This window comes from Rhinoraja longicauda, chromosome 1 (assembly GCF_053455715.1).
Source record: "Rhinoraja longicauda isolate Sanriku21f chromosome 1, sRhiLon1.1, whole genome shotgun sequence".
In the NCBI taxonomy this organism is placed as follows: domain Eukaryota; kingdom Metazoa; phylum Chordata; class Chondrichthyes; order Rajiformes; family Arhynchobatidae; genus Rhinoraja; species Rhinoraja longicauda.
In genome coordinates this window covers 65,654,607-65,712,696 of record NC_135953.1, presented here as the reverse complement: position 1 = coordinate 65,712,696, position 58,090 = coordinate 65,654,607, and the positions used below count along the sequence as shown (strand labels likewise).

Here is a 58,090-nt window from a genome sequence, read left to right as displayed (position 1 = left end):
TCACCAAAAAAATCGCCTAAGTGGGACAGGCCCTTTAAGGATATCAGTAAGTTGGAGCAACAAAAGCTGAGCAGAGAATTTCGTCAGGGTCAGATGGGTCTTTGAAGTATGCAATGATTCAGAACATTTCTATTTACTAACCTGCATCAATTGACCATAAGATTTTCAACATTGCAGGTTAATGACTATATGATCGCCTACAAAAAAAACAAACCAGCAAATTAATTCAGTAAGTTTTAACCCTGAAGTTTAATTCTCAGGGCAGTTGAATTGTTCAACACATTTTTGTAAAGAGCACAAAAAGGAGCTAGTTTGGCAGTATAGCACTGCCAGAAGAAATGACTAAATAATGACTATCACTAAATAATGACTAAAAGACTGGGGTCTAAGGGCTACTTTCCTTTATTGTTTTTTTACTGTGAAGTGATTCACACTCCCTTTATAGGATCATTGCATGTTTCAGCACTGACATAGCATGATCGCAAGGGATGTGATTTATAGAGCCAGGAACTTCTCTCATTAGAGCAGAGTAGTACCTACTAAATATCCGAGACCACATTTTGTGTAAGATCTTTACCAAACATAGTAGTCAAACTGTTCTATTACATGAGCATACTGTTAATATTAAACTTGCATTTGATTGGAAAATGATTTAGTCAACTGATGTAATATCATCAAGAAGTGCACAAATGTAAAATCTACTTTTATGTTCTCAACTTGTCATTTATGAGTTTTGAATGTTGATTGACAAAAATATCAAGCTCCTTGCAACATGGTGATGTATGAATTGTTCGGACTTTAGCCTATAAAAGATGGTTGGGATATTAGCAGATGAACACTTGGAGGCACATTTCAAAAATATTCCTTTTCTTTAGACTTCAGATTTTAGAGATACAGTGCGGAAACAGTCTCTTTTGTCCATCGAGTCTTTGCCCACCAATGATCACCCCATTATAACATAATTACAACATAATTCTATAAGGACTCAGAATGTTAAAACAAACCTGAAAGCTTTGTGCCTTAATACGAGGAGCTTTCATAATAAGGTGGATGAATTGAATGCGCAGTTAGTTGTTAACGGAGATGATATAGTTGCGATTATGGAGACATGGCTCCAGGGTGACCAAGGCTGGGAGTTCAACAGGAAGGGGTATTCAATATTCAGGAAGAATAGACAGAAAGGAAGAGGAGGAGGGGTGGCATTGCTGGTTAAAGAGGAGATTAATGCAATGGTGAGGTGAGACATTAGCTTGGATGCTGAAGAATCTGAATGGGTAGAACTGTGAAATAGCCAAGGGCAGAAAACGCTTGTTGGAGTTGTGTACAGACCACCAAACAGCAGTAGTGGGATAGCATCAAACAGGAAATTGGGGATGTGTGTAGCAAATGTACAGCAGTTATCATGGGTGATTTTAATCTACATATTGATTGGGCCAACCAATTTGGTAACAACACTGAGGAGGAGGATTTCCTGGAATGTATACGGAATGGTTTTCCAAGCCAATATGTAGAGGAACCAACTAGAGGGCTGGCCTACTAGACTGGGTATTGTGTAATGAGAAAGGATTAGTTAGCAATCGTGTTATGCAAGGCCCCTTGGACAACAGTGACCAAAATATGGTAGCATTCTGCATTAAGATGGAAAGTGACATGGTTAAGTCAAAGGGTCCTGAACTTAAAGAAAGGTAATTTTCGATTTATTCACAAAATGCTGGAGTAACTCAGCAGGTCAGGCAGCATCTCGGGAAAGAAGGAATGGGTGACGTTTCGGGTCGAGACCCTTCTTCAGACTGATGTCAGGGGGGCGGGACAAAGGAAGGATATAGGTGGAGACATGAAGATAGAGGGAGATCTGGGAAGGAGGAGCGGAAGGGAGGGACAGAGGAGCTATCTAAAGTTGGAGAAGTCGACGTTCATACCACCGGGCTGCAAACTGCCCAGGCGAAATATGAGGTGCTGCTCCTCCAACTTCCGGCGGGCCTCACTATGGCACTGGAGGAGGCCCATGACAGAAAGGTCAGACTGGGAATGGGAGGGGGAGTTAAAGTGCTCGGCCACCGGGAACTTTGATGGCATGAGACAGGAATTGGCTAGGATAGACTGGCAAATGATACTTAAAGGGTTGACGGTGGATATGCAATGGCAAAGATTTAAAGATTGCATGGATGAATTAAAACAATTGTTCATCCCTGACTGGTGTAAAAATAAAACAGGGAAGGCAGCTCAACTGTAGCTAACGAGAGAAATTAGGGATTATGTTAAATCCAAGGAAGAGGCATATAAATTGGCCAGAGGAAGTAGCAAACCGGAGGACTGGGAGAAATTTAGAATTCAACAGTGGAGGACCAAGGGGTTAATTAAGAGGGGGAAAATAGAGCATGAAACAAAGCTTGTGGAGAATATAAAAACTGACTGCAAAAGCTTCTATCGATATGTGAAAACGAAAAGATTAGTGAAGACAAATGTAGGTTCCTTACATTCAGAAACAGGTGAATTTATAATGGGAAACAAGGAAGTGGCAGACCCGTTAAACAAGTACTTTGGTCTGCTGCAAGGAGGATGCTATGAGGCTGCAGGGTGACTTGGATAGGTTGGGTGAGTGGACAGACACATGGCAGATGCAGTATAATGTGGATAAATGTGAGGTTATCCACTTTCGGGGCAAGAACAAGAAGGCAGATTATTATCTGAATGGTGTCAGATTAGGAAAAGGGGAGGTGCAACGAGAGTTGGGTGTCCTTTTACATCAGTCACTGAAAGTAAACATGTAGGTACAGCAGGCAGTGAAGAAAGCCAATGACATGTCGGCCTTCATAGTGAGAAGATTTGAGTTTATGAGCAAGGAGGTCCTACTGCAGGTGTGCAGGGCCCTGGTGAGACCACACCTGGAGTATTGTGTGCAGTTTTGGTCTCCTAATTTGAAGAAGGACATTCTTGCTATTGAGGGAGTGCGGCCTAGGTTCACAAGGTTAATTCCCGGGATAGACGCAAAATGCTGGAGTAACTCAGCAGGTCAGGCAGCATCTCGGGAGAGAAGGAATGGGTGACATTTCGGGTCGAGACCCTTCTTCTGACCCGGAGTCTGAAGAAGGGTCTCAACCCGAAATGTCACCCATTCCTTCTCTCCTGAGATGCTGCCTGACCCGTTGAATTACTCCAGCATTTTGTGTCTACCTTCGATTAAAACCAGCATCTGCAGTTCTTTCCTACAAACATAATTCCCGGGATGGTGGGACTGACATATGATGAAAGAATGGATCGACTGGGCTTGTATTCACTGGAATTTAGAAGGGATCTCATAGAAACATATTAAATACTTAAGGAATTGGACAGGCTAGATGCAGGAAAAAATTTCCCGATGTTGGGGGAGTCTAGAACCAGGAGTCATAGTTTAAGAATAAGAGGTAGGCCGTTTAGGACTGAGATGAGGAAAAACGTTTTCACCCAGAGAGTTGTGAATCTGTGGGATTCTCTGCCACAGAAGGCAGAGGAGGCCAATTCACTGGATATTTTCAAGAGAGAGTTAGATATAGCTCTTCAGGCTAATGGAATCAAGTGATATGGGGAGAAAGCAGGAACAGGGTACTGATTTTGGATGATCAGCATTGATGGCTCGAAGGGCTGAATGGCCTACTCCTGCACCTATCTTCTGTTTCTATCTCCAATTTTATTTCTTATTTCAGGAATGACAGACATTATCTTTGCAAGCAGCAATATGTTTATGTCTATAAAGGGAATGGTAGATGGCCTGGGTGCACAGATATAAAAGCTTTACAACTAATGTATTATTTTTGAAGAATAATTACTGTTGTCATCTAAACAAATGTTGAGGCGTAACATAAGATCTCAGTTAATGCAAAACTGACAAGATAATCACATGGCATTAAGAAGGAATCTTTGCCAGTATTCAATGTGATTTCTCAAATAATTTTATTGTTTGCAGTGTAAGATTGGGAAGGCATTTGATGAACTAAGTTTGGGTGAAATAGCAGAGGTGCATACCATGAAAAGGCCAGTTACTTTCAGCAAATAATCTGGGCAAGGTGAAGGGTGGGAGTGGGGGATGGGTGGTGGAAAATCTTGAGAAGAAGCAGATTTCAAGAATGAATCTTCGAAAAATTGGAATGAAGGTATGGACAGAGAAGCAGTTTACTGGATGCTAGTTCAGTGCCATAGAGTCATAGAGTCATGCAGCATGGAAGCAAGCCCTTTGGCCCAACTTGCCCATGCCAATCAAGATGCCAAGATGAGCAGTGTAGATATCTATACAAATCCTACCTGTCCATGTTTTGCACATATTTCTCTAAACCTTTCCTGTCCATGTACCATGTCCATGGGCGGCACATTGGCGCAGCGCTGGAGTTGTTGCCTTATAGTGCCAGAGTCCCGGTTTCTTCCTGACTATGGGAAGACTCTATACAGAGTTTATACGTTCTCCCTGTGACCTGCGCAAGTTTTTTCCAGGATCCCTGGTTTCCTTCCACACTTGAAAGACGTACCGGTTTGTTGGTTAATTGGCGTGGTAGAATTGTAAATTATCCTTTGTGTGTATACGATAGTGGTCGTGTGCATGGAACGCTGGTCAGCCTGGACTCAGTGGGCCAAAGGAACCTGTTTCCACGATGTATCTCTAAACTAATCTAAAATAAACTAAATTAAATGTACCTGTCCATATGTCTTTTAAATATTGCTGTCGTACTTGCTCAACTACGTCCTCTGTCAGCTCGTTGAATGTACCCACCACCATCTGTTTTTCCACCAATGGAGTGGAGAAATGCAGGAGAGACATTGGCGCAAGATCATACGCTTGGGAATATTGACTGCTGCAAATTGTAGATTAGAATGAGGAGGGTTAAATGCCAATGTAACAATCATATTAAACATTCATTGAAAATTCAGCCTGCTTCTGACAGGATGGCTAATGAGCACTCATGACATTGTTTCCACAATGAATATAATATTTGAATCCTCTAATGTAAAATTAAACAGCATTTAATCAAATGACGTGGGTTTACTATCAATTTTATGACCCGTAGCTTCTGGCACAGCGTTCATTCAACAGCTGAAACAGGAGGAAGGTCATGCAGACACATTCCAATCAGTTTATTATTGACACAAATGTAATGATTATTTTAGATTCTATTTTGACATTACAGTAAAGCTCAATATTCTGGCTGCCTCAGGACTTTGGTGATGTTCTATCAGCAGATTTTCTGGACAATCGCATGTTTTTCCTAACTAATGCCAAAAGCATTTCAGTTCTCCATTTTTTAACAATGGGGTGATAGATGTGCCTAAATTACTAAATGCCTAAAAAAGACTCTGCGATCGTTTTGCTGAAAAGGCTCAACGATCATTTTGCTGAAAAGACTCCACGATCATTTTGCCGAACACCTCCAATCAGTCCGCCTAAACCGGCCTGATCTCCCGGTTGCTCAACATTTTAACTCCCCTTCCCATTCCCACACTGACCTTTCTGGCCTGGGCCTCCTCCATTGTCAGAGTGAGGCCCAGCGCAAATTGGAGGAACAGCACCTCATATTTCGCTTGGGTAGCTTACACCTCAGTGGTATGAACATTGACCTCTAACATCAAATAGTCCTTGCTTTCCCACTCTCTCTCCATCCCCTCCCCCTGCCCAGTTCTCCTACCAGTCTTACTGTCTCCGACTACATTTTATCTCTGTACCACCCACTCCCCTGACATCAGTCTGAAAAAGGGTCTTGACCCAAAACGTCACCCATTCCTTCTCTCCAGAGATGCTGCCTGACCCGCTGAGTTACTCCAGCATTTTGTGTCTATCATGCCTAAATTACTACCGTCCAGTGATCTTGACATCCACCATCATGAAATGCTTTGAGAGGCTAGTTAAGGAATGCATTACATCCAGTCTACCAAGCAGCCTTGACCCACCGCAGTTTACCTACTGCCATAACAGTTCCAAGGACGATGCCATCTGCACTCATCCCTGGAACACCTAGATAAAAGGGATACCTACACCAGATTCCTATTCATAGATGACAGCTCTGCCTTTAACACCATTATACCAACTGAGCTCATCACCAAACTCACAGTCAGCACTCTTCTCTGCAACTGGATCATCACATTATAGTTATGCTACCGTTGCACCACTGTGCACGCCCACGCCACTATGTTTGCCAATTATCTCATATTTTCATCCTTAGGCCATCCGCCTTCCAACAAGTAGCGTCTCCCTTCCTACTCTTCCAAAACCCTTCATTGCCTCAGTAATCATGTTTGCTCAAAGGAAAATAACCTCAATTTCTCCATTTGTCTACCCAACTCAAGTTCCGCGTTAATGGCATCCTTCTTGTAAATCTCCCCGAGTTCTTGGGGTCCATTATAAAGTTTGGCTGGGGCTTCCCCCCATAGCCATTCTCATCTTCATGCCCCTCTGATTTTCTGCTGTTCTCCAGTCTTCATCTCATGTCCTCAGGATCGCATGGTGTCCTTCCTCAAACACCAGTGGCTGGTTTGGATTGCTAAGTAGTGCAGTATGACTCACAACTCATACAGTATTGACACCTACTGGGTGGGTACAGCTAGCTTTCCCGGACTGATGTAGAACCAGAATCTTATATTCAGAATACAGGTGACGTTCTCCACATTGATTCTGGTCCTGACTTGGCTTTCGTGCAATGGTGGCAGGGATGTCAATTGGTGTGAGGATCCAGGGAAGTAGAGAAACTAGATAAAAAATACTGGAGTAACTCAACGGGTCAGCCAGCATCTCTGGAGAAAAGGAATAGGTGATGTTTTGGGTTGAGACCCCTCTTCAGATTCAGTTTCAACCTGAAACATCACCTATTCTTTTTCTCCAGAGATGCTGACTGATCCACTGAGATACTCCAGCATTTTCACCTGGAAATGATTAATGGTACAATCTCACCTGGATTAGAAACACAGATACATAGAAAATAGGTGTAGGAGTAGGCCATTCGGCCCTTCAAGCCAGCACCACTATTCAATATGATCATGGCTGATCATCTAAAATCAGTACCCCGTTCTGGCTTTTTTTCCCATATCCCTTGATTCCATTAGCCTGAAGAGCCATATCTAACTCTCTCTTGAAAACATCCAGTGAATTGGCCTCCACAGCCTTCTGTGGCAGAGAATTCCACAGATTCACAACTCTCTGGGTGAAAAGGTTTTTCCTCATCTCAGTCCTAAATGGCCTACCCCTTATTCTTAAACCGTGACCCCTGGTTCTGGACTCCCCCAACATCGGGAACATTTTTCCTGCTTCTATCCTGTCCAATCCTCTAAGAATTTTATATGTTTCTATAAGATCCCCTCTCATCCTTCTAAATTCCAACAAATCCATAGAAACATAGAAACATAGAAAATAGGTGCAGGCCATTTGGCTCTTCATGCCAGCACCACCATTCATTGCGATCATGGCTGATCGTCCCCATTCAATAACCCGTGCCTGCCTTCTCCCCATATCTCTTGATTCCACGAGCCCCTAGAGCTCTATCTAACTCTCTCTTAAATCCATCCAGTGATTTGGCCTCCACTGCCCTCTGTGGCAGAGTATTCCACAAATTCACAACTCTGCGTGAAAAAGTTTTTTCGCACCTCAGTTTTAAATGGCCTCCCCTTTATTCTAAGACTGTGGCCCCTGGTTCTGGACTCGCCCAACATTGGGAACATTTTTCCTGCATCTAGCTTGTCCAGTCCTTTTATAATTTTATATGTTTCTATAAGATTCCCTCTCATCCTTCTAAACTCCAGTGAACACAAGCCCAGTCTTTTCAGTCTTTCCTCATATGACAGTCCCGCCATCCCAGGGATCAATCTCGTGAACCTACGCTGCACTGCCTCAATTACAAGCATGTCCTTCCTAAAATTAGGAGACCAAAACTGTACACAATACTCCAGATGTGGTCTTACCAGGGCCCTATACAACTGCAGAAGAACCTCTTTACTCCTATACTGAAATCCTGTTGTTATGAAGGCCAACATTTCATTGGCTTTCTTCACTGCCTGCAGTACCTGCACGCCAACTTTCAGTGACTGGTGTACAAGGACACCCAGGTCTCGCTGCACCTTCCCCTTACCTAACCTAACTCCATTGAGATAATAATCTGCCTCCTTGTTTTTGCCGCCAAAGTGGATAACTCACATTTATCTATATTATACTGCATTTGCCACGCATCTGCCCACTCACTCAACCTGTCCAGGTCACCCTGCAACCTCCTAACATCCTCTTCACAGTTTACACTGCCACCCAGCTTTGTGTCATCCACAAAGTTGCTAGTGTTGCTTCTAATTCCCTCTTCCAAATCATTAATATATATGGTAAACAGTTGCAGCCCCAACACCAAGCCTTGCAGCACTCCACTCGCCACTGCCTGCCATTCTGAAAAGGACCCGTTTACTCCTTTGCTTCCTGTCTGCCAACCAATTTTCTATCCATGTCAACACCCTATCCCCAATACCATGTGCTCTAATTTTAGTCACCAATCTCCCGTGCGGGACCTTATCAAAGGCTTTCTGAAAGTCTAGATACACTACGTCCACTGGCTCCCCTTCATCCATTTTACTTGTCACATCCTCAAAATATTCCAGAAGATCAGTCAAGTATGATTTCCCTTTCATAAATCCATGCTGACTTGGACTTATCCTTTTACTGCTATCCAAATGCACTGTTATTACCTCTTTAATAATTGACTCCAGCATCTTTCCCACCACCAATTCAAGCCCAGTTGACCCATGCTTTCATCATATGTCAGTCCTGCCATCCTGGGAATTAACCTGGTGAACCTACGCTGCACTCCCTCAATAGCAATAATATCCTTCCTCAAATTAGGAGACCAAAATTGCACACAATACTCTAGGTGCGGTCTCACCAGGGCCCTGTACAACTGCAGTAGGACCTCCTTGCTCCTAAACTCAAATCTTCTCGCTATGAAGGCCAACATGCCATTAGCTTTCTTCACTGCCTGCTGTACTTGCATGCTTACTTTCGGTGACTAATGTACAAGAACACCCAGGTCTCGTTGCACCTCCCCTTCTCCTAATCTGACACCATTCAGATCATAATCTGCCTTCCTGTTCTTGCCACTAAAGTGGAGAACCTCACATTTATCCACATTATACTGCATCTGCCATACTTCTGCCCACTCACCCAATCTATCCAATTCACCCTGCAGCCTCAGAGCATCCTCCTCGCAGCTCACACTGCCACCCAGCTTTGTGTTGTCTGAGCTTGAGATGTCACATTGAAATGCTTTACAGTAAATGGATTTAAATGCTTTATGCATGATTTAAAATATAGACTCTATAAAATGTACAATATAGGCACTAATGAATCCAAAGTTCTCGGTAGATACACGTTAATGACCAGCAATCTAAAAATGAACTATTACTAATTCTTTGCCTTCCTCTATCGACAATTTTGGATTTTAAAAATTGTTAACTTTCTTTTTTTTTTTCCTTTTTATCCTTAAAATGTTTAAAGACAGTTTTAACAGTTTATTAATGTTTTTATGGGCATGGTCGTGACCTGCTGGTCAAGGTCATGTTTCCAGGAAGTGTGCGAGAAATGTTCATTCACTATGGGTCTGGGCTGCACGTTGTCAGTGGAGGATTGGCAACAGGTAAGTTTGAACTTTTACATTTTTAATAGTTTATCCATGTTTTTGTGAGTGGCAGAAACATTATTGAATGTGACATTCGGCTAAGCCAGGAGTTATGACTTAGCTGGCTGTTGAAAGGTTATAATCTTGTCATTGTGGATGGAACCTTATTCTCCCACAATCCCCACATACTTTTTTGCATATCTTTCATTCTGTCTCATTGATCAACGTTACTTTTTTGCATATCTATCATTCATTTGTTCTACATCTCTCTACGTCACTGTCTATATCTCTCGTTTCCCTTTCCCCTGACTTTCAGTCTGAAGAAGGGTCTTGACCAGAAACGTCACCTATTCCTGTTCTCCAGAGATGCTGCCCAACCCCCTGAGTTACGCCTGCTTTTTGTGTCTAACTCCACATAATCCCATTACTTTGCAAAAGGTTATTTTGAAGGGTTGGGGATCACTATGGGTCTGGGCTGCAGGTTGTCAGCGGAGGAGTGACAACAGGTAGGTTAGTACTTTTACAGTGGTCAGCAGCGTGTGGAGCAGCTCAGCACTGCCTGCAAACCATGAGGCATTGTATTAGTTGCCCTCGTCACTGAAGTCCTAGATGCTGTTTTCCACAGTTCACCTTTCCAATAATTTAGTAGCTGAAGGGTGCGAAAGGCAAGTTTAATGAATGGCAGACACCATTTACAAAAAGCTTTAGTACAGCAAAACCTGTCTTATCATGTTATTAAAAGAACTAATAACCTTCAACACAATTTTCTTGGGATGTCAATGCTGACAAATCCCAGTTCTTGGAATGGCATCTGGTTGGCACTGAAACCAAGGTCGATAAAATAATTTATTTGCAAATACATTGTCCAAGGAGGCCGGGCCAAAGTGCAGATGGGTGTATTTTTAGATATGTTCAGTGCTTGAGTTAAGATATAAAAGCGATAAAATGTAAAATATAAACATTAATCTTTCAATCTATAAATTGATGGATAATCTTCATAAGTTGTAGGAGCAGAATTAAGCCATTCGGCCCATCAAGTCTACGCCACCATTCAATCATAGTTGATCTATCTTTCCCTGTCAAGCCCATTCTCCCGCCTTCCCCCCACAATCCTTGACACCATCACTAAAACAAGAACCTATCAATCTCCACCTGAAAAATATCCTTTGACAGCCTCCACAGCCTTCTGTGGCAATGAACTCCACAATTTCACCACGCTCTGACTAAATATATTCCTCCTTATCTCCTTTCTCTAGGAACATCCTTTTATTCTGAGGTTATGGCCTCTGATCCTAGAATCTCCAGCTAATGGAACCATCCTCTCCACATACACTCTATCCAGGCCTTACACTATCTTGTTGATGTCAGAATTGAATGAATCTTCTGAAACAGGCTTAACAATCTGATCGTTGACTAAAACATACCTACAGTATTTGGTTTATTAACCAGCCAATCTACTCATAGTTAGATCATTACCAGGATCTGACTGGTATCAAATAACCTTGCATCAAGAAAAGGGTTTCAGGTTGGGACTTGTTTGAAGAAGGGTCCCGACCCGAAACATCATCTATCCTTTGCTGCCTGGCTCACTGATTATTCATGCACTGTGTATCTTTTTTTGTAAACCAGCAGTTGCAGTTCCTTGTTTGTATACGAGGGAATGGGATATGCTGGATAGCAGGAAACTTCCCAGTGCCATCTGCTGGTAAGTTTGACTAATTAAAATAAATGTACCAGTCTCCAATCTCATTTCAGGAGAAAGTTTATGTCAAACTATGCCTAGATTAAAGTAACCGAATAGAAAATAAAGTGTTCGCTCCACATCAGACAAAGAAAAATATGACCACTGCAGATTTTGTTTAGAGATACAACATGGAAAGAGGCCGTTTGGCCCACCGAAACCGTCCAACCAGCGATCCCCATACACTAGCACTATCCAACACACTAAGGACAATTAATAATTTTTACCAAAGCCAATTAACCTACAAACCTGTACGTCTTTGAAGTGTGGGAGGAAACTGGAGCACCCGGAGAAGATCCATGCAGTCACGGGGAGAACGTACAAACTCCTTGCATACAGCAAACATAGTTAGGAACGAACCTGGGACTCAGGCACTGTAAGGCAGGCAGCAACTCTACCGCTGTGCCACCATGCCACCCTCTTCTTGTACCGTGATGTGGAAATCTTTAATGATGTGTAAGTTCATGTAAAAGTTTGTACAAAATAAAACACAACACACAACACTTAAATCTGACTAATCTTTTATTGTTTATTGCATCCTAAAATTATAAAGAAAAATGTGAGCACCAATGAAAATAAGTTTAAGATGCCCATTTAATGTTGCAAGCAAAGACTTAGAAAATTGTCAGAAGTGTAAAGATCCCGAAGAGTAAGGCACAAGGATAAGCGACAAGAAGCTGTTGTCCTTCCATTGCCAAAGTAGAAGTGAACATTTTTGAGGCTGACAGACTGCACCATCCGATGACAATCAAAGCGAGCAGAACTCCAAGCACTCCCCTAGGATTGACAAAACAAAATACATTATCCTGGCAAAGATTACCAGCAATGCAATGTCAGACACAAAGTGCGGAGTAATTCAGTGGGTCAGGCAGCATCTCTGGAGAAAAAGGGTGGGAAACGTTTCAGGTTGGGATCCTGCTTCAAACAGAAGGGTCCTGATCCGTAACATCATCCATCCTTTTTCTCCTTTCACTGCCTGACCCGCCGAGTTATTCCAGCACTTTGAGTCTATCTTTGGTATAAACCAGCATCTGTGGTTCTTTGTTTCTACAATGCAATGTCAGATATCTAAAAAAATGTGTGTGATTTCCTTGAAGTTTATCTACAGTTCATCTGAAAGTTAGTCTGATTTGCAGACTAGTGTCAAAATTATATGGATGACAAAGATAGTGAGTCTTTTTAGTCTTTAGTCTATAGTGTAGAGATTAGAAAATAAGTTAACTCAATAGGAGTGTTTTGTCAATAAAACTTGATTAGGAATTTCATCTTGAAACTGAAGAGATGTTAACATCTATCGCAATAGATAGAGACAGCAACTTCCTTGTTATAAATTTCTTAATACCTATATTATTATTTATATTAGCATTAATATAGCAACATGACAGAGAGTGATATGGAGACTGATGAATTATTCAAATCATTGATGCTTTATTCATCGTAATCCTCAAATAACAATGTTGCTTGTTCTATTTTATGACTTAAAAAAATATATCATCATTACCCTGGTTATTAATTTCTCAAAAGGAGAATGTTGCCAACTTTCATTCTGTGCACCAGAGTGCAAACCTGCATGAATGATTATTGGCATGCGATGTGTATAAAGTAATATCGTATTATCTCCCATATCACCAGCAAATATCTGCAAAAAAAATAATTTTGTGAAGCGGATGACAGAAAGAATGAATCGACTGGGCTTATATTCACTGGAATTTAGAAGGATGAGAGGGAATCTTACAGAAACATATAAAATTCTTACGGGATTGGACAGACTAGATGCAGGAAAAATGTTCCTGATGTTGGGGGAGTCCAGAACCGGGGTCACAGTGTAAGAGTAAGGGGTAGGCCATTTAGGACTGAGAAGAGGAAAAACATTTTCACCCAGAGAGTAGTGAATTTGTGGAATTTTCTGCCACAGAAGGCATTGGAGGCTAATTCACTGGATGTTTTCAAGAGAGTTAGATTGAGCTCTTAGGGCTAATGGAATCAAGGGATATGGGAAGAAAGCAGGAACAGGGTACTGATTTTGGATGATCAGCTATGATCATATTGAATGGCAGTACTGGCTCGAAGGGCCGAATGATCTACTCTTACACCTACTTTCTATGTTTCTATGTAAATGTTTAAGGAGAGTTGGCTTTATGGTAATTTTTGCAGAAATGTAATATTTTTCTTCTCTGGCTTCACACTCTGCAAAGCCAACACCCGCCTATTTCACTGGGGACTTTTTGCATTCAGCAGTGAGCGGAGGCATTTGTTTATTTTTTCAATCAAGCGCCTTGAGATGAAAAGAAAGTGTACCGATCCACTGCATTAACCCATCACTCCAAAACAGAGCAGTTTTCAGGCCTTACCTGCGTCATACAGTATATTAGTAAAACATATTGCTGTCATCCAGCTCCTTCCTGCAGGGGTCACTGATCTTACATGGAAAATTACTTGAGTAATCATTAATAATTACCTGACCTATGGATAATAGAAAAGGAACTAAGGAAATATCCACGGATGGAAATCCATTAGCCAAGAGAGATGACAGCGAATATGTCATGTTTGGTTAGTGCTGTTGTGTAGGGTGACTGTGCAAATGCAGATAATGAAACAGAATCAATCTAACCACAAATATAATTTTCGAGTCAGATTTTTGGAATTAGACCTTCAGTCATGGCTGAATGTGCCTGAATGATGCCAGAAAATGAAGTTAACATGCTTTAAATTGTATTGATTTATTTTTATTTATCTCGAAGCTTGTCAAACAGAGGGAGACTTAAATTTTAAAATCAGGTTTCTTGAATTATTTTGTTCTAATGTTTAATTAAGTAGTGCTCAGTGGCACTCCTTTATGGAAATAGTGATTTGGCACTGGTATCTACTCATAATTCTGCACGTGAGCTTAAATAAATGTCCTGAGCATCTTTTAAAAATATATATTTTTTAAATTAGCACTTAAAATCAGTACTTTTCATGACTGTCGGATATCCCAGAGAGCTTTATCTTGTTATAAAGTGGGCATCGTTTCAGTATAAGGTTTCACAAACAAACATTTTGTAACAATCTAGTTATCTGTTTTTATGGTTAATACAAGAAGATTTAAAGAAGATAAAATGAGTCAAGGAGACTATGGAAATGTACGTTGAATTACATTCAATTACAATCACAAGGTACACATTTCACTGCTTTAACTGTAAAGACAGATCAGATCTTGGAAGAATAAAAAGGGAGGCAATAACAAGACAGGAAATTTGCTCCTCCTGCAGTTGCAAATGAAGGTGTCATTGGAATGGGTGTGGTGGAAATGGTGGAACGAACTGAATGTTCAGGATGGAATTGTCCTTTCAGGATGTTGAAAGGGAAGGGGAATGAGGAATGTGTTAGGTCGTGGTACAACATTGCAAGTATCAGAAATGATAAAACTACGAACTTCCTGGGCTGCAGTAAAGATTTTGGGGTTTGTTTTGTTTTTTCACTTTTTCATTTTTTAAATTTTATTTGTTTTTATTTATTTTATTTTATTTAACATTTTATTTAACATTTTGTTTGTTTGTTTATTATATTAGCTATTGAGTACTGTGCTTACAAACCTGTTGTGCCGCTGTTGCAAGCAAGAATTTTGTTGTTCCGTTCTGGTGCATATGATCAAAAAGCACGAGTCTTGACTCCTTGAATAAGATCTTGTTCGATCTTGTGCCTCAAGGCCTCTTGCCCACTCACCCATATTGTCCAATTACCTTTGGTGCCTAAAGACTTAGCATTCTTAATCCTGATAATACTCAAATAAGTGTCCTCAGCCCTTTGAAGAAGAGAATGAAAAAAATGTTCAATTCTCCAAATTAATACAAAATCTCAGAGAATTGTTAAAATACATAGTGTAGAAGAAGACCATTTGGTTCATTATGTCTGTTGTGGCAATAATTCAACCTCAACTTTTGGTCTTGCAAGTTACAGTTCATGGTATCCATAGAGGCCCTTAAAAATGTGGTAACATTTTCTGGTTTCATAGTCTTTTTACCCACTTCTCACTTAATGAAATGATTCCTTTGTTATCAACTCTTCTGCTTGCCTTCTACCTACCTATGAAATCAAGTTTATGCCCCTTAGTCATGGGCTCTCAGCAGGGAGTTAGGTCCTTTACGTTTACTCTTCTTTAACCTCTCATGATTTTGTGACACCCTAAACAAATCCTCCCCCAATTTTATTTACACCAAAGAAAATAATGCCATCTATACAATCTATCTTCATAACTGTAATTCTCCCATCCTTACAACATTCCAGTAAATCTCCTCTACACCTTCTCTGTTGCTGTCTCATGTTGCACTCTGAACTGAAATGTACACAGTACTCTGGAATAGCCTAACTAGTTTAGAGATAGAGCATGGAAACAGACCCTTCGGCCACCGAGTCCACACCGACCAACGATCACCCGTTCACAATATTTCTATCCTAGACTACGGGCAATTTCACCAAAGCCAATTAACCTACAAACCTGCACATCTTTGGAATGTGGGAGGAAACCAGGGCACCTGGAAAAAACCCACGCGGTCACAGGAAGAATGGACAATCTCTGTGCAGACAGCCCCCGCAGTCAGGATCGAATCGGGTCTTTGGCGCTGTATGGCAGCAACTCTACCGCTGCATCACTGTGTTGCCCTTAAGTGTTTTAAACAGTTCCAACATTACCTCCTTGCTTTTGTCGTCAATGCTTCATCCAATCAAGGTAAGTAACTGATATGCCTTCTTAATTAATCTAGCTATCCTGCCACCTTCATGGATTTATGGACATAGTCATAGTCATAGGGTCATAGAGTGACACAGTGTGGAAACAGGCCCTTTGGCTCAACTTTCCCACACCGGCCAACAATGTCCCAGCTACACTAGTCCCACTTGCCTGCGCTTGGTCCATGTCCCTCCAAACCTCTCCTATCCATGTACCTGTCCAACTGTTTCTTAAACGATGGGATTGTCCTAGGCTCAACTACCTCCTCTGGCAGCTTATTCCATACACCCACCACCCTTTGTGTGAAAAAGTAACCCCTCGGATTCTTATTAAATCTTTTCCCCTTCACCTTGAATCTATGTCCTCTGGTCCTCAATTCCCCTATTCTGGGCAAGAGACTCTGTGCATCTACCCAATCTATTCTTCTCATGATTGTATCAGTTCTTCTATCTTTCAACCAGCTACCACGATCGACCTCCCCATAATGTATAACCTTGCACTTCATGTGGAAAGGAACTGCAGATTCTGGTTTGTACCAAAGATAAACACAAAATGCTGGAGTAACAGCGAAGCTGCCTGATCTGCTGAGTTACTCCAGCACATGGAGTCTAACCTCACACTTTTAGAGGTTAAATTCTCTCAGGCACTTTTGTGCCCATTTAACCATTCATAAACTTTCTTACCCAATATCAACCATGTTGTCTGTCTTGGTATTATTAGTTAACTCTTAATAGTACCCCACAATGTTCAAGCCCAAATCATTTATAAGCATCATGAAATGAGGGGCCTAGTGATCATTCACCAAAATTCATATTGATCATTACTTGTAGCTTCAGTTTGTGGCCATTGAGCCAACTTTAAGCATTTTCTTGGTCCCATAACTTTCCATTTCCTTTATCAATCTGCCATCAGCAGCATTAATGATTTAGATGAAGGGATTAAAAGTATCATTAGCAAATTTGCAGATGACACAAAGCTGGGTGGCAATGTGAATTGTGAGGAGGATGCTATGAGGATGCAGGGTGACTTGGACAGGTTGGGTGAGCGAGCAGATGCATGGCAGATGCAGTTTAATGTGGATAAATGTGAGGTTATCCTCTTTGGTGGCAAAAACAGGAAGGCAGATTATTATCTGAATGGTGTCAAGTTAGGAAAAGGGGAAGCACAACGAGATCTGGATGTCCTTGTTCATCAGTAAGCATGCAGGTACAGCAGGCAATGAAGAAAGCTAATGGCATGTTGGCCTTCATAACAAGAGGAGTTGAGTATAGGAGCAAAGAAGTCCTTCTGCAGTTGTACAGGGCTCTGGAGAGACCACACCTGGAGTATTGTGTGCAGTTTTGGTCTTCAAATTTGAGGAAGGACATTCTTGCTATTGAGGGAGTGCAGCATAGGTTCACGAGGTTAATTCCCGGGATGGCGGGACTGTCATATGTTGAAAGAATGGAGCGACTGGGCTTGTATACACTGGAATTTAGAAGGATGAGAGGGGATCTTATTGAAACATATATGATTATTAAGGAATTGGACACGCTAGAGGCAGGAAACATGTTCCCGATGTTGGGGGAATCCAGAACCAGGGGCCACAGTTTAAGAATAAGGGTAGGCCATTTAAAACGGAGATGAGGAAAACTTTTTCACCCAGATAGTTGTGAATTTGTGGAATTCTCTGCCTCAGTAGGCAGTGGAGGCCAATTCCCTGGATCCTTTCAAGAGAGAGTTAGATAGAGCTCTTAAAGATAGCGAAGTCAAGGGATATGTGGAGAAGGCAGGAACGGGGTACTGATTGTAGATGGTCAGCCATGGCTCAAAGGGCCGAATGGCCTACTCCTGCACCTATTGTCTATTGTCAAGTAATTTGCAAAAATCCATGTACGTTACATCAAATGTTCTCACCTCAGCAGTACTCTTTACTTCCTCATTTTTTTTCCGGAGGGTGTCAGTGGCGCAGCAGTATTGCTGCCTTACAGAGCCAGTCAAGGGTTTGATTCTGACTGCGCTGGAGTTTTATGTTCTCCTTGTGACCACCGTGGGTTTTCTCCATGTGCTCTGGTTTCCTCCCACATCCGAATGACGTGCAAGTTTGTAGGTTAGTTGGCTTCTATAAATGATCCCCAGTGTGTAGGATAGAACTAGTTTATGGGTGATCTCTGGTCAGCTTGCTTGGTGGATCAAAGGGCCTGTTTCCCCACTGTATTTCTAAACTAAAATAAACGAAATTAAACGACCAAACGCAAATCCCAGGACAGTGTACTTCTGTTCGTGTTTTCCAGCCAGATAAAACAGTCTCTTAGCTTCCACCCTGCCAATTCCTTCTTAAGTTCTTGTGTGTTAAATATGACCACTTCTTATTCTTCAAAACCATTATGTATCAGGTAACCTTACTTATTCTATCTTCATCACATAATGCTCTTATTTCCTACATCAGATTAAAAAATCTATATTGCATTGTGATTCCAAGAGAAGTATTTTCGCAGTATCTCTCTCTCACTCGTTTTAAGTGACTGGAAAGCAGCCAGCAATTGAAACCAACAAAGTGCTTTATTACACAAATGAATTTATGGGAGACATACATCAATTATCTGCTGTCTGCCTTGTCCGCACAGTCACGCTGGCAGCTTCTCTAACAGACTGACAGATGTGGTGCAAGCTTCTTTCTAAATATTGTTGCTAAAATTATTCTCTGATATAAATTTAAAGCCATTTTAACTATGTGGCCTCACGGTGAGGATTTTCACTCGTTTGGAGTGATCTGGAACATATGATGGTTAGGCTGTAACGTTTCCAAGTCATTACTGGATTGAGGCTCTATTCCTCATGTGTATGCATGGGAAGTGACTTGAATAATGAAGCATTTTAAAGCTAGAATGTCAAAATATGCTTTGCAGGAAAACCCTGCCAGACCTTGCACAGTAATGGAATAATTGAACATCTGAAAAGCCTGGGGAATTCTACCCATCGTTCACCATCTTATTCTAGGAAGGGGGTTTCTTTAGCCACTGTAGTTCAGTCACTGGAAACCTGACATCAAGCTGATTCGATTGTTAAAACTGCCTAAACTTTTCTTGATTCCCTCTCTTCCCCAACCTCCCCCTCCACGCCTCCCATGAATAGTATAGATTCTCCAACACCTCCCCCCCCCCACCCACATCCCCCCCTCCCCACCACAAGTAAATGGTGTAGATTCATTGAGGTCATGTCTACATTGGAAAGTTCTCCACTGAAGTAGTCAAGGCTGAAAGAAGACATTGCTGCCTTACGTTTTTTTGAAATGGATCAGGATAAACTGCAGCATATCTTCTGGTAGGGGCACAGAAATGTGGAGTCGTTGATTTAAAATTGGAACTGGGAGAATGACAAGAAAGATTATGAGAAAGTACTTTCCAGCTAAGTGGTTGTTGGAAGCATTGAAAACTTTACCACAGGGAAAACTGGATGACTACTTCAAACTGTGGAAAATACAAGACATAGAGATGGTCAGTAAGGTTGATTGTGGGTTACTCCAGCACACCGTGGGCCAAATGGTATCATGTGATGCTGTATGCTTCTGTGGTTCCTCCAAATCACTAAATTTACAGATGTTAAGCAAAGAGAGCTCTATTATTCTCATTTGCACACCTCAGTATGCAGACCAAAGAAGAGACAAATTAAGTACTAAAGGACACAAAGTGCTGCAGTAACTCAGCAGGTCAGGGAGCAACTCTGGAGATCATCGATAGGTGATGTTTCGGGTTGGGACCCTTCTTCAGACTGAGTTTCCCCCCCCCCACCCACCCACCGACAATGTCTGAAGGTTCCCGACCCGAAACTTCACCTATCCATGTTCTCCAGAGATGCTGCCTGACCCACTGAGTTATTCCAGCATTTTGTGTCCATTTGTGTAAGCCACCATCTGCAGTTCCATGTTTCTACAATTTTTAGTGCAAGTTCTTTTCTGCTTCATTAGACTTCAAAAGACTGCCACATTTTACAGCTGTTATCTGAGTAATGAGCTACATAATTAGCATGACTGCACTAAAGACCGCAAGATAGTTTCAAAGTAGATTACTTAATTCTTCTTTAGCACCTAGAGGGAACAATGCTCATATCACTTTCAAACGTGCAGCCCCAAATCTCATTAACTTTTTCTCACGTTTTTTTCTCAGCACATTGGCTCACTTATTGATGGATCTATCTTGTGCTTTGTTCGGTTGTGTTTAGAGAAATAAATAATTCTATAGCATTCAAAGCAGTGCCGTTACATGATGTTTTCAAGAGAGAGTTAGATTTAGCTCTTAGAGCGAAAAGAATTAAGGGATATGGGGAAAAAGCCAGAACGGGGTACTGATTTTGGATGATCAGCCATGATCATATTGAATGGCGGTGCTGGCTCGAAGGACTGAATGGCCTACTCCTGCACCTATTTTCTATGTTTCCAACAAGATTAACTTAATTTGTAGTATGAAGAAAACCTGGCCGAGACTTTGTCCGAAAACTTGGTTTCTCACCCTGCTATCTTGATGATAAATACACAACAAAAAGTAATAAAATAAAATGAAATGTATTCAGTTGGAGTTCTCTTGACAATTGAATACAGAATGCAACACATTGCACTGCAAGAAGCAATCAAGTATTTTCAGATCCATTACCTAGAGTACAAAATAGGCCAACTCTACAACAGACCAGGGCACGTTTAATTTTCAATAGCACAGACTATACAAACTATATTATGTATGCGGGGAGGGAGATATCTGACCCCTTTATCTTGACTCCGATGTAAACTGCTTATTCTCTAATGCAAACCAGCAAAGGTGTCAAAAGTTCTGAATAATTTTAAATACTTGAAGCAGCATTCATTTTTAAGAGAAACATTGTACAAAATGATGAATAATGAGATCCCAGGCTGCAACCTTCATTGTTATAGTAATTTGATATAAAAAAAACGTTTGTAAAAGCGATGGGAGTATATCATACAGGCCCCCAAGATCATGACCAAAATATGGAAATTGTAATGCCCACCTTAGTTCAGTAATAAATAATTTTCATGTGTAGGAAGTAATGCAGATGCTGTTTTATACCAAAGGTAGACACAAATGCTGGAATAACTCAGCAGGTCAGGCAGCATCTCTGGAGAAAGGGAATATGTGACATTTCAGGTCGGAACCCTTCTTCAGACTAATAACATTCATGCCAAACAAAGAAAACTTTTCAACCACTGCCCTCCAAACAGATGTCCCTTCATTCTGACCAAGATCCAAAGACACATGCACTCTCAGTCTGATATTTTGCACATTTCCTTTTTAATCTATCAAAGGGAAACCTAGAAAGTACAATTGATTTTCGTTCAAGGTTTCAAGGTCAGTTTATTGTCACATGTACCAATTAAGGTACATGAAATTCAGATTACCATACAGCCATACTAAAAAAAGCAACAAGACACACAACTACATAAAAGTTAACATAAACATCCACCACAGCGGATCCCCCACGTTCCTCACTGTGATGGAAGGCAATAAAGTCCAATCTCCTTCCTCTATAATCTCCCATGGTCGGGGCAGTTGAACCATTTGCAGCCGGCGGTTGAAGCCTATGCGTTGGGGCGAGCGAAACTCTCGTGTTGGGGCAATCGAAACTCCCGCGTTGGGGCGATCGAAATTTCCGCGTCAAGGCGGTTGAAACCCCCGCGTCAAAGGGATCAAAACTCCTGCGGCTTGGAGTCCCCAATGTCAGTCTCTACCAGAGACCGCGGGCTCCACGATGTTATAGTCCCGCAGGCTCCCATGGTTGGAGCCCCAAAGACAACCCCCGACAGGGATCGCAAACTCCGTGATGGTAGGTCCGCAGGCTCCCGCAATGGAGCTCCTGGTCGATCTCCAGCGAAAGCCGCCAACTCCACGATGTTAGGCCGCAGTGCGGATGGAGAGACAATACAGAAAAGAATTGCATCTCCGTCGAGATAAAAGATTAGAAAAAGTTTCCCCCCTCTCCCCCCCCCCCCCCACCCCCCAACCCCCCACACAAAACAAGCTAAAGAACACTGAAACATACATATAACACATACAAAACAGACACAAAGAAGGAAGGGATAGACAGACTGTTGGTGAGGCAACCATTGCTGGCGCCACCTGGTGGATTTGTGTCACGTGCATTGAATATTTTCTATATAGTCTGAAGAAGGGTCTCGACCCGAAACGTCACCCATTCCTTCTCTCCAGAGATGCTTCCTGTCCCACTGAGTTATGCGTTTTTTTGTGTCTATCTTGTGAATATTTTCTACCTTTCCTTTACGCAATAAGTTTACAAGTTGCACTGAACAGTTAGAAGCACCACCTAGGGTCACTGCAGGAAAATGTCAACACCTTGGCTTTTGATTTTAAGAACTAGATCAATAAAATTTTATAACAGCTTTACCTTAACCAGTCACAGATATATATCCATGACTTCTATCTTGGCATACTTACTTTAGTGAAAAGAGAACGGCAATGCCAGCAAGAATGACCATTGGCAGGAGACAGTATCCCAGGACGCTAGCCACACAGCCAATCGAGACCTCTGTGCAACTCATCAGGTTCAGCAGTGTGTATATTGCCAGACACCCAAAGACACTGATTCCATAAACATAGCCAAATTGTACCTTACCGGCCTGCAATAGAAAGTAGAAATACAGTATTCATCAAGCTAACCTGAGGTCTACTTTAGTTGACCTATTGAACTAAAGGATGTTAATTTGAATTGAATTGTGACAAACAGAAAATACGTTAAAAACGACACAAAAGGATTGCACAGTCCAGGAAGTTAGAAAATTACTCTTGTTTATCCAGGTTAGATTGATGGTATAAACTCTCTTGTATTTGTCCAACAAACTAAGCAAATGAATAGGACAGTGACAGATGAACTTCAGTATAGGAAAACAAAACTGGGCACTCCTTGTCTGGTCCCCAAATAATAATTGAGAGAAGAGATTTCCTGGATTCATAATAGGCGAAATTTAAACACTTATCTCTAAGCCAAACAAATGGAAACTGAGAATTTAATCTCTTTTCTACTGTTCCCAATTTTATTTTCCTTTCATCTGCTTTTTGCCTAAGGAAGGGAATTAGAAATGCCCTATTTGTTACAGAGCACAGACCACAGACAATGTCTTTCAACTCTATGTGACTGTTGTGCAGGAGCTATTCAATTTATTCCACTCCCCTGCTACTTCCTCATTGCCTTGAAATTGATTTATATTTTCAACTTTGTGTGCAATTTCCTTCTTTAAAGTTCCCAATGAATCTATTTCCACCACCTTTTCAGATAATGCATTCCTAATCACAACAATTACAATGGAGCAGTGAACAGTGAATGCTAACTGACCTGAACAATGGTAAATAAATCACCGAAAACCATGCTCACATTGATGACTAACGTACTCGTCGGCAGAAGATCTATACATCTGTGCGGATATATCTTTTCTGTCCCCATCACACTGTTCTGTAATCTTAAGGATCTATCGAGTCAGCCATTTCTTTTCTATGGACAAATCCCCCATCTTGTTCCATTTTCCTGGTAGCTTAATGGTACAGGAATCAATTTCATGAATATGTTTAGAAATCTTTATGTTAGTCTGAGGATAACCTAACTAAGCTTTCATTCAAGCTTAACATTACCAACACATTTTAATTCTACATGGTGGTTATTTGCAATGTGTCTGCCTCAACTATCTTCTCCGGCACCTCACCTTAAACCTGATCATCTACAATCAGTAACCAGTGCCTGCCTTCTCCCCCTATTCCCTTGATTCCACTAGCCCAAAGAGCTCTATCTAACTTTCTTTTAAATTCATCCTGTGAAATGGCCTCCACTGCCTTCTGTGGCAGAGAATTCCACAATTTCTCAATGCTCTGGGTGAAAAAGTTTCTTCTCACCGCGGTTTTAAATGGCCTCCCCTTTATTCTTAGACTGTGTCCCCTGGTTCTGGACTCCCCCAACATTGGGAACATTTTTCCTGCATCTAGCTTGTCTAGTCCTTTTATGATTTTATATGTCTCTATAAGATCCCCTCTCATCCTTCTAAACTCCAGTGAATACCAGCCTAGTCTTTCCAAACTTTCCTCATATGACAGTCCCTCCATCCCAGGGATTAACCTCGTGAACCTACGCTGCGCTGCCTCAATAGGAAGGACGTCCTTCCTCAAATTAGGAGACCAAAACTGCACACAATACTCCAGATGTGGTCTCACCAGGGCCCTATAAAACTGCAGAAGGACTTCTTTCTCCTGTACTCAAATCCTCTCGTTATGAAGGCCAACATGCCATTAGCTTTCTTCACTGCCTGCTGTACCTGTACGCTTACTTTTGTGGAGATGAGGAATGCAGAGCCAGATTTGTCCTTTTTGTTTGCTTCGGCCACTGGACTCCGCATGGGCTTTGCAGCATTGTGTGCTAGGTTAAAGCACATGCTTGAGGCTCTCTCTCTTTCTCTCACACCTGCTTGAGGCTACGTAATCACAAAAATGCTGAGCTTGCTAAAGCTAGTAGTAATCAGTAGCCCAAACCGCAAAATGTTCCAGCTCGTCTTCAGAGGAGAAAAACACAATGTATAAAGAACACAAACAGTAAACAGACGCCGACTAAACCTTGAACAATAGCATGTTAGGACCTTATAAGGGAAAATCGACTTTGTTCCAACACTCGGCCGTATAAGGGAAAACTGACTTAATTCCAATATTGATTGGTTGTGATACTTGTAAATAACTGAGAATTCTGCGGTTTGGGGTATAAAGGGGCTTAATTCTAGGGCTGGTGTGACACGTTTCCACTGGCCACAGAGTCCGCAACTCTGTGTGTGCTTTTAGAAACCTGTCAACGAGATCTCTAATAAACGAACAGGTAAAGTCTGTGCCGTCTCTGATTATTGTTATCCAACTGACCGCGAACGCGAACTCAACATTTTCAGTGACTGGTGTACAAGGACACCAAGGTCTCATTGCACTTCCCCTTTACCTAATTTGACACCATTGAGATAATAATCTGCCTCCTTGTTTTTGCCGCCAAAGTGGATAACCTCACATTTATCTACATTATATTGCATCTGCCATGCATCTGCCCACTCGCTCAACCTGTTCAAGTCACCCTGCAACACTCCTAATATCCTCTTCGCAGTTCACACTGCCACCCAGCTTTGAGTCATCTGCAAATTTGCTGGTATTACTTTTAATTCCATCATCCAAATCATTAATATATTGTAAATAGCTGCGGCCCCAGCACCGAGCCTTGCGGCACTCCACTCTACACCGCCTGCCATTCTGAAAAGGACCCGTTTATTCCTACTCTTTGCTACCTGTCTGCCAACCAATTCTCTATCCGTCAATACCCTACTCCCAATACCATGTGCTCTAATTTTGCTCACCAACCTCCCGTGTGGTACCCTATCAAAGGCTTTCTGAAAGTCGAGATACAGTACATCAGCTGGCTCTCCTTTATCCATTTTACTTGTCACATCCTCAAAAAATTCCAGAAGATTAGTCAAACAGGATTTCCCCTTCATAAATCCATGCTGACTTGGACCAATCCTTTTACCGCTGTCCAAATGTGTCGTCATTACCTCTTTAATAATTGACTCCAGCATCTTCCCCATCACCGATGTCAAGCTAACTGGCCTATAATTCCCCATTTTCTCTCTCTCTCCTTTCTTGAAAAGTGGGATAACATTAGTGTAGATGGTTTATATGCAACCAATAACATAGTTACCTCAGTACCATTAACCCCGCCTAGTTAACATCAATCATAACGCCTTCCCTTCCTGGGTACAGTTCAGTAGAGGAACGTAGCCAGTGCTTGAAGATGTATGTAATACGTTGTGCTATCATTAAAAGATGTTGTACGCTTTAAGAGTTTGTGAAGTATTAATTTACATGGTGTCAGAAGTGGAAGACACTTGCGTCTCCTGTCTGTCGGGTTTTATTTCTTTTTTTTGATTTGTGCCTTTTTTGTGCTTAATCTCTCTGACCATGGCGTCCTCTTGCAGAAAGCCCGCGCAGCTTGTCTTTGATGCTGACATTTCTGAGCGCTGGGACACGTTTGAGTTTGATTTCACCCACTTTGTCAACGTCGCACATCGCGCTGATCCTGACTCCCTTAAAGCCTCCCTCCTACTCAACCTTGTCGGACCTGATGCCATGAAGAGAGCCAGAACTTTCACCTATGCTCCAGCGGTCCTGGGCGACGACGACGTGGAGATTACCCCTGCAGAATCTGCCAGTGACCCCGCTTGCCTGCTACGTAAGTTCAGGGAGATTTGTGACCTGCCCTCGAACCGCATTCTGCAGAGGGCACGGTTCTTTACAAGAAAACAGTTGCCGGATGAACCTGTTGAATGTTTTATTGCTGATTTGCGTTATCTCGCCCAGCGGTGCCGTTTTGGTGACATGACGGAGCAGCTCACTAGAGACATTTTAGTAACTGGCATGCGTGACCAGAAGCTACGATGTGAGCTTCTAAGGGATCCGGATCTAACGTTGGAAAAAGCTATGCATGCCTGCAGATTGTCTGAGGTCGTTGTATTGCCAGATGACCACCGAGACTCGGCCAATAAATCTATCAACCTGGCTGGGTGTAGGAGACCCCAGCCTCGGATGGTAAACAATGCTTTTCTGCCGCGTGCCAACCCAGGTCCTGGTGAAGTGCCCCAAAAAAGGTGCCCAAACTGTAACTACATGCACCATAGACTGTCTACCTGCCCTGCTTATGGCAAATTTTGTAACTTTTGTAAAAAGTTAAACCACTTCTCTGCGGCCTGTCGCTCGATCCGTTCCCGTGGGAGACAGGCACAGATTTCCAGACCCAGTCTAAACATGCTGAGGCAATCTGATGGCTGTTACGATTTACAGCCCAGCCTGGTCGACTCCTACGAGGCAGATCCAATTAATCCTCCTGAGGATTCGAATGTGTTTACCCTCCTACACACAACCGCCCAACGCTCTGATCCCTCTGTAGCTCTGACTGTCAATGGTGTGTCCTTCCTTGCAAAGCTGGATACAGGTGCGAAGGTCAACGTATTGTCAATAAATCTTTTCAATAAGATAAGGAATAATGAGCCCCTGGTTGTTGACAACGCTACGTTGCATGCCTATGGTGGAGAAATTCTAAGGCCTGTGGGGAGGGCTGCTTTAACTTGTGTGCTGCAAAAGGCAACGAGAAACCTCGTTTTCTATGTTTTGAACTCTGACTGTGTAACCCTGCTGGGCAACCGTGCGTGCCAAGATCTTGGCCTGGTGTCCTTCGACCGCACGGTCCACAAAGTGCAACTGTCGTTCAACCCTGTTGTGGAATACCAGGACCTGTTCAACGATGACCTGGGAAAGTTACCACTCACATATCGTATTTCCGTTGACCCAAACGTACAACCTGTAGCCCGCGCAGCTCACAGGGTGTCTCACGCCATGAAAGACAGGGTCGAGGCGATGCTGAATAACATGGTCGAAAAGGGGGTGCTAGAAGCGGTTAGCGATCCCACCGCTTGGGTCTCCACTATGGTTGCCACGATAAAGAAAGACAAGAATGAAATACGTGTGTGTATCAATCCGAAGGACTTGAACCTTGCAATCAGGCGACCACACCACCCCATGCGGTCTGTTGAGGACGTGGCGGCTCAGGTCGGGCAGGCCACCATCTTTTCGGTCCTAGACGCTAAGAACTCGTTTTGGCAGATCCCGTTGGACAAAGAGTCTTCTGACCTAACGACCTTCGCCACACCGTTTGGCAGATTCAAGTTCCTGCGAATGCCATTCGGCATTAATTCCGCTAGCGAGGTGTTCCAGCGAACTATGGAGCAGATATTCTCGGGCCTGCCATGTGCCATCATCGTGGATGATATCCTGGTTTATGGGAAAGACATTGCGGAGCACGACCTGAACCTCCGCAGCATCCTGGATCGGGCGCGGAAGGTCAATCTGAAGCTGAATCCCAAGAAATGCCGGTTCCGCGTCCCAGAAGTCACGTATGTGGGACACGTCTTCACCTCTAACGGACTAAAACCCGACCCCTTGAAGGCAGCTGCCATCTCCGAGATGGCAGCCCCCACCGACGTGCCAGGTCTACAACGATTCTTAGGCATGGTGAACTACCTGGGGAAGTTTATACAAAACCTCAGTGAGCTGAGTGCTCCCCTGCGGCAATTGACAAAAAAGGATATTGCCTGGGCCTGGCTCCAACATCACCAGCAGGCCTTTGACTGCCTCAAGTCGAAATTGATTGACACCCCGACGTTGCGGTACTTCGATGTAAGTCGCCCCATCACCGTCACCTGTGACGCTTCCAAGTTCGGTCTGGGTGCGGCTTGCCTTCAGTCTGTCGATGGATCGTTACATCCTGTCTCCTATGCCTCCCGCACCATGACGGACACCGAGCAGCGGTACGCTCAGATCGAGAAAGAGCTGCTCGCGGTGGTGTTCGCCTGCTCCAAGTTCAGAGATTTCCTGTTCGGCAGCAGATTTACGGTCGAAACCGACCACCAGCCACTGGTGACCATCCTAAACAAGCCAATTCACGCTGCCCCCGCCAGGCTGCAGCGTATGATGCTACAGCTCCAGCGTTTCGAATTCGACATCATCTACAAGAAGGGCACCGAGATGCACATTGCGGACACCCTATCGCGCGCCCCGCGGACCTCCTGTGATCGCCACCCCTACGAAACAGAGGACTTGCTTGTACTGGGCGTTAATTTCATTCCCACCAAGCAGCTACAGGTGTTGGCCGAGCACACCGCTGCCGATCCAGTTTTGCAGCGGCTTGCCACTGTGATTAAAGCAGGGTGGCCAACAAAGCGCTCCGCTGCGCCATCTGAAACACAGCCTTTCTTCCTGGTCCGCGACGAATTGGTGCTCCAGAATGGCGTCATCGTCAAGGGACATAAAGTTGTGGTCCCGTCCTCCCTGTTTGACTCTTACTATTGCGCAGCCCATAGCGGACACCCTGGGGTCGATGCAACACTCGCCCACGCTCAGTGCCAATTCTACTGGCCCGGAATGGCCAAATATATCCGAGACCGAGTTTCTGCCTGCTCCACGTGCAACAGCCTTGCTCCACACCAGCAGCGACAGCCCCTGCTGCAACAGCCTGCCCCTGCCTTGGCCTGGTCCTCGTTGGCTGCTGACATCTTCGAGTGGCGTGGTAACCACTACCTTGTCCTGGTCGACTCATACTCAAACTGGTTCGAGGTGGATTTACTGACATCCCTCACGTCGGAGATGGTGATCCGAAAGCTGCGGAAACACTTCTCCACTTTTGGGTCCCCTGTCAGGCTGCAGACTGACAACGGCAGGCAGTTTACCAGCCGAGAATTCAAAAGTTTTGCGGACAAGTGGAATTTTGTGCATTTCACCAGCAGCCCTGAGTACCCACAGAGCAACGGACTTGCAGAACGGGCCGTCCGCAGCGCCAAGCATCTGATGGAACAGGCGAGACTTTCCAACACTGATTTGTACTTGGATCTCCTAAACCTCAGGAATGTTTCCAGGGATCCGGCCATGGGGTCACCTGCTCAGCGTCTGATGTCAAGGAATACCAGATCTACTATCCCGATTGCCCAGCGCCAGCTGCAACCTCGGGTGCTGGAGCCTGCCTCCGTGCAGAGGCGTATTCAAGAGAAGCATGACAGCCAGCGGCGTTCCCACGATCGGTCGTGCAGACCACTCGATCCTCTTTTGCCTGGACAGGTTGTTCGGTTGCAGACCGCCGGCGGTCACTCCCGTCTGGCCACCGTGGTTGGGGTGGCCGACTCACCTCGTTCGTACCTGGTGGACCATGAGGGCGCCATCTACCGAAGAAGCCGACAACACCTGCTTGCGGTTAATGAGCCAAAGCCGCAGCCCCCGGGACCCTATGCCCCGCCGCTCTCATACCAGCAGCCGGCTGCCGTCCCGGCCAGCGTTCCTTGTATGCCTCGGTCCCCATATCGCGCGCCCGGTTCCCCTCTGCGCGGGTCCCCTGTTGCCGGTTCCCACTCTCCCGGTTCTACCACCGCACCTCCCTTCCCTGGTTCCCCTGCTGCCTCGTGTCCTCCGGTTTCTTCTGCTCTTTCGGGGGGTGGGGGAGACATTCGTACGCGCTCGGGCCGGATTAGTAAGCCACCTGTGCGCTATGGCGATTTTGCTTAATTCTGTTATTAATTCTGTTGTTGTGACAACAATCTGTTTAATTTTCTAGGGGGAAGGATGTAGATGGTTTATATGCAACCAATAACATAGTTACCTCAGTACCATTAACCCCGCCTAGTTAACATCAATCATAACGCCTTCCCTTCCTGGGTACAGTTCAGTAGAGGAACGTAGCCAGTGCTTGAAGATGTATGTAATACGTTGTGCTATCATTAAAAGATGTTGTACGCTTTAAGAGTTTGTGAAGTATTAATTTACAATTAGCTACCCTCAAATCGCCAGGAAATGATCCTGAATCTAATGAACATTGGAAAATGATCATCAATGCATCCACGATTTCTTGAGCCACCTCCTTGAGTACCCTGGGATGCAGACCATCAGGCCCTGGGGATTTATCAGCCTTCAGTCCCATCAGTCAACCCAATACTATTTCTCGCCTAAATTTCTTTCAGTTCCTCTACCTCCCTTGATCCTCTGTCCACTAGTTAATCTGGGAGATTATTTGTGTATTCCTTAGTGAAGACAGATCCGAAGTACCTGTTCAACTCTTCCACCATTTCCTTGTTACCCATAATAATTTCACCAGTTTCTGCCTTCATGGGACCTTCACGAGAGAGTTAGAAAGAGCTCTAGGGGCTAGTGGAATCAAGGGATATGGGGAGAAGGCAGGAATGGGTTATTAATTGGGGCCGATCAGCCATGATCACAATGAATGGCGGTGCTGGCTCGAAGGGCCGAATGGCCTCCTCCTGCACCTATTTTCTATGTTTTCTATGTCTTTCCATGACCCACATTTGTCTTTACTAATCTTTTTCTCTTAACATACCTAAAAATGCTTTTACTGTCCTTCTTTATATTCTTGGCCAGCTTCGCTTCATATCTCATCTTTTCAGCCTGTATTGTCCTTTTTGCTATGTTCTGTTGTCCGTTGAAAGTTGCCCACTCCTCTGGCTTCCCGCTACTCTTTGCTATCTTATACATCTTTTCTTTTAGTTTTATTCCATCTCTAACTTCCCTTGTCAGCCATGGTTTCGGCACAGGTCAGGCTGCATCTCAAGTGAGAAGGAATGGGTGACGTTTCAGGTCAAGACCCTTCTTCAGACTGATGTCAGGGGGGCGGGACAAAGGTCACCCATTCATTCTCTCCTGAGATGCTGCCTGACCTGCTGAGTTACTCCAGCAATTTGTGAATAAATACCTTCGATTTGTAGCAGCGTCTGCAGTTATTTTCTTACACATTATTTATCTAAATGCATGTATATCTTACCCCTCAGAACACTCTTTAGTAACTTTCTGACCATAGATGTTAGACTCACTGGCCTATAGTTCTCAGGCTTTTCCTTGCAGCCCTTCTTGAACACAGGCACAGCATTTGCCACCCTTCATTCTTCTGGCACCTCACCTATATTTAACGATGATTCATATATCTCAGCCAGGGCGCCCTCATTTTCCTCTCTAGCTTCCCACAGTGTCGTCAGATATATCTGATCAAGCCTGGAAGATTTGTCTACCTTCATACACATTAGGATGTTCAGTATCTCCTCAACTGTAATACCAACTGCCCTCAAGAAACTTACATTGACTGCCCCAGGTTCCCTGGTCTTCATGTCTTTTTCCACAGTAAAAACAGAGGAGAAATACTCATCGAGGACCTTGCTCATCTCCTGTGGCTCCATACAGAGATGACCGCTTTAATTTCTGAGGGGCCCTATTTTCTTTCTGGTTACCCGTTCCCCCTAATGTACATAAAATCCCTTTGGATTATCCTTAATATTATCTGCCAGAGCTATCTCCTGCTCCCTTTTTGCTCTCCTGATTTCCTTCTTTTGCGTGATCCTAAGTTCTTGAAACTCCTCCAGGGATACACTTGATCCTGGCTGTCGCTAGCTGTACCCTGCCTCCTTCTTATTCTTGACCAGAGCCTCAATTTCTCTTGTCATCCAAGCTTCCTTGTGTCCACCTGCCTTACCCTTCATTCTAACAGGAACATGCATGCCATGAACTCTTGTCACCACACTTTTAAAAGCATCCCACTTTCCGGATGTTCCTTTTCCTACAAACAATCTGCTCTAATCAACTTGAACGAGTTCCTGTTGTGATATCATGAGAGGTAGGGTCATAGAGGGGAGATACATTTCCTCCCGGTGGATGCAACAAGGACTACAAACCATCATGGCTGCCAGCAAAAGACTACAAAACCCATGTGATCACAACCCTTGACCTCACAAAGGGGTACTGGCAAGTTCCGCTTTCCCTAGAATCCCGAGAGAAAACAGCTTTTGCAACAACTGAAGGGCTTTTCCAGTACACCAAGTTACCATTTGGTCTACATGGAGCGCCTGCCACCTTCCAGCGGCTGATGGACCGGGTCCTGCGGCCCCACAAAGAATATGCTGCAGCCTATTTAGATGACATAGTGATACATAGCACAGATTGGGAAAGTCATTTGCCCCGAGTACAGAAGGTACTGGATGCTCTTCGTGTAGCAGGTCTCACGGCCAATCCCTGCAAGTGCAGGCTAGCCTATAGTGAAACAGAGTACCTTGGTTACACAATAGGGCGTGGCCTTGTTAAACCTCAAGATGCTAAACTAAGGGCCATCCAAGATTGGCCACGACCTGTATCAAAGAGACAAGTAAGATCCTTTATAGGCCTTGCAAACTACTATAGACGCTTTGTTCCCAACTTCTCTGATCTAATTGCCCCCCTAACAGATCTGACAACTAAAAGACAGTCCCGAATGGTGAAATGGTCACAGGAAGCAGAGGAGGCTTTCACCAGCCTGAAGAAGGCCTGGTGTTCCCACCCAGTTCTGGCCGTCCCAGACTTCAACAAGGAGTTTGTTGTGCAGGTAGATGCCTCAGAGGTGGGTCTTGGGGCAGTACTCTCTCAGATACAGAAGGGTGAGGAGCACCCAATTCTCTACAGTAGCAGAAAGCTTTTGGCCCATGAGATAAGATACTCTACACCGGAGAAAGAATGTCTGGCAATTAAGTGGGCCCTTGAAACCCTTCGCTATTACCTTATTGGGCGCAAATTCACTCTACTCACAGACCATGCTCCTTTGCAGTGGATGTCAAGAAATAGGGAAACGAACAGTCGAGTAACAAGATGGTTTCTCAGCCTCCAGGCTTTTAACTTCTCGGTTGTCCACAGGGCAGGTCGGAAACATGGGAATGCAGATGCCCTTTCCCGAAGAGACGTCCTGTGGGCCTCCTTCCCCAGTCCGGAGGCCTCAATTCAGGGGAGGGGGAAATGTGATATCATGAGAGGTAGAGTCATAGAGGGGAAATACATTTCCTCCCGGTGGATGCAACAAGGACTACAAACCATCATGGCTGCCAGCAAAAGACTACAAAACCCATAGTCAGCAGAGCTGCCTGCCCTGCTGACACTGATTGCTGCTGACAATGATTGCTGCTGATTGCTGTTGACACTGATTGCTGCCCAGCTGAACCAGATGAGCTGATTGCCTCAGTGAGAGAGCTAAAAGGGAAGGGAAGCAGTATATTTAAGGAGAGAGACAACGACTGGAGCAGAGAGGGAGAGAAGCAGTGTTTGAGTTATATTTGGTAAGAAGGCAGCAAGCTACAGTTTTGATTTAACTACCTGTTTTGGTTTTGTGTACCTGTCTGCAAACAATTAAGTTTACCTGTTTTTGGAAAAGACAATATATGGAATTTAAGTTTGAAAACAAGAACGTTTGTGTCTTCATTTCCGGCACCCACACCTCCCAACCTTCAAGAGAAAAGCTCCCGACCTCTCAAGACATCACACTGTCTAATATCATCAAAGTTGATCTTGCCCCAATTTAGAATTTTAACTCATGGGCCCGCCCTGTCCTTATCCATAACTATGGATAATTACATTTAAAATATTATAAGATTAATATATGCACACTGTCAAAGTCATTTTTTCAATTTGCACTCAAGTCTACTGGATAGTCATAAACATAATCTATCAGTACGAACACTGAAAATAAATTCAGTGCTAATTTCATGCATGGTTGCTACGGGAGTATAGCCTTGCCCACCTGCTTTATATTTCAGGAATTGCCTTTACTTTGCTGACAATTTTCTATTCATCAATTATACTCAACAGAAAGTTGTGAGCAGGACTCTCCCAATTTTATGATAAGTGCTTGCAATGTTACTTCTATCTACCGCTTATGGTAAATGTCCCCTTTGCCCTCTATTTAATATTCCTAAGCCTGATCTCATATAACTTGAAGATAGACACAAAAGGCTGGAGTAACTCAGTGGAACAGGCAGAATCTCTGGAGATAAGGAATGGGTGACGTTTCGGGTCGACCCTTCTTCAAACTCGTATAACTTGACATTCATTATGCAAGGCATTAGTGTGGAAAAGTGTTTGCATCTCATATTTTGACCACAATTATTGACAAACAAATTTTGAAGATGTAGTTTCCTCAAAATATATATAAATATAATAAAATAGGTTTTTTTCGCAATGTGTATCAACAGATTACCTTGCATCTTATTACAATGCAAATACCTTTCTCTGTGCCCTCTTTTAAAAAGAAGGCAAAGCAAATCAGGTCAAAACTTGTTTTACACAATTTATGTTAAAAAAAATTAGCTTGTCATTGTGAATAACATTAGCATCATGTCAATTATCTTTTCTGAGAGAAGCAACCTCAGGCATGCGGAGACATTCCCGCAAAAATAAAGTAAAATAATTTCTTCTGATTTTCACGGTGTGGTAAATGAAATACATAATATACAAGAAAAATATTTGAAAGAGGAAGGAAATGCCAGAGGTAAATGAAATAATTCCATGTAATATCCTTTATGCTGTCATTTTAACGTACCAGCAACAATGTGGCTCCAAATGCCAAACAGAAGACTATTGGTCCTGCCAGATCAGTCTCTTTCATAATGCTGCCATCTGCTGGTTTCATCGGATTCAGAACTGTTAACGTTTTTTGCCAGATGTGATCAAAATTGATCCCAATCTCTGTGAATAGGATAAAAGTGCGATTTAGGATTCACAAAAATAGATTGATTCTCTGTTTCTCACTTATCTTGCAAACATGTTCCTTTGTTGAAGACTCAGAGTGTTGGAAATATCTCAACATCTACCTTGTATGCCCAACCCCACCCCTTAGGATATCGTATAATGGAAGCAAATCTGTGCATAGTGTTCCCAGTATGGCCAAGCTATGGTAATAGCCATTGTCAGCTGTGGTAAAGCGATAGCGATACTTCCCTTTGTAAACACCAGGCCCCTTGCAATAAGAGCCAATAAGCCATTTGCTTTCCTAACAGGTCACTAAACGTTTTGTGTTTCCTGCACAAGAACACACAGATCTCCCCATGCTTCGTCAAGTTATGAATGCGCTGAAAGAGGCTCCATGTTCAAAATGTTAAGCTATCATTTCTCTTTATAGATCTTTATGGAATTCTTGTGCATTTCCAAACCATTTCATTTTTATTTCTTCAACAATTGATCTGAACTGGCGCCGACGATGGCTGCCACAGTGTACTGCTCCTTGCTGTTTTGTCTGTGTTTGTTTGTTTGTGTCGTCTGTGAAAGTCCCACAAAGATCACTTTCATGAGAGAGGTACTCATTAACATCAGATATCCGGCACAAACATTGTGCGGATTTCTCTCACTCGATGGATTATTTGGACATTCTTGTCAGCGGGATCAAGGTCTTGAGACCGAGGAGGACCCAGGGGAAGCGCTCTGGAGTACTCGCCCAACTCCGGCAACGAGTATACGCACCCGGCTCCCGAGTATATTCCTTGCGAATCTACGTTCCCTCAACAACAAAGTGGACGAACTGAAACTCCTGTGCCAAACAAACAAGGACTTCTCTTGAGCCGCTGCCCTGCGCTTCACCGAGACCTGGCTGTGTGAGTCGACCCCTGATAACGGGGGAATCAAGAGGCGCTGCAACCGGCTGGCTTTCAACTACACAGAGCGGACCGCGAAGCGGAGGCAACGGGGAAATCGAGAGGTGTTGGAATATGCTTCTATACCAGGGGTGGCCAAACTTGCTTAATGTAAGAGCCACATACGATAAAGTTCAGATGTTTGAGAGCCGCAAGACATGAACAAAAGAGCCGCAAGACATGAACTTAAATATTTTTACTAACCATGAACATTAAACTTGCATTTTATTCCAATGGGGTCTCAATTCATACCCAGTAAATAATTATGAAGCTTGAAATTTTTTCTTATTTACCTTTTTATTAACTGTGATGAAAAAAGCTCAGCCAACATATTTCCACGAGCCGCATATTAAAGGTCAAAGAGCCGCATGTAGCTCGCGAGCCGTGGTTTGGCCACCCCTGTTCTATATGAACCAGGGCTGATGCAGCGACATCACGGTACTGCCTAACTTCTGTTCTCCGAATTTGGAATCTTTTTTTATAAATTGCAAACCCTTTTATTCTCCAAGGGAATTGACCCCTTTTATTCTCGCTGAAGTTTACATCCCATCCCAGGCCTGTGTACGTGAAGCACAAACGCAACTCGCTGACCAGGTAATGAGAGTAGACAGTGACTTCCCAGACTCCATGGTCATTGTTTTGGAGGATTTTAATAAGGCTAACCTCAGCCGAGAGCTTCCAAAATACAGATATCACGTTACCTGTCCCACCAGAGGGGAGAGAACACTCGATCACTGTTATACTACAATCAAGAATGCATATCGCTCTGTTCCCCATGCAGCTCGGGGACTCTCTGATCATTGTTTAGTTCACCTTATTCCGACCTACAAGCAGAAACTAAAATCTGCTAAGCCTGTGGTCAGAACAATGAAAAAGTGGACAAGCGAGGGCATTGAAAATCTCCAGTCCTGCTTTGACTGCACTGATTGGAATGTGTTCAGGGAAGCAACCACAATCCTCGGTGAGTATACAGACACTGTGACATCCTATGTCAGCTTTTGTGAGGACAGTTGCATTCCCATTAGGACCCGGATCAGGTTCAACAACGACAAGCCCTGGTTTACAGCAGAACTCAGACAGCTCCGCCAGTCGAAAGATGAGGCCGACAGGAACGGGGATGCAGACCTCGACAGGCAGGCCAAGTACAAGCTGAGAAGAGGAATCAGAGCTGCCAAGGAAAGGTACTCTGAGAAGTTGAGGAGCAAGTTCTCAGCTAATGACTCTTCTTCAGTGTGGAAGGTCTTGCAAGAAATCACCAGCTACAAAAGGAAAATCCCCCACTCCTTGGACAATCGTCCGCTGACCAATGACCTGAACAAGTTCTACTGCAGGTTCGATAGACAAAAACATAACCCCTCCCCCCCTTTCCCCATCCTCGTCCCCAATCACCACTTCACACCCACTTACAGCCTAACTCCAGTCTGCAAAGAATGGGCCCTCGTCCACTTCCACTACCTACCCCCTCCTTGCTTCCCAACAGCAGCCTGGCCACTTCTCAATACAATACAATACAATATATTTTTATTGTCATTGTACAGGGAGGGGTACAACGAGATTGGGAATGCGCCTCCCATACGATGCAATAATTTAATTAATTTAAACAACAACAACCCAACAAAACAAATTGTAACAGTTTTAAGACATAATAAAGTGCAAGTAGATCTGTGCCGGATCACTGTGCGATGTGACCATCCGGCTCAGCAGGACCGGTTCATAGCAGCTATGGCCCTGGGGATGAAGCTATTCCTGAGTCTGGAGGTGCGGGCGTAGAAGACCTTGTAACGTCTGCCCGATGGAAGGAGTTCGAACAGACTGTTGTAGGGGTGTGAAGAGTCTTTGTGGATGCTGGTGGCTTTTCTGAGGCATCGTGTGTTGTAGATGCCCTCCAAGTCTGGTAGCTGTGTTCCGATGGTCCTCTGAGCTTTATGGACTACCTGCTGAAGAGCTTTCCTTTCTGCCTCCGCGCAGCTGAGGTACCACACATGGATGCCATGCGTTAGGATGCTCTCTATGGTGCAGCGGTAGAAGGTCGTCAGCAGCTGTTAGGGTAGACCAGACTTTTTCAGTGTTCTTAGGTAGAACAGTCATTGCTGTGCCTTCTTGACCAGCGCAGCAGTGTTATTGGACCATGTTAGGTCCTCCGAAATGTGAGTGCCCAGAAACTTGAAGCTGGACACTCTCTCCACACTGTCCCCGTTGATAAAGATCGGGTTTCTCCATCACAAACAATAGCATTTGAGGAGGTGGAAAAGCTATTCAGGAGACAGAAAAGCCGGAAATCTCCAGGACCGGACAATGTTTCCCCTCTATCCTCAAGCTCTGTGCCAAACAACTGGCACACAGACATTTTCAATTGGTCCCTGCAAACCTGTAGTGTCCTTGCCTGCTTCAAAGTCTCCATTATTGTTCCTGTACCCAAAAAGCCAAGGATTACTGGTCTTAATGACTAAAGGCCTGTCGCACTGACTTCTGTATTATTGTTAATGGTTAAGATGGCGCGGTCCAGTCCAGTCGCCGTCGTGGTAGCTCTGCGGGAACTGTGCGTTTTAAACTGGTATGTTTACTTTAAAAATATCCCTAAGTGCTCTAGCGTGTGCTAGCACTTAGCATTAACCAATGTACGACCGGGAAACGCTCGTAAAATTAAACTCGAGCGCTACCGGAGCACTATTAAACAGAAAACTACTCACCGATATACCGATAGAGATCATCAAAGGAGCGCACCGCGGCAGCAGCAGTGGGAGCGCAGGTCAGTGGGAAAGTCGGAAAAAACACCGAGGGAAGCGAGGGGGGAATCGGAACAGGCTGAGAACCCAAGCCTTGCGTCCACCTCTGCCCAGCATACTCCTGGCCAACGTCCAGTCCCTGGAGAACAAGCTGGATGACCTCAGGGCAAGGATCAGATTCCAGAGGGACATAAAGAACTGTAACATCCTTTGTCTGACCGAAACATGGCTGACCCCGCTGGTGCCTGACCAGGTGATCTGCCCATCCGAGTCCTTCACTGTTTTCCGGGCGGACAGAACGGAACAATCCGGGAAATCCATGGGCGGAGGAGTCTGCTTCTTGACCAATAATAACTGGTGTAATCCTGGAAATATTAAGACGCTTTCTCGTTCCTGCTCGCCGGACCTGGAACATCTAACTATCTTATGCCGACCATTCTACCTACCCCGGGAGTTCAGCTCGGTGATCATCACAGCCGTCTATATCCCACCGCATGCGGACACCGACGTGGCACTGTCCACCCTACACGATGTGTTGTGTCAACACCAAAACAAGAACTCTGATGCGGCTGTGCTGGTGGCTGGAGACTTCAATAGGGGAAATCTCAAAAAGGTCATGCCCAACTTCTACCAACACATCACGTGTGTCACCAGGGGGGAAAGAACTTTGGACCACTGCTACACGCCATTCAGGAAAGGCTACAAGGCCGTTTCTCTCCCTCCTTTTGGGAAATCTGACCACGCTACCATTTTCCTGCTGCCGGAGTACAAACAACGGATAGTACGGGAAGCGACTGTAACGAGGGACGTAAAGCGGTGGTCTGACCATTCAGAGGCCATGCTGCAGGATGCACTGAGCGAAGTCGATTGGAACATGTTCCAAGCAAGTTCCAGAGACGTAAATGAGTTTGCGGAAGCGGCTACGGACTTCATTGCCACAATAGCCGATACCATCATCCCCACGGTAAGGGTCAGTATCTTCCCTAACCAAAAACCCTGGGTGGACAGGTCTATTCTCGTGGCCTTGAATGCTCGCACCGCTGCTTACAACTCCGGCCTGGCATCCGGCAAAATGGACGACTACAAGGGAGAGTCCTACCGACTGCGAAGGGCAGTGAAGGATGCAAAAAAGAGGTACCGGGACAAGATGGAGTCACAGATGGAGCAGCAGGACACCAGGCGCCTTTGGCTACGGACTATAACTAGCTACAGGTCCAGCACCCCCTCAACCGGAAGTGCCGGCTCCTCCTTAGCTGATGACCTGAACTCTTTTTACGCACGGTTTGAGACGGGTAACACCACCAGCTCGCCGTCTAAAAACAGCACCGAAGGGGCGCTGGCTAGCGAGGCTGGAGGGGGATCCACTGCCGGGGATGTGCACACATTCTCGGTGTCCGAGCATGAGGTGAGGTGGGCTCTGACGCGTGTGAACACGAGGAAAGCTGGAGGCCCAGATGGTATATCTGGGCGAGTACTAAAGTCTTGTGCTACTCAGCTTGCTCCAGTGCCCACCACAATATTCAACCTCTCCTTGGCAAAGTCCGTGGTCCCTGCATGCTTCAAAAGATCCATCATTGTACCGGTGCCAAAGAATGCCTCTCCAGCGTGTTTAAATGACTACCGACCGGTGGCCCTCACCTCGGTTGTCATGAAATGCTTTGAGAGGCTGGTCAAGAAGCACATCTGTGCCCTCCTTCCTCGCAACATGGACCCACTACAGTTCGCATACCGTCCGAACAGGTCCACGGATGATGCGGTCTCCCAGGTTCTACACACCGCTCTCTCTCATCTGGACAGCCAGGGGGGCTATGTGAGGATGCTGTTCATTGACTTTAGTTCAGCATTCAACACAATAGTCCCCAGCAGACTGGTTGAGAAGCTGCTGGAACTGGGGCTTAGCACCCCTCTGTGTGCCTGGGTCCTGGACTTTCTCACTGCCAGGCCCCAAGTGGTCAGGATGGGGGAACACACATCTAGCTCCCTCACCCTGAACATAGGATCCCCCCAGGGCTGCGTCCTTAGCCCCCTACTGTAATCCTTGTACACACATGACTGTGGGGCCAGGTTCAGCTCAAACTCCATCATCAAGTTTGCTGATGACACTGTGGTGGTGGGCCGGATCTCCAACAACGATGAGAAGGCCTACTGGGAGGAGGTGGCTGATCTGGCACTCTGGTGTCAGGACAATAGCCTCCTCTTGAATGTCACTAAAACAAAGGAGCTGATTGTGGACTTCAGAAGGGCTAAACATCCAAGGACGTACATGCCACTGGAGATAAATGGGTCTATTGTGGATAGGGTGAGCAGTTTCAAATACTTGGGAGTCCGCATCGCAGAGGATCTGACGTGGGCAACGCACATTGCCGCACTGGTGGGTAAGGCTAAGCAGCGCCTTTACCACCTTAGACAACTGAGGAAATTCAGAGTGTCTCTGAGGATCCTTCATTGCTTCTACTCTGGGGCTGTAGAGAGCATCCTGTCTGGCAACATTACAGTCTGGTTTGGGAACAGCTCTGCCCAGGACAGGATAGCCCTGCAGAGAGTAGTGCGTTCGGCAGAACGCACCATGGGAACTACACTCGTCCCCCTGCAGGACCTATACATCAGGAGGTGCAGATCCAGAGCAAGCAAGATCATGAGGGACCCCTGCCACCCCAGTAACGGACTGTTCCAGATGCTACGATCAGGCAAACGCCTCCGCTGTCACGCTGTGAAAACGGAGAGGATGAGACGGAGCTTCTTCCCACAGGCCATCAGGACTGTCAATTTTTATAACCCCAGAGACTACATTTTTGTCGACACTAATAGTAACTTATTAACTTTATTTATATGCTGTAACTGTAATTCTTTTTGTGCACAACCCGCAGGCATTGCCACTTTCATTTCACTGCACATCGTGTATGTGTATGTGACAAATAAATTTGACTTGACTTGACTTGACTTGTAATCATGAAGACCCTTGAAAGACTTGTGCTGGCTCACCTGAAAAACATCACAAACCCCCTGCAGTTTGCATACTGGGCCAATAGATCAGTGGATGACACAGTCAACCTAGGCCTGCACTTCATCCTCCAGCACCTAGACCGCCAGGGGACCTATGCAAGGATTTTGTTTGTGGATTTTAGCTCTGCATTCAACACCATTGTGCCAGGGCTACTACACTACAAACTCTCCCAGTTGATTGTGCCTGAACCCCTCTGTCAGTGGATCACCAACTTCCTGACAGACAGGAAGCAGCATGAGGCTGGGAAAGCACATCTCAGACTCTCAGACCCTCAGCATAGGAGCTCCGCAAGGCTGCGTACTCTCCCCTCTCCTTTATTCTCTCTACACCAACAACTGGACCTCCACAGATTCCTCTGTCGAGCTTCTCAAGTTTGCAGATGACACAACCCTGATTGGACTAATCCAGGATGGGGAAGAGTCTGCCAACAGACAGGATGTGGCACAGCGGGCGTCCTGGTGCCATCTCAACAACCTGGAGCTCAATGCTCTTGAGATGGTGGAATTGATTGTAGACTTTAGGAGAGCTTCCCCTCCCCTCTCCCCACTCACCATCAACAACACCACAGGCACATCTGTGGAGTCATTTAAGTTCCTTGGAACCATCATCTCCAGGGACCTTAAATGGGGGCCACCATTAACTCCACAGCCAAAAAGGCCCAACAGAGGATGTACTTCCTGCGGCTGCTGAGAAAACACAATCTTCTACAGGCAATGATGGTCTAGTTTTATACTGCCATCATAGAATCTGTCCTCACCTTCTCGAGCATGGTCTGGTTTGGCTCAGTCACCAAGCATGACATCCGGAGGCTGCAGCACATCATTCGATCAGCTGAGAAGGTTGTTGGCTGCAACCTTCTCCCCATTGACGAACTGTACACTGCAAGGGCCAGGAAGCGAGTGGGTAAGATCATCTCTGACCCCTCTCACCGTGGCCACAAACTCTTTGAAGCACTTCCCTCTGGAAGGTGACTGCAGATTGTCAAAGCCACCACAGCCAGACATGAAAACATTTTTTTTCCACGAGCAGTAGCTCTACTTAACAGCCAAAAGTCTGCAGCCTCCTTTTGCCCTGGTTTTCTATTTCATTCTTCACATGTTTAAATTGTAATGTTTTATTTTTAATTGTCTACTGTATATCGTGTTGTTACTTGCGAGCACAGCACCAAGGCAAATTTCTTGTATGTATACATACTTGGCTAATAAAAATGTACTCAATTCAATTCAAATAAAATGTGGTGAGACCGCAATTGGAGTATTGTGTTCAGTTCTGGGCATCATGTTATAGGAAAGGTGTTGTTAAGCTGTAAAGGGTACAGAGAAGATTTACGAGGATGTTTCAATTAATAGCTCCTCAACTTTAATTATGTAATATTCATGTAGAAATTACAAAATATATCTTCAAACCACGTTAATCTATCGTTGTCTGACACTGCATGTTGCTCTGAATTTCCACAATGTGCTAACATATCGGCCTCCAAGGTTAGGGACCTTTGAGGAAATATCTCACCTAATAATATTTGTGGTGATATTTTAATCTCATTCTGAATTAAAATAGAGCAGTCATTCATGATTCTTCTGTTTGTAATCAGGCATGTTATTGTGGTGAGTGAAACTGCGCAAGATCCTCGATCACAACGTTTTTAAGAAACATATATTTCTAAGTGCAGGGAACCCTCTGTCAGAGATCAAAAGATAAATCATAATGGAGCTACCACCCATATCAATGTGTAATTGGAGCCCTGAGTGGTGAGTTTAAACTTATGATGCATTTGTTTCCAGTATGTTCTTGGTGAAATCAGAGTCATGATATATGGTAGAATTGCCAGGTCCATGATTTAATTTAAAATATATGTGAGCGCTCCTTGCAGGTAATGTTATCATTCATTAAAAGTTGTTCAGAACAACTATACTATTCATGAAAAGCAGTTTGAGCTATAATGTCCTTCCCTTCAGCAGTAAATGGGAAGATATGTCATGAATATGATTTATGTTTCAAAAGGACAGAACCAGTACAATAAAAAGCCAATAATTATATTTGGAACATACCACCTGCAGAATATATATTATAAGGGCGGCACGGTAGCGCAGCGGTAGAGTTGCTGCTTTACAGCGAATGCAGCGCCGGAGACACAGGTTCGATCCTGACTACGGGTGCTGCACTGTAAGGAGTTTGTACGTTCTCCCCGTGACCTGCGTGGGTTTTCTCCGAGATCTTCGGTTTCCTCCCACACTCCAAAGACGTACAGGTATGTAGGTTAATTGGCTGGGTAAATGTAAAAATTGTCCCTAGTGGGTGTAGGATAGTATTAATGTACGGGGATCACTGGGCGGCACGGACTTGGAGGGCCGAAAAGGCCTGTTTCCGGCTGTATATATATGATATGATATGATATCTGTGAGGCTTGTAAAGTAATTTGCTTGTGCCGTCCATTGAAAATTGATCTGATGTAGAATTAGGCACACTTAATCAGGAGCAAATGTAAACTAGATTGCTTTATTTTTCACTCTACTCCTTCATGGTCTGGGTCAGGTTACTGCTCGTGTAGAAAATAGGAACTAGGGATGCTGGTTAATACACAAAGACACAAAATGCTTGACAAACTCAGCAGGTCGTCAGCATGGACGTTTCAGGTTGAGATGTCACCTATCGGTCAAAGTCAGCATGATTTATGAATGGGAAATCATGCTTGACGAATCTTCTGGAATTGTTTGAGGATATCAAACAAGTAGAATGGATAAGGGAGAGCCAGTGGATGTGGTGTATCTGGACTTTCAAAAAGCCTTTGACAAGGTCCCACACAAGAGATCAGTGTGCAAAATTAGAGCAAATGGTATTGGGGGTAGGGTATTGACACGGATAGAGAACTGGTTGGCAAACAGGAAGCAAAGAGTAGGAATGAACGGGTCCTTTTCAGAATGGCAGGCAGTGACTAGTGGGGTGCCGCAAGGCTCGGTGCTGGCCCCCCAGTTATTTACTATATATATTAATGATTTGGACGAGGGAATTAAATGTGACATCTCCAAGTTTGCGGATGACACAAAGCTGGGTGGCAGTGTGAGCTGCGATGAGGATGCTATGAGGCTGCGGGTGACATGGATAGGTTGGGTGAGTAGGCAGATGCATGGCAGATCCTTATAATGTGGATAAATGTGAGGTTATCCACTTTGGTGGCAATAACAGGAAGGCAGATTATTATCTGAATGGTGTCAGATTAGGAAAAGGGGAGGTGCAACGAGACCTGGGTGTGCTTGTACCTCAGTCACTGAAAGAAAGCCTGCAGGTACAGCACGCAATGAAGAAAGCTAATGGCATGATGGCCTTCATAGTGAGAAGATTTGAGTTTAGGAGCAAGGAGGTCCTACTGCAGTTGTACAGGGCCCTGGTGAGACCGCACCTGGAGTATTGTGTGCAATTTTGGTCTCCTAATTTGAGGAAGGACATTGTTGCTATTCAAGTAGTGCAGCGTGGGTTCACCAGGTTAATTCCCGGGGTGGCAGGACTGAGATATGATGAAAAAATGGGTCAACTGGGCTTGTATTCCCTGGAATTTAGAAGGATGAGGGGGGATCTTATAGAAACATATAAAATTCTTAAAGGATTCGACAGGCTAGATGCAGGAAAAATGTTCCCGATGTTGGAGGAATCCAGAACCAGGGGTCACAGTTTAAGAATAAGGGGTAGGCCATTTAGGACTGAGAAAAGGAAAAACTTGTTCACCCAGGGAGTTGTGAATCTGTAGAATTCTCTGCCACAGAAGGCAGTGGAGGCCAATTCACTGGATGTTTTCAAGAGAGAATTAGATTTAGCTCTTAGGGCTAAAGAAATCAAGGGATATGGGGAAAAAGCAGAAATGGGGTACTGATTTTAGATGATCAGCCATGATCATGTTGAATGGCGGTGCTGGCACGAAGGACCGAATGGCCTACTCCTGCACTGATTTTTCTATGTTTCTATTTTTTTATCCGTGTCCTCCAGAATCTGAAGAAGGGCCTCAATTCAAAATGTCACCTATCCATGTTCTCCAGAGATGGTGCTTGACCTGCTGAGTTACTCCAGCACTTTGTGTCCTTTCCTGCTCTGGTGTAATCTGGAATATTTAGACTTTGAATGTTCAGCTAAAATCACCAAGATCCTGAATGATTAACACCATGGAAACTAAGATTGGGCATTTTAGCAGAGGTTGAGGCAAGGAGAATGCCTGGACATCAAACATCTGAAATTCATTTAGGAGAGGAAGAACTATATCAAGTCTCTATCACACCAATAATTATGGTGGAGAGCTGCTTACTGACTTTCACTCAGGCCATTGCACATATGGTAATTTCTAATTTGACCATAATTCCTTTGGTCAATGTGTGGAGTTGGTAGAGATGGAGACCACACCACGTGTGAAATCTGTGACCTTGTGTGGGGAAATGCACCAGTAACCTTGCATCACTTGTACAGAGTGCGATGAACCAATTCCAAATGCGAACATCTTGAAGAATCTATATACTAAAACTCTTGTTTGTTTGTTTGTTTGTTCCTGAACTACAGCCAAAACGGTACATGATAGCGCGACAATTTTAGGCCCACTTTACTTGCCGTCATCCCTTTGGTGTTAATGGAAGAAGTTTCATTGAAATTGGTGTTATATTTTTTAAGTTATTCACATTTTAAAGTTTAAATCTATCTAGGAAGGAAGGGGGGAGGGAAGGAGGGAGAGAGGATAAGGGGGGTTGAGAGGGGTGGAGTGGGGGGAGGGGAAGGAGGGAGGGGGAGAGAAGGGGAGAGAGGGGGAGGGGAGGAGGAGGGGGAGGGGGAGGCGAGGGTGCTGCATCAATGCAGGAGAGGTTTGGGCCCTACGGGTCCACTTGGTCTAGTTACCTTCTAAAAGTGGTGGTTCATCATCAGTGCCTCCATATATGGTGGATGTTGGGCCGAATGGAGTGTAGATCTCAGATGGTTGTAAGAAATGTCCTGCATAGAGTTCTGACGTCTGTGTCATTGCTGAGGGAACAAACACTTTGGGCTCAAACTCACTGTAAGACAAACATAAGAGAGAAGCAGTCTATATTATAACACAACTTCAAATGCTTGAAATAATTTATGTGGAAGGTAAATAGTTTTCAAAGGAAATAACAAATTAAGATGCAATCAATTGGTGAATTGCCAGGATGATGCTTTGGAAAACTGGATAGAAAATACTGTATAAGCCTGCAATGTGAGAAATTAACTTTCTGTAGGAGCGTGACTGACATTGTGGTATACTATAGTTTTGATGGGTTAAAAAGGTCTCTTTATCCTGCTAAATAAAATCTGAAAAACACAGAAATGCTGGAAGCACTTAGCACAACATTGAGGATCAGTAGAGAGAGGACAAAAGCCCAACAGCTGTGAAATAAGCTCCTGCGGTCACATTGTACTAACTATGATTATTAATTGGGCCATTAATAAACTTTCTGTGGGGCTGCATACTTTGAGACAATGGGGACAAATAGTATGGGATGATCAACATGGTGTGAGCTATAGGGAGAGGTTGGGTAGTTTGGGTCTCTATTCCATGGAGCGCAGGAGGATGAGGAGTGATCTTATAGAGGTGTACAAAATCATGAGAGGAATAGATCTGGTAGATAATGCAGTCTCTTGCCCAGAGTAGGGGAATCAAGGACCAGAGCCTATAGGTTCAAGGTGAAGGGGAAAAGATTTAATAGGAATCCAAGGGGTATCTTTTTTACACAAAGGGTGGCGGGTGTATGGAACAAGCTGCCAGAGGAGGTAGTTGAGGCTGGGACTATTCCATCATTTAAGAAACAGTTAGGCAGGTACATGGATAGCAGAGGTTTGGAGGGATATGGACCAAGCGCAGGCAAGTGGGACTAGTGTAGCTGGGACATTGTTGGCCAGTGTGGGCAAGTTGGGCCAAAGGGCCTGTTTCCAAACTGTGTCACTCTATAACTCTATGACTCTAACACATTGCAATGATCAGGAGCAGGAAAAGGCTATTCAACCCTCTAGCTTGCTTTGTCATTCGGTATGATCATTTTAATCATCCAAATATGGGACAGTCTCATTCTCCCCATTTCTCCCCTTTCCCCCATCTCCCTTGACCCCTTTAGCCTTTAGAGCAATATCGAATTCCTTCTTCAATAAATTGTAATGGTTTGGCAACAACCGCTTCTGTGGAAAAAAAATCCACAAGTTTAACCCTTTTTGAGTGAAGAAATTTCTTCTCATGTCAGGCTACATGTATATAGTGACCCTGCAATCTTTGGCTGTGACCCCTAGTTCTGTATTTTCCCATCACTGAAATTATCCTTCCTACATCATCTGTTTCACCCCATCAGGATTTTACAAGCTTCATGTTTTTATAAACTCCAGAGAATACAAGTTCAATTGATTCAATCTCTCTTCATATGTCAGTCCTATCACCCCGGGTGTCAGCCTGGTGAACCTTTGCTACACTGCTTCTGGAGGAAAGAACACTCTCAACACAATGCTCAAAGTGTGATCTCACCAAGGCCCTGCACCAACGCATTTTTACTGAATTCCTTTCCCTATGAAGGCCAATATACCATTTACCTGTTGCAATTGCATGATTACTTTCATCGACAAGTGTCCCAGCACTACTGTAATAATAATATATTCCTTTATTCGTCCCACACCGGGGAAATTTACAGTGTTACAGCAGCAAAGTGGGTAGCAAATGAGCAAGAGATCATTCATTATAAATAAAAGATACATAAATTGTCATCAGTTTTCTGTGTGTTCTTAGCTGTTATTGTTGACTCGTCTGCTGGGAGCAGTGCTGGTTGTGCAGTCTCACAGCAGCGGGAAGGAAGGACCTCCTATATCACTCCTTCACGCACTTGGGGTGAAGGAGTCTGTCACTGAAGGAGCTACTCAGTGCAGTGACAGTGTCCTGCATGGCGTTGGAATCGTGGTCCAGCAGCGATGTTAGTTTTGCCATCATCCTCCTCTCTCCCACCACCTGCACTGAGTCGAGGGGGCAACCCAGGATAGAGCTAGCCTTCCTGACCAGCTTGTCGAGTCTCTTCCCTTCCGCCGCTGAGATGCTGCTGCTCCAGCAGACCACTCCGTAGAAAACTACCTCTCATTTCACCATCCCGCTTCTGAATGTATTGCTATTCACATACTATAATGATCTGTCATCCTGTTTTTAACATCAAAGCCGATAACCTCGTGTTTATTCACATTATTCTGCATCTGCCATGCATTTTCCCACATTCAACCCATGGTTGAGCAAGTGGGAAAATAGCACTAATGTCCACAGTGATAAAGTGTTTTGAGAGTTTGGTTCATATCATCTCCTACCTTCGCAAGAGCCTGGACTCACTACAATTTGCCTATCGTCACAATATATCAGTGTGGGATGTGATCACGTTGGCTCTCCACCCTGCATGGGACTATTTGGATAATAAAAACATATACGTCAGGCTGTTGGTCATAGACCACAGCTCGGTGTTCAAACCATCATCCCCTCCAAACTTGTTACCAAGCTCACAGAACTGGGTCCCTGCCCATCCCTTTAAAACTGGATCCTTCACTTCCTCATGAACAGAACATAATTGATACGAATTGGCAGCAACACTTCCTCCTTGACAACCTTCAGCACAGGAGCACCTCAAGGCAGTGCGCTTAGTCCACTGCTCTACTCACTCTTTACCCATAACCCATAGCCAGACACAGTTCGAATTCCATCTTTAAATTCACCGATGACACTACCGCTGTTGGACGAATTCTGAGTAATGACGAGTCAAAGTATAGGAGGGAGATCAATCGTCCGATTGGATGATGCCAGAACAACAACCTTGCTCTCAATGTCAGGCAAAGCAAGGAGCTGATTGTTGACTTTAGAAGAGGAAGGCTGAGGATCCCCAAACCTGCCTTCATATCATATCATATCATATCTATACAGCCGGAAACAGGCCTTTTCGGCCCTCCAAGTCCGTGCCGCCCAGCGATCCCCGTACATTAACACTATCCTACACCCACTAGGGACAATTTTTTTTACATTTTACCCAGCCAATTAACCTACATACCTGTACGTCTTTGGAGTGTGGGAGGAAACCGAAGATCTCGGAGAAAACCCACGCAGGTCACGGGGAGAACGTACAAACTCCTTACAGTGCAGCACCCGTAGTCAGGATCGAACCTGAGTCTCCGGCGCTGCATTCGCTGTAAAGCAGCAACTCTACCGCTGCGCTACCGTGCCGGGTCAGTGGTGGAGAGAGTCAACAACTCCAAGTTCCTGGGCGTGCATATCTCTGAAGATCTGTCCTGGTCCCAGCATGTTGATGCAATCATAAAGAAAACGGATCAATGCCTCAACTTCCTTAGAACATTGAGTGGATTTGGTATGTTGATTAATGATGTATTGAACCTCTGCAGATGTACAGTGGGGGAGCATATTGACTGGTTGCATCACGACCTGGTTCGGTAACTCGAGCGCCCAGGAATGAAGGAGATTACAAAACGTGCTGAACTGCCCGTCCATCATGGGAACTGGCCTCCCCACCATTGAAGAGATCTATAGGAGGATCTGCCTCAAAAAAGCAGCCTGCATCACCCTGGCCACGCTCTCATTTCTGTTCTGCCATTGGGAAGAATGTATAGGAGTCTGAAACTGCGATGTCCAGATTCAGAAACAGCTTCTTCCCAGCAACCATCAGGTTATTGAACACTACAAACTCCATCTAACCTTCATTCTACCAACTGCCTTGGTTGCACCAGGGATTTGGGCTTTGTTCTGTTTTGCACTATATTGGGTATTTTATTTATCAAACTTTTTCAAAATATATGCTGTCTATTGAGTACTACGTTTACAAACCTATTCTGCTGCTGCTAGTAAGAATCTTATTGTTCCTTTTCGATACACATTACAATTAACACTCCTGGCTCTTGACATCGCAATCATTCGGGAATCTCTCTGCATCCTCCTCACAGATCACCCAGACTTATGTTATCTGAAAACAAGGAGATATTGCATTTGATTTCCTCATCTAAATCATTAATGTTCTTTATGCAGTTATAGTGCATAGCTGTGGTCTACACATTGAACTGTGGTACCCCACCAGACACTGCCTGTCACTTCAAAATGTTCATTCTTACTCTTTGCTTCTTATCTGTCATCTACTTTGATATCCAAGTCACAAAATTACCTCCAATCCAATATGCTTTAATTAAGCATGCTAATTTCTTATGTGGGACCTTATTAAAATTCAATTCTAATCTCGGGTGATGTGTTACACATTTTCATCGGTTTGCTCCAGGTGCTCTGGGCTCCCCCCACATGCCAAAGATGCATGAGTTAGTTGGATAATTGGTTGCTGTAAATTGTCCCTAGTGTGTAGAGAGTGGATGCAAAAGTGGGATAACATAGAAGTAGTGTGAGCGGCTGATCAATGGTCGGCGTGGACTGTAGGGCCTATTTCCATGCACATGTTCATAAGTCATATGAGCAGAATTAGGCTATTCAGCCCAGTGGCACTGTAGTAGAGTTGCTGCCTTCCAGCGCCAGACACTTAGTTTGATCCTAACAATGGGTGCTGTCTGGATGGAGTTTGTATGTCCTCCCTGTGACTGTGTGGGTTTTCTCTTTGTTCTCTGGTTTCCTCCCGCACTCCAAAGATGTACAGCTTTGTAGGTTAATTGTCTTCAGTAACTGTAAATTATAAATTTCCCTAGTGTGTAGGATTGTGCTAGTAGGTGGGGTGATCACTGTTTGGCGCGAACTTGGTGGGCCGAAGGGCCAATTTCCATGCTGTATCTCTAAACTCTAAAGTTTAAAGACTCTACTCCGCATTCTCCGGCCTTCTCCCCAGAACCTTTGACACCTTTACTAATCAAGAGTCTGTCATTCTGCGCCGCTAAAATACCCATTGACGGCCTCCACAGCCGTCTGTGGCAATTAATTTCACAGATCCACCAGTTTCTGACTAAAGAAATTCCTCCATATCTCCTTTCTAAAGGTATGTCCTTGTATTCTGAGGCTGTTCCTTCTGGTCTTAGACGCTCCCACTAGTGGAAATGTCCTCTCCACATCCACTCTATCCAGGTCTTTCACTATTCGGTAAGTTTCAATGAGATTCCCCCCTCATCCTTCTAAACTCCACTGAGTTCAGGCCCAGTGCCGCCATACACTTATCATACATTCTTCTGTATCTTTCAATCAATCAATCTACATCATCACAGAAAATACCAGTTAATGTGTCAAGTAAGATTTTCTTTCTACAAATCCATGTTGACTTTGATTGATCCTGTCACTGTTTTCAAAACACTCTTCTATTATATATTTAATAGCAGACTCATGCATTTTGCAAACAATTGACTTTGGATTGACGGTGCTGAAGTAGAGATGATTGAAAGCTTAAAATTCCTAGGAGTAACTATTACCAATAACCTCCTAGACCATCGATATTGAAGCAATGGCCAAGAAAGCACATCATACACTCTACTTCCTTAGAAGGCTTATGAAGTTCGGAATGTCCCCAACAACTCTCACCAACTTCAACAGATGCGGCATAGAAAGCATTTTATCGGGATGCATCACAGCATGGTTTGGGAATGCTCCATCCAAAACCGCAAGAAATTGTAGCGAATTATAGAATCAGCCCAGACCGTCACACAAACCAACCTCACTTCCATTGACTCCATTTACACCTCATGCTGCCTCGGCAAGGCAACCAGCATAATCAAGGACAAATCGCACCTTGCCAAATCCCTCTTCTCCCCTCTTCCATCGGGCAAAAGTTATAGAAGTGTGAAAACGTACACCTCCAGATTTAGGGACAGTTTCTTTCCAGCTGTTTTATTCACAAAATGCTGGAGTAACTCAGCAGGTCAGGCAGCATCTCGGGAGAGAAGGAATGTTGTCAGGCAACTGAACCATCCTACCAACAAACAGACAGCAGTCCTGAACTAGTATCTACCTCATTGGAGACCCTCAGACTATCTTTGATCAGACTTTACTGGCTTTATCTTGCACTAAATGTTATTCACATTATTCCCTCTATCATGTGCACTATATCTACACTGTGGGTAGCTCGATTACAATCATGTATTGTCTTTCCGCTGACAAGTTAGCATGCAACAACAGCTTTTCACTGTACCTAACCTAAACAAAACTAAACTTAATAAACTAAACTCTAACTCAGGACTAACCATTCTATGGTTCCCTGCTTTCTCTCTCTTTTAAAAATAATATTGAGGTTTATATTAGCTCCTGTCCAGTCCATAAAAAAATAATGCAGAGTCCATAGAATGTTGGACAATGACCACCAATATAAGATGCAAACTATTAGGTCCTGGGAATTTATTAACCTTCGACCCTTTCAGTTTTCCTATTGATACTGTCTTACTCCCACTCGTTGGATCTGAAGTTCCCTAACATTTCTGGGAGGTTATTTGTGTCCTTGTTTGTAAAGTTGGAAGCAAAGTACTTGTTCTATTCATCTGCCATTTATTTGTTGCCCATCATAAAATGCCCTGCTGCTGACTGTGAGGAGCCTATGTTTGCCTTCATTAATATTTTGTTCTTCACATGTTGAGAGGAAGTTTTACAGCCAATGTTTGTTCCCAGCAAGCTTATTCTTATTCATACTACTCAATTTTCCCCTTTTAATTAATCTTCACAAATTAACCTTTTTAATTAATCTTCAGACTAATGTACATGTCTTCTTCTTAGATCTAATTCTATCCACAATTTCCTGTGTCAGCCATTGTTGAGCCACTCTTATGTAGGTTAATTGACCGGGTAAATGTAAAAATTGTCCCTAGTGTGTGTAGGATAGTGTTAATGTGCGGGGATCGCTGGGCGGCGCGGACTTGGTGGGCCGAAAGGGCCTGTTTCCGCGCTGTATCTCTAAATCTAAATCTAAAAAAAATAAATCTAAATCTTGCTTTTTGTACTTTTGAAGCACTGATCTTAATTCCATCACAGGTACAATTACTACCATAAAAAACCTCAGACTGCATCTCACTGTGTGTGTATTGTTTTCTGCCACTTTTAAACCCTTTTGCTCAACATTCTACTCTGTTCAGTCCAATAGATAGCCAAGCCCACAAAGTGGGAAGTCACAGAGATTTATGTGTGTTATTGTCTGATGTACTGAGGTACAGCGAAATGTTTTGTTTTGCATGCTATCCAATCAAATTAGAAAATTCTATACATAAATACAATCGAGTCATACTGCAATACATAGATAAAGCAAAGAGGAAATACAGAGTGCAGAATATAGTTCTCAGCATTTTAACACAACAATTCCTGGCAGCAATAGTGGAAAGGTTGTGCGGTGGTGAATGAGGGCATCGACCGCCGGACGAAGACGGACCATGTGGAGTGAGGACGCCGCTGCCAAGGGAAGGAACAGTGGAGGACCCGGCATGGGGGGACTGCCGTGAGGGACGGGGAAGAGCAATGGAGGACCCGGCGTGGGGGGACCACCGTGAGTGAGGGGGAGGGGGAGAACAAACGGATAATCTGTAACTTTGTCAGTGCCCTTCACGGGCGTCTATTTGCATACTTTGGGTATGCACGCAAAGAATTCCACTGTGACTTGTCACGTGTGACAATAAAGTATTAATTCATTCATAAAGTATTCATTCTATATATTTGCAAAGAGGTGAATCAAACAGTATTGTCTAGCTTATGGAAGAACCGTTCAGAAGCTTGATAACGGAGGGGTGGAAGCTGTTCTTGAGTCTGGTGGTGTGCTCTTTCGTGCTATCTTCTGCCCAAGGGAAGCAGGGAGAAGAAGGAATGAACGAAGGGGAGGGAACATGACAAGTCTTTGATTATTTTGATTATTTTCCAAGGCAGCGTGGTGTAGATGGAGTCAATGGTGGGGAGTCTGGTAAGTGTGAGGGACTGGGCTATATCTTCAACTCTTTGCATTTTCTTGCCGTCTTTGGAAGAGATGTTCCCAAACCAAGCTGTGATGCATCCTGACAGTATGCTTTCTATGGTGCATCTCTAGGTTTGTAAGAGTCATTGGAGACATCAACATTCCTCAGTTTCTAAAGGAAGCAGAGGCGTTCTTGGTGTGGTTGGTCAATGACACATTGGAGATAATATTAATCTGAAGCAACTTGAAGCTCTCGACCATTTCCACCTCAGCATCATTAACGCAGATTAGGGCATGTGGTCCACCATGTTTCCTGAAGTCAATAACTAGCTCCTTCATTTTGCTGACATTGAGGGATAAGATATTGTGCTGACATCACGCCACACTAAGTTCTCTATCCCCTTCCTATACTCGGTCTCATCGTTGTTTGTGATCGGGCCCACTACAATGGATTCATCTGGAAATTTGGAGATGGTGTTAGAGCCGAATTCGGTTGCGGACATTAGTGTACAGGGAATATAGTATGGTACTGAGAACGCATTTTTGCGGGGCACCAGTATTGAGAATTATTCTAGTGGAGGTGTTATTACCTATCCTCACTGATGGTGGTGTATTATCGATGCATAATCAACAAAGTGTGAAGATTTCTTTCTGGTCGATTCACAAATTGCATTTCACTTTTGCAATGTAGATGGATTAAACATCCTCATAATATTGCAAAGCATTGATGAATTTAACAGAAGATCTATCAGGAGAAAATAAGTTCTACGCGGTTATGACGTGGCTGATTGCATCCTTTACACAAGAGCAAATATAACATGATTTAAGTATTCCTAGGTGAAAAAACCCCTGAAAATTCAGCCTGGAATTTAATGATCATGAATTATTCAAAGATTGATTTTTGATTGCTTCAAAGCAAACATTGGCACTAATTTTATTGGCTTAATAACCAAGAAATTATTAGGTGACAGCTGCCTAGTCAACAGCTGTGTCACGTATATTGCCATTCAGCAGTATTTCCCAAGTGCAATTGGCATCCACAGAAAACCAGCATGGCAGTTTTTGTACTGCATTGCAGGTTTCTAATCAAGGTGAGCAAAGTTCACCAATCCATTAAAAAATAAATCAAGGCTCTGGTGTTAATCTCATGAAACTGAAAATGGTGGAGTTATCTTAATGTTGCTTATAACTTGGGTTAGACCATATGGAGTGCTGCACACATTTGCAGAGGCACAAGGGAGTTGAAAATAGAAGGTGAACTGAAAGAGGCTCTTTAGGAAAAAAGATCAAGATTCTTTAAGGTTAAATAGAGCAGATCTGGAAATTTGTCAGATGCATGTGCTAAACACATGATACATGATGCACATCAAAATCTGCTTTTAAGATTTTGTTCCTTCAACTTGCTTACTAATGGATGTAGTGAAGAACAACATTCAGGCTGGTGGTCTGTGAACAGTTGAGTTCTGTTGGGACCTCTGATGTTTGTAATATATATAACTTATTTGGAAGTAAATATAAATGGATTGGGTACTAAGTTTGCAAATGACACCAAGATTTCTGGGGAATGTGAGGAAGGCTCTCAAAGTACACAGCAGGATCAGTGAAGATAGACACAAAAAGCCAGAGTAACTCAGCGGGACAGGCAGCATCTCTGGAGAGAGGGAATGGGTGACTCTTCAAAGGGTCTTGACCCAAAACATCACCCGTTCCTTCTCTCCAGAGATGCTGCCTGTCCCGCTGAGATACTCCTCTTTTTGTGTCTATCTTCGGTTTAAACCAGCATCTGCATTTCCTTCGAACAGAGGATATAGGTCAGCCACAGAAATGGATGGAGAAATGGCAGATGGAGTTTAATCGAAGTGAGAGGTGTTGCAGTTTGGCAGCTAAGGGGAAAATATACAATTAAAGGCGAGACTTAAAATCTTAAAAGACAGAGGTGGTGGGTGCCTGGAACATGCTGCCAGAATAGGTGATGGGCAGATAAGATAGTGGCATTTAAGAGACTGTTAGATAGGTATATGGATATACAGATAATGTAGGGACATGGATTATGCGCAAGCAGATATGGGTTTGGCACAGACATGGGCCAAAGAGCTTGTTTCTGTGTTGTACTGATCGATGTTCTAATTTCACCACAGTATCCCATACTCAGTTTGTGACCAAAAACAAACATTGACACTATTTTTTTCACTTAAATTTGTGGGCAGACTAGAACCATGAAGTTACGTTAGTCTGTATAAATGTGTGGGCAGACTAGAACCATGAAGTTACGTTAGTCTGCATAAATGTGTGGGCAGACTAGAACCATGATGTTACGTTAGTCTGTATGAATTTGTGGGCAGACTAGAACCATGAAGTTACGTTAGTCTGTATAAATTAGCTTACCCACTTGACACAGGGTTACTGTTGCTTCCATAACCATTGGACGTGTCCTCTTGGTCGTTAATGTCATAATTTGATTGATAAAAATCTGGATTAAATTGCTCAAAGGCTGACATTCTGAAAAAAATGATGGAAAACAATGATAATATAATTAATCTCCCATGGCAAAATCAAGAATCAACTGCAAAATTTTCTTGATCAGAAAAATACAAAATTCTTGGAGGATGCAGCATCTTCAGTGCCTGATATGGAAAATGGTGTTGCTGATTTCAATACATTCCTAAAACTTTTAAAGCCATCTTCCATCAGCATGACTTCATAGAATGTGAACTGAAATACAACAAAAGCTATTGGACCTGATCAGATGCAAAATCAAGCCGTTAAGATCGCGGCCGAAGAACTGGCTCCTGTTTTGCAGTTCATTTTTCAACAGTCGCTTGACTCAGGTGATGCTCCGCTGGATTGGAGGAAGGCTAACATCACTCCTCTATTTAAGAATGGTTCACCCACCAACTAATTATCGTCCTGTTTCATTAACAACCACTTGCTGCAAACTACTGGAGCGTGTAATCAATAGTAACCTGATGAAACACCTTAGCAAGCATAACATACTTACTGACAACCAACATGCATCAAGAGCTAAAATTGGCACGTCGCAAATGTAATTGGTTATGGGAGATTTAAACATGCAAGTAGACTGGGAAAATCAGGTTGGTACTGGACCCCAGGAAAGGGAGTTTGTATCCGAGATGGATTCTTAGAACAGCTTGTACTGGAGCCTCCCAGGGAGAAGGTCATTCTGGATTTAGTGTTGTGTAATGAACCTGAACTGATAAGGGAACTCAAGGTAAAAGAGCCATTAGGAGGCAGTGATCATAATATGATAAGTTTTACTCTACAAATTGAGAGGGAGAAGGGAAAATCGGAAGTGTCAGTATTACGGTACAGCAGAGGATTACAGAGGCATGAGTCAGGAGCTGGCCAGATTTGACTGGAAGGAGGACCTAGCAGGGAAGACGGTGGAACAGCAATGGCAGGTAT

General features: G+C 43.9%; 1 protein-coding gene across 1 annotated transcript; it reads right to left on the bottom strand.

Annotated features, from left to right (window-relative positions):
- Positions 1-11,960: 11,960 nt before the first annotated feature.
- On the bottom strand, positions 11,961-57,165 carry LOC144599570 (protein YIPF5-like). The gene is made up of 5 exons (XM_078410613.1): positions 57,053-57,165; positions 46,689-46,843; positions 35,003-35,148; positions 22,495-22,676; positions 11,961-12,123 (listed from the first exon to the last, which is right to left on the bottom strand). The coding sequence occupies exons 1-5, from the start codon at positions 57,163-57,165 to the stop codon at positions 11,961-11,963; spliced, it is 759 nt and encodes a 252-aa protein (XP_078266739.1).
- Between the last annotated feature and the right edge of the window lie 925 nt (positions 57,166-58,090).

Bases quoted from the DNA above. Each gene is read 5' to 3' on its own strand.
- LOC144599570 (XM_078410613.1), bottom strand. From the start codon at position 57,165: ATGTCAGCCTTTGAGCAATTTAATCCAGATTTTTATCAATCAAATTAT. The intron at 46,844-57,052 runs GTAAGCTAATTT...TTTGTCTTACAG, and splicing joins AGTAACCCTGTGTCAAGTGG to TGAGTTTGAGCCCAAAGTGT. The intron at 12,124-22,494 runs GTAAGTATGCCA...TGTCAATCCTAG, and splicing joins GCCGTTCTCTTTTCACTAAA to GGGAGTGCTTGGAGTTCTGC.